Here is a 72,089-nt window from a genome sequence, read left to right on the forward strand (position 1 = left end):
GTTCACAGATTTTTTGTCTAGTAGCCTTGAACGGCAAATGTGATGGTTCAGCCAAGCAAAATTGGCTAATCAGTGTTCTTTAATATTGGTGGTAACCTCCCCCCCCACTTCCTCTTGAAGGAAGATGTAAATATCTTCAGGGTAGTTTGGAGCAGGGATAGCTGAGTCATTAGAAATTGTTGTATGAGGAAAAGAACAAGAGATCCTAACTTACTTTAGAACTATCTTTTCTGCCCTTACCATTATTATGGGCCAGCTGGTGCTCTGCTTGCAATGGAGTTGGGTAAGAGTATTGAATAGTTCACATTTTATAGGAACTTAACAAAATCTGAAATTTTCTTCATTAATTGAATGGAAAGAGCTTAAAAAAACTTTTTAAAAATGAATATAAGGTAAAACAATCATGACAGAATTGTTCATCCCTAGCTCTCAAATTCCAGTCCATTAAGATAAAAGTAAGCATGTTGGAAAAATAGAGCTATCTGACTGTGAGCATCCACCCCCCAGACTATTTCCATATTTGCATATCTAATCATATGTCAGAGTGTTCTCACCTATTGTTTTGGAACAAAGTCATCCACCTTCTCCTAGGTAGACATAATATCTTGTTTCCTCAAAAGAATTTTCCTATGAAGCATAAGAAACATTTATAACTTCAGTGATATAAATCAATACAGCTGGATTACCAAAATAAAATTTAAAAATCAGCACCAAATGTTTGTGAAAACTTCCTGTAGATATCTCTTCTGAAGTCAACAGTGAAACTTATTTGAATAAAAACAAAAATACCTTGTGCCAGTATGAATTTGATATATGCATCAGGCAGGTAAATGAGGAATTGTGCTCCTGGTAGAATTCTTTTTTTCAAATGTACAGATCCAGTCAAGTGTACTCTGATTCAGGTTTAACTAAGCCCATACTTCAGGTGGTCTGCTTCATTAATTGGATCAAACAGTCAACAATATTAGTAGATCTGAATAACAAATGTGAATATTACAATTAAAGCTGTGGTTTTGACATAATGGGAGTCAATCTTGTTTGTAAGTACTACAGACTTTTGAAGATGAACTTTTGCAACCTCTTCAGAAAATGATAGATTCCATTTTGGAAAGAAGAAGGATATCTGAAAATTGGACAGGTGCAAATATAGAATTAATTCAAAAAGAAGGTCAGGACATGGCTTTAGCAAAAAAACAATGATGATCAATGTCATCATTAAATAATAATTATAAAAATATTTACTATGATTTTAGCTGAAAGGATGAAAAGTGTCCTGCAAGACTTTATACATGAATCCCAATGTGGCTTTTTGCCTAAAAAACATTAAGAGATAATATTAGAAATATTCTTAATATCATAAACTATTTGGAACATCATACTGAAAAACAAGCCACATTCATCTTTCTGGATGCTGAGAAAGCTTTTGACAACTTGAATTGGACTTTCCTATTTAAAATTTTGGAAAATATGGAATTGGGAGAAAACTTTATTAAAGGAGTGAAACAGATATATACATTACAAACAGCACAAATAATAGTTAATGGGGAATTGACAAAACCCTGTGGAATACAAAAAGGGACACATCAAGGATTCCCACTTTTGCCACTGCTGTTCATTCTGGCTCTTGAAGTTTTGAATAGAAACATAAGACAAGATGGGAAAATAGCTGGGATGAAAGTTAAATTAGAATTATATAAATTAATGGCATCTGCGGATGATTCTTTTTTCTTTTAATTCTGGAAAATCCTATGGAAGGAATAGGTATATTAATGGAAAAGTTGAAGGAATTTGGTGCATTAGCTGGATTTAAAATTAATAAGGAGAAAATGAAGATGCTAAGCAATAATATAAGGATGGAAGATCAAGAGGAATTAACAGAAAAAATTGGTTTTCAGATTGAAAAACAAATATTTGGGCATTGTTATGACTAATATGAATTAAATATTATTTCAAAATAATTATGTTAAAGTAGGAAACGAAAGTAATAAGGACCTATTAAGATGGGAAAAACTACAATTATAATTGTTTGGAAGAATCTCTGTAGTAAAAATGAATGTATTACCTAGAATGATGTTTTTATTTCAAACAATACCTATTTTGAAAAACGGTGCACCTTTTAAGCAATGGCAAAAGGATATATCTAGATTTATATGGAAAAGAAGAAACCAAGGGTTAAATATAAAATTCTTCAAGATGCAAAAGAAAGAGGAGGATTATGATTGCCAGATTTTAAACTGTATTTTGCAGCCTGCTGTTTGATTTAGATAAAAGGATGGGTGTTGCTGAGAAATAAGAGAATGTCAGAATTAAAGCATAATCTGAGGTTTGGCTGGCATGGCTTTTTATGGTATGATAAAGTTAAAGTTAATGTAGATTTTTAAAAACCATTATGTTAGAAGTGCCATATTAAGAATATGGAATAAATACAAGCCCAGGCTATGCCCAAAAATACCTTTATTGGTCTGAGCATAAGAAGCATTTTACAGAAAAGAAACAGCAGGCAAAGAGAAATGGTTAACATATCAACATTTGTTAGTGCAGGAAAATGGAGAACTTATGATGAAGTCAAGAGAACAATTGACTGCAAAGGGATATAGTTTTCAATGGTTTTCATATGTACAATTGGGAGAAAGATTTAATATAGATAAAAAGGTTACTGGAATTGAACAATACAGAATTTGAAACTGAATTATGTTCAAATGTTGAACATGTGATTGCAAAAATGTATAAACTTCTATTGAAATTTGAAATGGAAGAAGAACAAAGTTAAAGATTGAATAATAAAATGGGCTAAGAATTATGGTTATAATATACAGATGGATCAGTGGGAAGGAATATGGGTAAAAGGATTGAAATTTACATTGTGTTATAATTTAAGAGATAATTTTTATAAAATTATGTACTGTTGGTATATGCCACCAGATAAATTATGTAAGATGTATAAAGGTACATCTGGTCAATGCTGGAAATGTGAAAAACATGAAGGGAGATTTTATCATGCATGATAGACTTGCAAAAAAGCAAAAGAGAATTGGATACAAGTACATATGATGCTAAAGAATTTTAAAGATCAATATTAAGATGAAACCAGATGTTTTTTTACTAGGACATATGGACAATCAATTGGAAAAGACTTATGGAAGGTAACTGCAGCAAGATTATTATATGCACATGATGGAGAAACACTGAAATATCCACAATGGAGGAATGGATTATGAAGGTGGCAGAATTAGCAGAAATGGCAAAACTGACCTGCCTGGTCAAGGATAAAACAATATGTACTTTTATAAAAGACTGGAAACCTTTAATGGACTTTTTGCTTAAAATGGAAAAAAATGGAATGGTGATTTCTGGGTTTGCTGATTGAAAAAAAAAAAGGGTTGAATATGGGATTGAGGGGATTTCTGTAATGTAATCTTAAAGAGGGAGGACAAACAATAAGCTTTTTACAGTTGCTGCAAAGAAGATTGGAAGTTGGTTCTCTAATTATTCTTTTTCTTTTTTCTTTTTCTAACTGTATTACTTTTTTCACTTTATCTTTTACATTTCTTCTTCTTTCTAACTTTTCTTTATATACTTTCATGTTTATCTTTTTTCTATGTAAATCTCTCTCTCTCTCTCTCTCACAGACACACACACACACACTTAAATATATAAGGACATTGTACTTTAGTAAAATTTTGGAGCCATGGTCTTATTGTTTCTGTTCATGTCATTATCCAGAAAGCAATGATTAAAATAAAGAATATGGAATCGTAACTCCAGTAGGAATACCTTTCTTCTTGTCTATATAACTGTCATGTGTATACAGTTCTTGTGCTAAGCTGCCAGCCAAAACAATCTCCGTGGGCTCTGAAGCAATCCAAAATCACACACACAGACTGAGAGAGACAAAAATACAGATATACAATCCACAGGAGAGCTGAAATGAAAGTGGTGAAACAACCATTATGAAAAGAAAATGAAGAACCCTGCCAGATATGCCAGTGACAAGGGTTTGTTTAACAAATTTTGGAGTGTGTGTGTGTGTGTTCTGTTGTAATGATTAAGCAGTATCAACAACTTAATCACAAGCCCAATAGTATTCTCTCCCCTCCATTTTTTGTTTGTTTGTTAGCCTGGAGATATATGGCAGACTTTTTTTCCCCACCTGACATTCATCCTACTCTCCTGGGATTTAACTAGCACAATAACTTTTTGCTCTTTATTGTGCAAAAAGTATTTTTCAAAACAAATAAACAAACTTTTAAAATCTACCTTTTGAATGGAAATACAATATTCAGCTAAGGCATCTTAAAATATTTTTCCCTCCAAATATCAAAATTCACTAGAACACAATAATGAGAGTGGATCAAAAGATGTACCTCTGGGTATGTTTCCCCATTCTTTTGTTTAACTCTCTGTTAGATTCATTTTGTTTTTATTTCTGTGTACACACAAGTCTTGTCCAGGATATTATTCCCCAGAAACTGAGTTTGCATCATATCTTGTCATAAGATTAATTCAGGAGGATGAATCAAACCTCATAACAGGCTTCAGAAAGAGTTAATTATCCCAAGGCCAGCTCCAAAACTTCAAATGAGATCAGTTCCTCTATAAAATAGGAATGGGATGGTTGTGATTAGAGTAGAGTCAAGAGACAGAGGAAAGGAAAGTGGGGGAGAAAAAGCTATAGAAAATGCAGGGTTGAGTTGGTGGAAACGTCAAGAAAATCAAGAAACAAATCTAGATCCATTCTCACAGGTGTTTTGGAAAATGGTCACAACTGGGTTGGAGGACACTGATGGGATGAATGGGGGCTCCTCTTTAATTTAATTTTTAAGTTAATAAAGGTATGGTTAATGATGCAAGAATGCCATTTGACTGGATAGGGCTTATATCTTTAGCCTTTTGGGGAACTGGGATTATACTTTATTTTAGTCAATAAATAGGAACAATGGCACTTTCAAAAATTGCATTCAGACACTGAACTATATATCGCTAACCCCTTAGCCATCTGAAATTCTCAGATGTTTATAAATGCTGATGTCATGTTTTTCAATTGCAGGTGTTTTGCTTTAATGACCATCTTATTAAACACTGCTTGAGTCAACATGATTGGGTGGTTTGGAATCAATATAAGTAAATAAACAAATCATTTCAGCAGCCATGACAACAAAGACAATAATGAGGAAGCTGGGACCTATGATTCAGCAATATCTGAAAGGTTACTAGTTCCCTATTTCTGATCTGGACCCTGCAGGAGATGTGTAAGCTTCCTTTGAGAGATTCTGCACCCCTTCCCCCAGCATCATAAATTATATAGCTTAAATTCTGAACAGGACTTTTATTACATTTTGTTACATTTGCATGAATGAAAATTACATTAGTATTTCACTGTTAGCTGATCTGAAGAGTAAGAAAAATTTAGAGGAAGTTGGATGATAGGTGGGGACTGAGAGAAAATGATTGATTAATTGATTGATTGATTTTAGACTCTGATTGTCCCTTCCCAAATGTTCCAGGCAGTTTAATTTCACAAAACACATAAAGCCCTAAAGGTGCTGCAGTCAGATACAAGCCAGTTTAAACAGATAATGCAACAACAGGCATAAACAAAAATTTTGGGAAATAAGTAGAATAAATCAATAATTTCCAAATTTTTTTGGAAAGAACTAAAAGTCGGAGGCTTCAGTAGAGCTGTTAAAACCACTCCAGATTATCTCATATGTTCCTTCAAACACAATATTTACCTTGATATCAGTGAAGCAGTAAGAAACAACAGATTAGCTCAGTCACCAGGTGAGCTCAATGAATGAGTGGGACATGAACCTGTTCCCAGTTCAGCTCTACGCACTATGCCACATGGGCTGTCATTGTGCTTACTTTTCTTCTGCACAAACCAAAGCTAACAAACTATTGTTAAGGAGAGTCTCATGGAAAACATTAGATATATGCTAATGATTATGAAAGCAGCCTGTAAAGATATCTGTTAATATTACTGCAGTAATTTGTTATACCAAATGTAATTTACTGGAAAAATGGGGGGGGGGGGTGCACGCTTGTGTGTATGCATATAAAATATATATGTTCTATATTAATTTGGAATCAGTGAGATTTAATTTCAGAGTAAACATAATAGACATGCTTAGGATTCAGATAATTAGATCAGAATATAAAGATCTGGAATATTGCCAAATGATGTTTGACTATATGTCTCTGTGCCTCTGTGTTTTTGTGCCTGTATGGAAAGAGAATGAGGCAGAGAGAGAGGAAGGGAGTATAGTGCAGCAAATTAAATATAAATTCACAGAAAAAGAAATTATTTACTGCAACAATATTAACTCTAATAAACAAATTACACTGATTTTTCATATCAGATCTTCAATTATTTATTCCTTTGAGTCGGGGTCTTCTTTGTTAATGTTGTTAATATTGGTTAACATTTCAACATCTCTTGGCTGTAAGGAATCCCTTTTGTTAAAAAAATCCTGCTGACATAAAATTAATTAAAATATGATTTAAAACTAAAATACTAATGATAATAATAAAAATAAAAATGATTCTTGCCCATATCAGACCTCATAGTAAGAAGGATAGGGAGGCAAGAACCTAATTGGACCTAAGAACAATATAACAAAACAAAGATAATTAGCTGATTTAAAAAAATACCTTGCCATGCACTCTTGGAAGCAGAATAATTTGAAAACTCTTTTGGTTGATAAGAAAGGCCAACAGAAATAAGTATTCAATTATGACTTCATTGTGATGAGACAAAGCCAATCATATAGAGATGTACCACAAAAATCAGCATCCAGAAGGAGAAGATATATCTGATCAACTTTGTCATGCATCTTCATTATTTACAGGCTGCTCCCAGATGTGAAAAATAATTTCTTTAACAACAGAAATAGGAAAAGTACCACAGTAGTTTTCTTTGCTTGCTGATTCTGGAAGCAGTCCCCAAATGCTGTTCCTCCTCTTCATGGTAAGGAAGGCTATCTTCTCATTCCTCTTAATTCCTGCTTATTGTCACATTTAACTCCTGAAAAAAATTGAGTATACTTTGCACTGTAAGATTTTGCAGACATATGTGATTAGTTAGCCAACACTGATTCCTGGATTTGGACAATTGTTTATTTTTCAAAGGAAGGACACCACACTTCCACGTTATCTTCTGTTTCTAATCGGTCCGGTTGCCTATTTCAACTGGATTGTTGAATCATTGTCAACAATTCCATCTCTTCAGAAGGGCAATAAAGTGGAGGGGATCCAGACTGATAACACACAGAAGGAATTATTGTCAGTAGGACCTTGACACCTTCTCTGGCAACAATTAGATGTTGTGCTGCCAGACGTGTTAGTAGACACCTAAAGATATCTGTAGTAGGGTGGCAACAGAAAGTAATTGGGCTGCAGCGTAGGTGCTCACACACAGAGGGAGGATTCCTGATGGCTGCCTTGTAACCCCTTGAGGCTTGTTGCCTGCTCTGGAAAGACTCACACATATACTGAGACACCTGCACCAGGAAGCCATGAATTCAGTCCTTTTGGTTTGCACCAGGACTGAACTAAACTATTATGGCTAAACTATTGAATGACCTTCCTCTTACTTCTCACATTAGGATTTTATCATTTTAGATAATATCATCATGTACAATGAACAACAGATTGTATCTGCATCCTTTCACACCAGTCCATTCACACTCTGAAGGAAAGACAGATATTTCATTTCTGCTTTCTGTCTTCACTCTATGGCCACAACATTGAGCTACATGCCTTTTTATACTTAGACTAACAGGATATATGATCTATTTTTATTTCTAATGAACATATGAAATAGATCTCCACATGGGCAATGACAGTTATAGGTGTTCCATTTGTACCCAACAAACCTCAGGCTAAATATAAGCAACATATACCCTGGTAATTCTGTTGCTGAGTACACAAGGTAATCTCAAAGGCAACAGATTCAGGACCCTGGACAGCTCTGAACGTTAGTCAGATACTCAGCTTTTGTTCTAGCATTGACTAATAATAGTGGCATATACCCTTAATTAATCCTGAAATAACTGTAATGGTGTATCCTTTAAGAAGCTCCACCCCCCCTCCCCCAAGTATGACATCTGATATTTTTAAAAGGGCTAGCGTCTTATTCTCGGGACTGTAATAATACTTCAGTATTTCTATAAAAAGAGAGTCAGTTTGGTGTAGTGGTTAAGGGATCAGACTAGAAACTGGGAGACCATGAGTTTTAGTCCTATCTTAGGCACAAAGCCAGCTGGGTGACCCTGAGCCAGTCCCTCACTCTCAGCCCTAGGAAGGAGGCAATGGCAAACCACTTCTGAAATCTTGCCAAGAAAACTGCAGAGACTTATCCAGGCAGTCACCAGGAGTCAAGACTGACTCGAAGGCACCAGTATACTGTATATATCTGCATCCAATCACTATCTGCATTGTGATGTGTGTGTATGTATGTATATGTGTGTGTGTGTATATATACACACACACATATACATACATATACATATATACATATATACACATACATACATACATACATACATACATACAGTGGTACCTCGGTTCATGAACTTAATTTGTTCCGCGACTCTGGTCATGACCCGAATTGGTCGTGACCCGAATCAAATTTTCCCATAAGGTTCAATGTAATTACGGTTAATCCGTTCTGACCCCTCCGAATTTGGTCGCCAACCGATTTTGGTTGCGACCCGAATCAAATTTTCCCATAAGGTTCAATGTAATTATGGTTAATCTGTTCTGAACCATATGTATTTTTTTTAAAACCACAAAAATATGACACAAAGTACAGAACGAAGAGAGAGAACGCTAACCTTGCTTGACGCGACTTCTGGCATGGAGGACAGGAAGGCAGGAGGTGGTTATTGCTTGGAGGGAGAGTCCCCCTCCCTACAGGAAGCCACGACCACATGTCACGGCAGGGAAAATGGCCACGGATCCTGTTCGTCACCCGATCCAGCGTTCGCGAACGGAAGCAAAATTTTGCGAACGGTGCTGTTCGTGACCCGAATTGGTCGTGAACAGAAGTGTTCGTGACCCGAGGTACCACTGTATGTATGTATGTATGTGTGTATATATATACATATATTAATTATAGTATCTGCATTGTGATATATATATATATATATATATCACAATGCAGATACTATAATTAATATTCTTTTTTCCACATGAAATTGCAGTTTTTATTCACTTTTCTATATTGGATGATGATCATTGGAGGTCATACGAGTATGTATCAGTGGACATTCCAAACAGGATATTTTCAATAGCAGTTGTTAAGGAACTCTCTCCTAAGGTATACAATATTGGCTATATAAACATACCAACTGTCGAAAATAAAGTTTCATAACAAGTTCTGGTTCTTTAATCATACTGAACTGATAAAATTCAAAGTGATGAAACTTATCTTTTGGACTTCAGTATATTTTCAGCAGATCTTGTTTTGTCCATATGAAAGGATTTCTTCTGTTATTTAAATGTTAAAGTAGAATGTAGAAGCAAGAACTTGACACTAACCATCTTGATTGTATGCTGTTAAATAGGTACATAATATATGTATAAACATGGAGTCATGTTTAGAGAACAATGAATTTTTAAGATCCATTGAAATACTGTCTGGGACACAACAAAGGCTTAAGAACTATTCATTCAATGGATCATGAAGCTGGTTGACTAACAATTCAAGTCTGAAGGCAAGTTTCTGAATGGCCAAATGAAGTACAGCATTTTTCTATTGAAGCAATTAGGATTAATATAATTCTGGCTAGTGAGAAGGTGATGGCCATGATTGTAAATTAATATTTTCCAGTGGTTACCCATGTACTCAAGTGTCAGTATTGATCAAACTTACCTCTGCACAATTAATGTTGATAGATTCAGCAGCACTACGCTTTTGCTCATCTGTTAGCCAATTAAGATAAGCTCTGGACTTCTCCTAATAGCTGTATTTATTGTCATCAGGAATATTGATATGTCTAAGTGGTAAGCTATAACCAATACAAGCTCAAACCATGATAGTTCTCCAAGTTTCAACTCAGGCCTAATAAGCCTTAATGAGGTGAACAACTGTCATTTCCCTCGCACTGATGAGGACAGTCTTGTTCAGTAAAGTACTTTTCATGAATCTTCCTCCTCCTCTAGACCTACTGAGGCTGAAAAAACAATAATTAAAGATTGATGCCCATTGTTGTCAGTGACAGGGTTTTGTAGACAATGTGACAGAGAAGGCACTACATTTTAGCAACTGAACTTATTGTCAGTGTTGTTAAGGCATTCATAGCCCTTAGATGGAGACTACCCAAAAGAGTTTCTTAACAATGATACTCTACCTGGTGGTGTGATGTTTTAAAGACCCTTATCACATATATAGGCCAAATACAGTATATGTGTGTGTGTGTGTGTACACACTCGCACACAGACATATATAATCAGTACTATCAATGCAATGGTGCACAGTTACTAATTATGGGCAGGTTTTAAAAAAAAAAATCAGAAGGCTTCAAAACTGTAATGTTTTTGAGATTCCCATCCCCCTTTCAGTACACATTCTACCACAATGACATTATTTTTATTTTTTTATAAATCTCCTAAATGTGTGAAGATTTTATTGCTTGAAAATTAACTTTTTAAAAAGTGTACAATAGCTCCTTTTTTTCATTTTTTTTAATCAACTAATATAAATATCAAATACTGGCTGAGCCAGCTATTGAAATCCTCTATTATCATGCCCTCTAACTGAGCTATTATGCAAGATATTAGTTTGCCTGAAGGTTTGGGGAGTGGAGGAGGAGGAGGAAAAAGCAAAGAGCTAATAGTTATATGTTGATTAAATTTTTAGGTCAAACAATAAGATAATAAAAGTAGGCTATTCCACCAAAGTCAATGGTCCAATAAATAGAGTGTAGAGCTAATGCAAAGTACTGAAATTACTCTGGGACCTAGGGTTATATTTTTACTGATCAGTGTTACTAGTCTGTCTTGGAAGATAAAGGATGTAATCATTTCAAATAATAAAACACTATATGTGTTACATATCCCATGTCAGGGGAAAGTTTCTCCACTCCTCCAATGTATGATCACAAGTATGGACTAGGATGAAGCAAAAAAACCTCCCCATTTGATGGCAAAAAAAGTAAGGGAGCTTATTTTTGGTAAAATTCAGAAAGCAGAAGTGAATTATTGGGACTGGATCATGGGGATAAGAGAATATGGCACTTGTCTTCTTCTATTCCTAGCTCCCACATATCTGTGTATGTAAAATTATACATATGTGAAATTGAGTCACAGTATAGTGGATATACTTTCTCCAACTGTACCAGTATATAAACAGAATTTTTAAGAAGGGCCACAAGTGATACAGATGAGGTAATACCAGTAAAGCATGCTTTGTGTGTGTGTGTAGTATGTCCCTAAAACAAATAATAAAAGATTCCCAATTTAAGATTTTAAAAAATGACTGAATTGAGGCATACGGAGCTCACAACATGTTTGGTTAACTGACCTCTTCCCCCACAACCATAACGCCTGTGTTTCAACAGGCCCAGATCTTTTACTGTTGTCTCTTTAATTTGATTTAACTCAAAAAACATGTAAAGCCATTTATTGGCCTCCAGCCTGCAAAGTGGGCATGAGTTATAGGCTAATATTTTACACCCTGTTGTGTCTTATTACTTAACTAATAACAATATTTGCTCAGGGTTTTCAAAAGCATTTCAGACATGTTTAAAGAAATCTTGATTAAAGAATGACAGCCGAAGTATTAGATATTAAATATAAATAAGAATAATATGAAGAGAGCTTAAGAATTGGGCTGTTGTGGTTTGCAATAAATCAGAGTAATGTGCAACTCACTTTTCCACTGAGGTTTCCCAATTGCTTGGGCTGACAGATGCTGCTGCTACCTGCATTCTCTCACCTAGAAAGACATTCTGGCAGAGCTTGTTTTTTATCCAAATATTCTCTTCGGTGCTAAATTAGATTGCAGAATTATCTTACTGGAACCAGAGTTAGACCTCCAGCTCAGCCTTCAACCAGGACACCCCCAGAAGGGTAGACTTTTACTCCCAGTATTCCCCAGGCAATATGGCCATGGCTTAGAATTCTAGAAGCTGAAAGTTCATACATCTGAAGAGTAGCCAGGTTGGACATCTAGTCATGTTTCATAGCAACCCAATACAGAATTTTGCAGAGAATAGATGTATGATGATTGCATGTGTGCAGAGGAAGGACAATCTGTTCAAAGAAGAGTTGGTGGTACATAAAGCCAGCAGGAATTCAAAAAATAAAAAATAAAATAAATTAAAAAAAGGGGGGGGGAGAGACTTCCTAGTCCATAGCCCTAGGCAGAGATTATTGGCAGAGACAGAACAGCAGAAACTACATGGAGTCAAAGTCCAGAACCCCCAGGGGTGAGACTAACCATTTTTTTCTGCCTACCTCTTTTTATTTCTGAAAAATCCAGCGGTGTGAAAGTAGTAATAGAAGTAAAGGAGGACAGTATTGAAATTGATTGTGGTAGCAATTAATTTTTATTTAGATTCCATGGTAGAACGGTAACTAAAGGGAAATGCACTTGCTATTCCCCCTCCTTTTTTTTTTCTCTGTTGCTGGCATTGTTTGAATTGCTGTATATCAACATGTAATGTAATTCCAGAGGTCTTGTAGAGAAAATTTATGATGTCACACTTCTCACCTAAGTGATGACTATAGATTTTCTGGCAGTTTTAAATGAACACTTAATTTTCCTTTTCTCTTCCTCTGAAGTCCCACAGCTGAGAATGACAGTTGCAACTGATATGTTGCAATGCTATAATCAGTTTCCATCTATAATGAATCTATAGGCACCTCTGCCTGCACCCCTTGAATACAGAGGCAACAGTTTGCTTTATAAATTAAGCCTTTCTGGCCAAGACACCCTACAAATGTATAGAAATTCTCAGCAATGGCAATGCTAGCTTAGGAATTTTGGAAGTTGAAGTCCTTATACCTGGAAAATTCTCCTTGTAGGGGAAGACGTATGCAAACGGTGGTGGTCTGTGCTTCATTTTAATTCTTAAGAAAGTGCTTTCTAAAGTTAAATGGTTTGCAAAGATGCAATGTGAGCCAATAATGATATTAATAATTCAAAGTAAAACTATCTTGTCATTATTGTGATGATGGTGATGACAATGATGATAATTAGCCAAACTTACAACAGCATCTCAAGGAAAAGGAGCCCTGGGCTATGTATTTACCATAGGGAATGATGTCTAAATACCCATTTCCCAGGACACCTGATGTTGTCAGCTGTTTCAACCTTGAAGGTAGCAAAGAGGAACAGATGCCTCCTAGAGATTCTCTTCAACTCTTGACTATTCATTCTCTTCAACTATGACTATTAATAGGGCCTTTCCCACTTGCACCTAGCCATAAGACAAAAAGGTCATGGCAAGATGTTTTTTTCTGCCTTGACACAGGTTATTGCCTTAATTTTGTCCCATGCTAATTGGTAAGACAGTTGCTGTCCTTAATTGTCCCACTATTAAAGTATTTCCCCCCTTAATCTGATGATGTTACAGAGCAGCTGCAGGGGGAATAAAAATTCTGAGGTTTTTGCAGGGATTTGAAACACAGGCAATAGGGGCTGGAAAGGTAACACAGTGGAGACAGCAACCTTCATGGTGGTATTGTTTTCTGCTGACTTCAACTCAGCAATGGGAAAAGCCTTTAGACATCTGAATTTGGGGAGAAGAAAAGATGGCAGCAGGAAATTGTGACAGCTAAGTACGTATTTATAAACTACTTAATTCTGAATTTCATTGCCATCATCAACTCACATGGATTAAGGTGTTTCCAATATATCATTCAAACATGTAGAATTAAACTAAACCAGAACTTTTAGATGAATCAGACAAGAATTCTGATGGTTAATGCACAACTTTTCATGCTCTACTTTAGCTTTCTATCATTCTGTGACTTTGTATATAGTCTCCTTTTTTATCACTTCCCAAAATGTAAATGATATCATCACATTTTGTTTTTAATTGCATATGTTACCTTAACATGGAATGTATATCTTAGTGATTAATTACAGAGTTAGAGCAAGAGAGAAAATCTATAGCAGGCAATTTCTTTTTTAAAATCAGCCTAGTAGTGCAGTGAATATACTGACAATGAATAACATTATTTCTTAGATTACATTATCTCCATCATGTTTAATAATATTTATCAAGATTCTAAAAATAAAAGTCTCAGTGCAGAAAAGCCAATCTAATGTAAGAGTCTGAGAGAATTTTTTTAAATACTGTGGAATGTAGAATGGATATTTATTTATTTATTTTTTAATTTATGTCCTATCTAGTCACTTGAGTATTTAAAGCTTCTGGAATGAAGTTAAAAACAATTTAACACCCAGGTTAAAAAGAAGATAGCTGGATGTGATTGAATTCTTTACCATTTATTATTTTTGGTCATTAGTGGTAAAGAACAAATGCTTCTCATGTATTAATAATCAGGATAATGTGTGTTTGAGGTGAGCAGCTTGGAGTGAGGGGCAGTGTGGTGCACTGATACTGTATTTAATAAGACATACTGTTGTGAAAAATGTGAGAAATCAACTAAGAATTTCTTCATATATTCTTCAAGTTCTACTGGGCTTTAATTCATGTTATAATTATATATATGAATTAAAGCCCAGTAGAAGTGGGCACATATAAAGATCAGAAATGGGCATATATAAAGATCAGAAGAGGGCACCAGTGGCCTTCTGAAAATTTCCATCAAATTTCTTTGCAGATTAGGTAGATATTTTTTTCCAAATTTCTGCATTTAAGGAGAAATATTGTAAAGTTCTTCAAGGGCAGCACTCAGCTTATTGACATCAGTCGATGGACAGTTGAAAAAGCTCAATGAGAGGTTTCATGATAATTTGGATTTAATTGCAATGTAGGAGGCTTACATCTGAAATAAGAAATGGACAATGAAGGACAGGAATTTACACATACCTCTTGCTCCTCTTCTAATGTGCATGAATAACTCAATACGCCACTGCTATTCTTTCCAATATTCTCTTCTGTTTTAAAACTGGTGTAAAATCATTTTCATACAAATCAATAAAAATTATCGAAGGGGGGAAAAAAGCACCAGAAGTTTTCTGCACAGTGTTTTCCTCACTCAACAATTGATGCTCTGAATTCCTTTCCTTCTGACCTATTAGCTGGACTGACAGTAGCAAATCATGCTGTGTGGTAAGGACGGGATCTTCCTTTTCCCAGTCTGCTTCCATCCGGGATACCAGGTTATAAGCGCAATGTACTTAGGTATCCTAGGGTGCAAAATATACGTCTTAAGGAATACCATTAGGCAATCTAATATTTTTAATATGAGATTTATTGAAACTTTTAAAAGAGAAGATAAAAGTGAATACGAACTAATATAAAGTAATGAAAAAAGAGAAAAAGGAAGAAATCAAAGACAAAGCAAAAAGTCCAAGAGAAGAAAAAAAGTTTAAAAAATTAGAAAAGAAAGAAAAAAAGATACAAAGTGGCTTCTGATATTCTTCACAGCAGTTATAAGTGTGATTATATTTTAACCTCTCTCTCTAAAGTTACTTCATAATACTCTTCTTTCTATAATCTATCCTATCTAATCATCAAAACCATAAACTACAAGTTCATTTTTTTTCATTTTTACACAAAAAGTCCATAAGAGGTTTCTAGTCACCGATTAATGTAGATAGTGACTTTTCTCTAATTAAAGAAGTTTATCCATTACAGCAACATCTGTCAATTTCACCAACCATTCCTCCATAGTGGGTAGTGTTGAATCTTTCCATATAATATACAATAATATTATGCATATAATAATCTTGCTGCAGTAATCATATATTTAAATAATCTCCCATGGCTTTTTTCTGTTTATCCTTTAGTGTTAAAAGGAAAAGTTCTGGCTTCAATTGAATATTAATCTTTAAAGTCCTCTGTATCAAAGTATGTATTTGAATCCAAAATTTATTAGCTTTTTTACATGTCAGCCAAGCATGATAAAATGTCCTTTCATGTTGTTCAAACTTCCAACATACATTTGAAGTGCCATAATACATTCTAGATAACTTCTCTGGTATCATGTACCAACAATACATCATTTTATAAAAATTCTCTTTAAGATCATAACACGATGTAAATTTCAACCCTTTTGACCACATATTTTCTCATTGGTCCATCTGTACATTATAACCAAAATTCTTACCCCATTTTATCATATATTCTTTAACCTGTTCTTCCTCTGTTTCAGATTTCAACAAAATTTTATACATTTTAGCAATTACATATTATCATCAGTACACAATTGTACTCCAAATTCTGTATTTGCTCCGTACCATAAATCTCTTTGTCCATTATGAATCTTTCTGATAACTGTAAATGAGAAAATGATTGACAACTGTATCCTTCTGCTATTAATTGTTCTCGTGATTTAATTTTAAATTCCCCTTGATGGTTTTCCAATAATTCCCTGTAAATCAACCATTTGTCTTTGTCTGCTATTTCTCTTCTATGATATGCTTCTTGAGCTGAGATACACTAAGGTGTTAGCAGCCACAACCTGGGTTTATATATATTCCCTATTCTGAATATGTCACATCTAATAAAATGATTTTTGAAATCCACCCTAATTTTAACTTTATTATACCATGAATATCCATGCCATCCAAACCTCAGGTCATGATCTTCTAACTCTAAAAGTCTCTTGTGTCTCAGCAACATCCATTCTTGAATCCAGACAAAACAACAAGCAGCAAAATACAGGGCAATCTAATTTTGAATTCAGCCTTAATACCTAATTTAGTTCAAGATGATGGAAATATTAAAGAAACACTTTTACTCTGGGAAATTCTAGATCACTTTATCTTAGCAGTAGAGCAGGAGTGTCTTGTCATTGCTTTGGCTCACATAGCTACAATTGTTAAGCCTCTTTGTTTCCCTTTGATTTCCCTCTAGCAAATTGTTTTTCATAAAGCTGACAAAGCAGGAACAAAAATGCAGGGAAAAAGTACCTACAGTAGATTTTATTGCAAAATTCTCAATTGTTAAAGCATTCCAAACTATTGTTGATCATACGCAAATAAATGCAAATTCTTCATCTGGATGGGAAGGGAGATATGAGGATCCATATAAATTCAAGTTTGTTTTTTTTTTACTGTGCATGTTTAATATTAGGATCCATTTTATTTAATTGATTATGTGCCATCTAGTTGGTATTAACTGTTACTGATAATAACTGATAAACCTTTTTCATGATGCTCTATCCCCTACCTGGACATTCAGGTTTTCCAATGGTGCATCCATCACCACTATAATAAAGTTCATCCACCTTTCTGCTGGTTGCCCATTCCCCCCCCCCCCACCTTTTCTACCACCTTTCCCACCATTATAGACTTCTCAAGAGGGTGAGATCTTTGCATAATGTGTCCAAAATAGGATAATTTGAGCCTGGTCATTTGTGCCTCCAGTAAGAACTCTGGCTTGATTTGCTCTATGATTTGCTCGTTTTCTTGGCTGTCCACAGTATTTTCAGGAGTTTTCTCCAACAACAAAGTTCAAAAGCATCAGTATTTTTTTTATCCTGCTTCTTTGAAGTTTTGCTTCCATACAGTGCATGATTCTGATTTTTGTAGGTCTAGACAGATTCAGATAACAATATCTAAATCTTTTTCGAGATCTCCATTGCAACCCTACTAATCGCTAGTCTTCAACATCTTTGATCCTTTACTGCTGATAGTTGATTTTGAAAGACGGAAGCTATATACTACTTAATGTCCTCATTGTCAATTCTATGGCTGATTGTTATACCTGTTGTCATTAGTTTGTCTTCTCTGTATTTAATTGTAGTGAAATATATTTTCACCATGCTTATTGACTTTCACTACAGAGTTTACAGACCATGTTAAATTTTCAGTTAACAGAGTAGTGCCATCAGCATGTTGTTGTTGTTATTCAGTCGTTAAGTCATGTCCGACTCTTCGTGACCCCATGAACCATATTGCGCCAGGCCTTCCTGTCCTTCACTGCCTCCCTGAGTTTGCTCAGTTTCATGCTCATTGCTTCAGTGATGCTATCTAACCATCTCATCCTCTGCCGTCCTCTTCTCCTTTTGCCTTCAATCTTTCCCAGCATCAGGGTCTTCTCCAAAGAGATCTCTCTTCGCATTAGGTGACCAAAATATCTGAGCTTGAGCTTCATTATCGATCCTTCCAATGAGCAATCAGGGTTGATTTCCTTTAAGATTGACTGGTTTGACCTCCTAGCAGTCCAGGGGACTTTCAAGAGTCTTCTCCAGCACCACAGTTCAAAGGCATCAATTCTTCGGCGCTCAGCCTTCTTTATGGTCCAGCTCTCACAGCCATACATTACTACTGGAAAAACCATAGCTTTGACTATGCGGATCTTTGTCGGCAAGGTGACGTCTCTGCTTTTTAATATGCTATCTAGGTTTGCCATAGCTTTCCTCTCAAGGAGCAAGCGTCTTTTAATTTCATGGCTGTAGTCTCCGTCTGTGGTGATCTTGGAGCCCAAATAAATGAAGTCTGTTACTGCTTCCATTTCTACCCCTTCTATTTGCCAGGAATTGATGGGTCCAGATGCCATGATCTTAGTTTTTTTAATGTTGAGTTTCAAGCCAGCTTTCGCACTCTCCTCTTTCACCCTCATCAAGAGGCTCTTTAGTTCTTCTTCACTTTCTGCCATTAGGGTGGTATCATCTGCATATCTGAGGTTACTGATGATTCTCCCTGCAATCTTAATTCCGGCTTGTGATTCTTCCAGCCTGGCATTTCTCATGATGTACTCTGCATATAGGTTAAATAAGCAGGGTGACAGTATACAGCCTTGTCGTACTCCTTTCCCTATTTTGAACCAATTGGTTGTTCCGTGACTGGTTCTAACTGTTGCTTCTTGGCCCGCATACAGATTTCTCAGGAGACAGGTAAGATGGTCTGGTACCCCCATCTCTTTAAGAATTTGCCACAGTTTGTTGTGATCCACACAATCGAAGGCTTTTGCATAGTCAATGAAGCAGAAGTAGATGTTTTTCTGGAACTCTCGTGCTTTCTCCATGATCCAGCGAATGTTGGCAATTTGATCTCTAATTCCTCTGCCTCTTCGAAACCCAGCTTGTACATCCGGTAGTTCTCGGTTCACGTACTGCTGAAGCCTAGCTTGTAGGATTTTGAGCATAACCTTGCTAGCATGTGAAATGAGTGCAATTGTGCGATAGTTTGAGCATTCTTTGGCATTGTCCTTCTTTGGAATTGGAACGTAAACTGACCTTTTCCAATCCCGTGGCCACTGTTGCGTTTTCCAAACTTGCTGGCATATTGAGTGCAGCACTTTAACAGCATCATCTTTTAGTATTTTAAATAACTCAGCTGGAATACTGTCATCTCCACTAGCTTTGTTGCTAGCAATGCTTCCTAAGGCCCACTTGACTTCACTCTCTAGGATGTCTGGCTCAAGGTCAGTGACCACACCAGCATGGACATCAGGGACATTAAGATCTTTCTTGTATACTTCTTCTGTGTATTCTTGCCACCTCTTCTTAATCTCTTCTGCTTCTGTTAGGTCCCTGCCTTTTTTGTCCTTTATCATGCCCATCTTTGCACTAAACGTTCCTTTCATATCTCCAATTTTCTTGTAGAGATCTCTAGTCTTCCCCATTCTATTGTTTTCCTCGATTTCTTTGCATTGTTCATTTAAGAAGGCCCTCTTATCTCTCCTTGATATTCTCTGGAAATCTGCATTCAGTTGCTTATATCTTTCCCTTTCACCCTTGCTTTTCACATTCCTTCTTTCCACAGCTATTTGTAATGCCTCATCAGACAGCCATTTTGCTTTCTTGCATTTCTTTTTCCTTGGGATGGTTTTAGTTGCTGCCTCCTGTACAATGTTACAGACCTCCGTCCATAGTTCTTCAGCCACTCTGTCTACCAAATCTAATCCTCTAAATCTATTCATCACCTTCACTGTGTACTCACAAGGAATATGATCTAAGTCATACCTGAGTGGTCTAGTGGTTTTCCCTACATTCTTCAATTTAAGCCTAAATTTTGCAGTAAGAAGCTCATGATCTGAGCCACAGTCAGCTCCTGGTCTTGTTTTTGCTGTCTGGATAGAGCTTCTCCATCTTTGACTGCAAAGTATGTAATCAATCTGGTTTCAGTATTGACCATCTGGTGATGTCCATGTGTAGAGTCGTCTCTTGTGTTGTTGGAAAAGAGTGTTTGCTATGACTAGCTTGTTCTCTTGACAGAACTCTATTAGCCTTTGCCCTGCTTCATTTTGTGCTCCAAGGCCAAACTTGCCTGTTATTCAGATTACTCCTTGACTTCCTACTTTGGCATTCCAATCCCCTATGATGAAAAGGACTTCTTTTTTTGGTGCTAGTTCTAGAAGGTGTTGTAGGTCTTCATAGAACCGGTCAACTTCAGCTTCTTCGGCATCAGTGGTTGGGGCATAGACTTGGATTACTGTGATGTTGAATGGTTTGCCTTGGATACGCACTGAGATCATTCTGTCGTTTTTGAGGTTGTACCCCATTACTGCCTTTCCCACTCTCTTATTGACTATGAGTGCAACTCCATTTCTTCTAAGGGTTTCTTGGCCACAGTAGTAGATATAATGGTCACCTGAATTAAATTCACCCATTCCCGTCCATTTCAATTTGCTGATTCCCAAGATGTCGACGTTCAATCTTGTCATCTCATGTTTGAGCACATCCAGCTTGCCTTGGTTCATAGATCTTACATTCCAGGTACCTATACAGTATTGTTCTTTATAGCATCGGACTTTCTTTTCGCTTCCAGATACATCCACAGCTGAACGTCCTTTCGGCTTTGGCCCAGCCGCTTCACTCTTTCTGGAGCTACTTGGAAATGCCCTCCGCTCTTCCCCAGTAGCATATTGGACACCTTCCGACCTGAGGGGCTCATCTTCCGGCGTCATATCTTTTAGCCTTTTAACATTGTCCATGGGGTTTTCTTGGCAAGGATACTGGAGTGGGTTGCCATTTCCTTCTCCAGTGGACCACATTTTGTCAGAACTCTCTGTCATGACCTGTCCATCTTGGGTGGCCCTGCACGGTATAGCTCATGGCTTCACTGAGTTACACAAGCCCCTTCGCCACGACAAGGCAGTGATCCATGAAGGGGGCCATCAGCATAGTGCAGGTTATTCATATTTCTTCCTCCAGTTTTGAAACCACACTCATCTTATTCCAGTCCAGTGTTCCTCAATATGTATTCACCATATAGTTTTAATAGATAAGGAGAGAGTATATAGCCTTGCTTATATTCCCATGTTCTGTGGTTCTTGTGGTTTCCTATCCTGTGTACAGGTTGACATAGTCAACAGAATCTAAGGCCTTTCTATAATCAATAAAGCACATATTGACTTCTTTTTGTTCTTTGACTTTCTCAGTTATATCATCAATGATGTCTGTTGTTCCTCAGAATTTTCTAAAACCAGCTTGAACATCTAGCATCACCCTGTCCATGTAGGGCTATAATCAATGTTGGAGGATCCTAAGCACTATTTTGTTGTAGGTAAAATTAAGGATATTTTACAATAGTTTGTATACTCCGTTAGTCACATTTCTTTGGTGCTGGCATGTAGACTGACCTTTCCAATCTGTTGGCCATTGTGTTGTTTTCTAGATTCGCCAGCATAGTTGGTTAGAACCTGTTCTGTTCCATTAGAAAAGAAACAATCTCTTCTGTGCTAACTATATTTTTGTCTTGGTAATAACTGGAGTGCTGATCTAACTTCATCTTTTAGTACTAGAGGTCCTTGTAAATAGGGAATTTCTTCTAAGGTATCTTGAAGGGAATTTCTTTTCTGTATCTTGAATGTGGTCAACTCTACTGTACAGAATTTCAGTATACTCCTCCCATCTTTATTTGATCTTCTTTGAATCAGTTACTATCTGGCATCATTTAGCATACCAATTCAAGATTAGATTCTCCTTCTGAGTTTGAAGATTTTTTGGAAGATTCCCCTTGTTTTTCTGTGTCTGTTTCTATATTTGACAACTTTACAGATGTCATTGTAATATTGCTTTTTGCTTCTTTTAACAGCTCTCTGAATTTCTTTGTCATGTTTCTTCCAGAAAGAGAGAGAGAGAGAGAGAGATTAATTGCTTGTTTGCTTGGCTTGGCTTCTCTTCTCTTGTTGGCAATTTCCACATTTATACTGACATCCAGCTTGTTTTATTCTATTCCTTGGTGTTTGGCAGTCTTTTTTCACATTCATCCTTAAAAATGTCTTTGATTTAATTCCACAGTTTCTCACATAAATAAGGTTTAGGACTTCAAAGTGATTCCTCATATTCTACCTGAAAAGATCATATCATATAAATTGGTTGGTCTTCTTTTTCTTTAGCTTGAATTGTAACTTGCATATGAGTAGCTCATGATCTGTTCCACTGTCAGTTCTTGGTCATGTCTTTGCTGTTATAACTGAGCTCTTCCACCTCCAATCATACAGTTAATTTGATTTCTGAGTATCCATGTGGTGATGGTGTGTACATATTTTGGTTGTCTGAATAATCTGTTAACAATGACAAAATCACTGGATTGACAGAAATTGATGTTAGTTTCCTGCTACATTCAGTTTCTAGCTACAAACAGCACATCTTGCTTGCAAGTTCTATAATTTTACACTGAGCTTGATGGCAAAATTCATCAACTCCTTTTCTTCTGTATCAGTAGTTGGAACATAAACTTGGGTACTCATCACATTAAAGGGTTTTCCACAAATCTAATTGATGTTATTGGTTTATTGACTACATTGTATCCTTTCTTCGCTATATCTTGCCTGACTATGAAAGCAACAGCATTTCTCCTTTTGTTTTTCACGTTCTGAGTAGTAAATAGTATGATGTTCTGATTGAAAGTATCTAATTCCAGTCCATTTCAATTCTCTGTTGCCCAAGATGCCATTTCATTTCACCTTTCACTATGCTGAGCTTTCATCTTTCATATGTTTTTTGTGCTTCTTGGATTCCATGTTCCCACTGTAATTCTGCCTTTGCAGCTTTGGATTTTCTTTTCTTGCATAGCGGCATCAGTAACTAAACATCTTGAAGGCTTTAACCTGGCCACATCATAGACACTATACTATTCCAAAAGATCCTCAACTCTTCCTCTGTAGCATGTTGTATGCCACCCAACCTGAATGGTCCATATCTGTTGTCAGTCACTTTGTAGTATCTATTCATGTGGTTTTCTTGGCAAAATATAGTAGTGGTTTACTACTGCCTTTTCCTGCACAGTATGAATGGATGCCTTTGCTGTTGCAACTAAAGTGATCACCCACCTTCTGCATTTTCCTATATTGCAGCTGCTGATATGTGTGCCTGCTTGTGTTAGCTGGACAGTTGGGATAACCTTCATGCCTTTGATGATCCTGCTGAATGTACAGACTCTTGGCATACACTACCAATGTTTTTTGCTCATTCCTTCAGGAAAAGTCCCCCTCCCCCCACAATTATGCAGTATAGTTGGGCTTGAGGGGGATATTGTTTAACAGAGTTTCTCAAGAACAAACAAAAAAAGAGAAAAATCTAGATCCAGTTTTACTTTCCCAAACCGCTGGCACATGGCTTCCCCAATTTTTTCCCCTAGTGCAAATCTCCCAAAACTTTAAAAATCAAATTAATTCTTTTGTTCTTCTTTTTTTACATGAATTTCTCAGAATCAGACATTTAAATGCAATTTTTCTTGAAGCATTTGTTTTTAATGCAATGTGGAAAAATTGATGGTAGTGAACAATATTATTGCTGTAGTGGATTCTATTTTGGTGAATCTTTCAGATTTGTTCCCACATAATTCCATGTTCTTCTAGATTCCTCTGGTCTTGCTCCCACAGAGTATGAGGATGACTTAGGATTGAAGACTGACAGAGGCTGGGAGCCAGCAGATCAAGTAAGGAAAAATTGGTGCTTGCTACTTGGAAACCTGAAGCTCTAAACTGTGACACAGAATTCTCCAGATCTATGAGAATAATGGCAATAACACATTGAGACCCAGAAAACAGAGATATTGAAGTTTGAAACTACAGAATATAGTTGCTTGGGAGTAACAGTCTATTAGGAAATTACTGTTGCTCCTGAATAGACCTGCATTATTTAATGAATCCAGCTAGGTTATAATGGAGGTTTGAAACTGGTACATTTAGCTTACTGTTTGGAAGTGACCTACACTGGAAATAATGTCTTAATTTTTTAAGCCATGAACTGTTGCCAGGTACCTTACCTTGGACTCAGACTGACTACATGGACCCAGATCCAGCTTGTTCTCTGACTTTTCTCTTCTATTTTATCCTATGATGTTCAGAACTCTCTTATACCTTGACTGATGTCAGAATCATTATTAATCCTTATCTCAATTTACCAAGATTGTTTGCTATTTGGCTAGAAAGAAGATTCAAGCTTAGTGAGCCCTATTTGTCTGCCAAGACACATATGGTGGAATACTCCCTGCTGAGCAGGGCCACAAACCCACCACTAAATTACATTTTAAATCCTAGATCCAGTCATTCAACTTTCCCAGAATTATTACTCAAGCATTTGTAGGTTTTATTGAGAAAAGGGAAAGCATAGCCCATGTTAGATCTGCTTATGGAATGGTATCTCTGTTCAATAAAGTCTAGGTTTTATGTCTTAGAATACATTTGTAAAGAAGCCTCTGTGAGCTTGACATCAGAATGCCAGACAGCAGACCTCTGAACTAGAACTTCTACCACTGCAACCCATGGAATTTGACAATTCAAATTATACAAATTGACTCTTTGCTGCAATTGTAGAATCACTAAGTGGAATCCATTCCAAGGAAAAATGTCTCCTTAGAGTGACTGAGTACAGCAACCAGAAGCTGCAGGTTTCAAACAGCCAGCCACATTGCATGAAGGGGGAAGAAGACAGGATTGCTCAGCCTTTTTTTTTTTTTTTTTTGGGAGAATGAAATGATACTATTTAAGAAGGCAAATCTTCTTCTGAAGCTTTATTAATAAGCCTGAAACACCCATCTGCACTTTTAGTAACACTGCATCAGGAGACCCACTTAACATATTGCTCCATCTGGTCCTGTATATGGGATTCCAGCCATGTTTCTGGACCATGCCAAAGCCTTGGACATATTCAGATTTACTGCATATCTTAGGGATATAGCTAATGCCTCTTGGTCCTATCTATGCTATGAGCCAAAGCTGCCCTAACTAGATTTTCTGGTACATCTGCACAGCAATGCACTGATGTTATGAAGGAAGACACAAAGGTAGTTTCTCCAAGAGGGGCGGGGGAGGAAAGCAACTGAGCCTTCTAGCAGCTGGCATTGAGACAGTATCTTCCAAATCTTGCCAATCTCTTTTAAATGCCAAAGAGTCTCAGGTCATTATTGGAATAAAATTTCTTGCACCTAGGCCAGGAGTGTAATAGCACTTTCAACTGCCTCCTACATATATTCTCCTACAACCTCATCACCACTTCTTCCCAGCATTTGGAAAGGCACACACTTTTTGACTGGTTGTTAAAAAGCTTCTCTTTTTTCTTGTTTAGAAAGATATATAAAGTGCTCTTGGGGCCAGATGTTGTTTGAGAAACTGTTAGATTCCTCAAGGAGGGCCCTATCCCTTTATGGAAACAGACCACCTGATCAGGCTAGGGAGGAAGATAATTACCCAGCTGAGAAGAATGATTGGATGGGGGAAGCAACCCTATGTTAATTGCTGAACTAGCAAGGAAGTTAGAAAGTAGAAGTTACAGTTAGCAAGAGGAAGCTTAGAAGTGGCTCTCTGAATATGCTAATTAACCTGGATGGCTTTTGGGAGGAGAAGATGCTGACTGGCATATATGCATATTAAACTATTAGAATCATTGAAAGAAAAGGGTCTCTCAGGCAAGCAGCATGAGAAATTACGCCCTTGGCTTAAGTGGCTTGGAATAATGAGTCCTGTGCAGGCATTTAGCCTGCATATGTGGTGGCTAGTGGGGAGGGAGGGGCAATAATGTACCTTCAATCCCTGCCCCATTAGCCACCTCCCTATCCTCCTTGTTCATTATACCATATTTAGAAGCAAATTCCAGATGGGAGTTATTTTTCCAATTATTGAAATGTGAGCACAATACAATGTCATTATGAATTCTATGGAGGGGTCGACTTGGCTCAACAGTGAATAGGGCAAGGTCAGCATATGTACAAGTATTTTGGCTAGGACTTCAGTACATATGTGCCCTCATCCCAACTGGCCACCTGGTCAGCTCTTGTTGTACCAGCAAAATGCCTGCATATGGGTATTATCTCCAGAGAAAGGCTTTTCAACTTCTTACCAGGGTATCTAATCAGAAGTTCCTTGATGATGATATTGGAGTAAACAGATATTCTTGTTAACTGCTTGAAAATGCACAGCACAGTTAGGTATGGTTTGTATCTGGATGGAGGATCACCACAGAATTCCAGGACTCTAGGCTAGACTAAGAATTTGAAAAAAAATCATAGAAGTTAATGGCAAGCTACCTCTTTAAAACTACATGGATGGGTCTTAAAATTTGTCTATGAAATAAAATTATGTTGAAAAATTCATAATTTTTAAAAAACATATTTTGGGCAATTCTATCTAAATTTAAAAACAAACAAACAAATAAATAAATAACAACCATAATAATTTCACATGATAAGGACCCATAATCACTATATTAACAATAAATACTTTTTAAGTTAGTCCAGGGAACTCTTACTTGTGAGACCACCTCTCTCTGAGGGTATCTGCCTGCCCTACTAGGTTAGATAGGGTGGGCGCACTCAAGGTCCCCTCCCTTACTGTTGCTATCTGATGGGACCTCAGACGTGCACTTTCTTGGTGGCCTCCCAGGCTGTTTGGAACAGCCTTCCACCTGAGATCAGAGGGATCCCTACCCTTTCAGCCTTCTTGCGGGCTGTGATTTCCTGGCTCTTCCCCCAAACATTGGTCTAGGAGGAGGGTTGAGCTGTGAGAATGTTTGGTCTGGTGCCTAGGGGGAAGGGTACTTTTGTTTTTAATTATGTTTTATGGCTTGTTGTGAGCCGCCTAGAATCTTTGTATGAGATAAGTGGCCATATAAGTCCAATCAATCAATCAATCAATCAATCAATCAATCAATCAATCAATGTATGTATGTCACTGTTCAGCTATTCAAATGTATACTGGCTGTATGTACACAGTGGGATTCCTGGAAGATTTATTCCAGGATATAGTATATATAGGTATATAAATTTATTTATTTGAAAAAAATACATGGCTGCTTATAGTATGTAAAATAATTCTAGATGTCTAACAAACAAATACCCAAATAATAAAAACACAAGATTAAAACTCTACCGCATCTCAAATGATGTAGTTTTACATGTCAAGCTCTACTGCTAAGAACAATGAGGTTGACTTGCCAGATGTTGGATTGGGAACATGATGGGTTAACGACACACCACTTACATATTCAACCCTTCTCTTCTCACTTCCCCACCTTGGACCATCTTCCAGAGCTAGCATATTCTTGTTACTAATTACTAGGTCCCAATGCAGTGTAAGTAGCACCATTCAGATAAGCAGTATTCCAAGCCTACTCAAACAATGCATTCAGAACGACAATACTGAATGCGTGTGTTATATAAAAGGTACTGCATTTTTTTCCCCCTGGGGGTAGCAATCAGTGAATGAGCAGCAGAAAAGTTTGGAAACAGCATTGTGCATGTCTTGCAGACTGTTCTACACTTCTTAGGCAAGCTCAGATATGGTGGAGAATGCTATTACCTTGCAAGTGTTGGATTCTGATACCAATATGGTTGTATTTTGTATAGGTAATGTTTATATTGAGAGGCAGTTTGGTGTAGTGGCTGCCAGCCACTCTCTCAGCCATAAGAAGGCAATGGCAAACCACTTCTGAAAAATATTGCCAAGAAAACTGCATATCCATGAAGTTCCCAGGAGTCAAGGCTGATTTGAAGGTGCACACATACACAAACATACAAACAAGTTTCCATTATTCAGACAACAGTCTTGCAGTGGCTTTGACCTCAAATATTTGTAAGTTCTAAGACTAGTAGAGGTATTGGTAATCATCATCTTAATCACAGAAGTGCTATTCAGTTTTAAATTATTACAAAGTTGGTTTAATTAGGCATACATATTTATTTCTGAACAAGACACTGAAAGCTGATACCAAAAAAACCCACAACTTTTTTATTTGGAATTTCTGTTTGATTCTGAAGTTCCTTAATCTAGATATTGCTATGACCTGAGATGGTCAAACTTTTCTGTAAAATTACACTGAATAATATTCAGATCAAACTGGTTCACCTGTCACCATATATTAAGGAATACAATTCTCTCTTGCTCAGAGATGAAAGAGCTTATTTTATGTAATTGATTTAAAAGAAAAGATTTATAATGTTTGCCCTTCCCTAGAGTCCAAGGCATATTTACATAGTGCATAGCCCTTTCTGCTTTCAGATCTAGGAAGAAAAAACGGTGCAATCTATCAGATGCTCAGATAAACATCAACATAGCTTTCCTATAGGGTTCTACATCTAGAAAGCTCTTTGAAATGATTCTTAAAGTTTTAAATTTTTGACAACTCTGTAAAGGAATGACCTTGGGGAGAAAAAATGTCTATTTTATAAATCAGTCTAGATATATGACTGAAAGATTATGTCAGAGATCTAAGTGAATCTCTTCTGTAGAAGTCAATACTAGTGTGATGCATTGTATATCCACCAGTTTCTGTCATTAAACATTTCTCTATTAGAAAGAATGAGGTTTTAGGGTTCTAAAATATGGAGGACTTCATCCTGAAAAAGTGAATCAATCCTTAGAACAAGAGCAGTCGTCCTAAAGTCTACTACTCCAGTGTTTCCATTTATACAGTTCCCTTGGTGTGCATAAGAGTCTCTGCCTTATGTGATTTAAAAGATGGTAGTGGCTTTTAAAAATTAAGGAGAAATAGTAAAGTGGCATGGCACCAAATTGTTTTTCCACAGTCTTTAATATCATCCTTATTTATAGGATTGCTTTTTGACCTTGTGTAGAACCCCTAAACTTTCCTAAAAAAAAAAAAATGAAAACTGTGGGTGGCAGTTTTGTTTGGAAGTGAACACTCCTAGTAGGGCTATGAGTAGGGAAGAAAATCAAAGGTAAATTTGAATGTTACAACATCTCATGGAGTTAGCAGGGATAGAATTAATCAATTCTATCAGTTTGCTTTACAGCTAATAGATATTTAACATTAGGCATGCCCACAAAGACTGCCATTTTGCAAATAGCCTTCCTGCATGAGGGACAGCTCAGGACATGTGAAAATTCTATAATTGCCCATCTGTCCCATATGTTTTTTTGGTCCTGCATTAGAAGGAACACATATAGGCTACACTCAAACCAGTTTGGAATTATGTAACAGGCATAATTACCTAAGACCTAACCTAAAAGGGAAAGGTATTGGTAGATCATCTTTTAAATTGAATTATAGAGGTTTACTGAAATTGCTTACTGTTTTCCCCAATGAGGAAAAATTACAATGATCTATTCTTTCTCTGTCTTCTGGGTTTTTAGAATGGCAATAGTTTAGTCTGATATATCAAAACAAACTAAAAACAAAATTTAAAAGAAAAAGATTTGATAGACAAAATCAAAGCCATGGGAAAGAAAAAAAGGAAAAAGAATATCTACAGATACATACAACTGTCTCTCTCTCTCTGATTTGTATGCGAATTCTTACGCTATAAGGAAAAATGCAGATATTTTAAAGATTCAATTTTTCTATTCCAAATGATATTTGAATAAAAACAAAAGCTAATTGATTAGAAAAAAACTCTTAATGCAGTTAATAATGATGACCAGTTTTGAATAAAGTTCTTCTTTGTCAATTTTTTCAGAATTCTTTGTTATATTAATTTTTCAGCCAGCACAATTTCCTATGCTTTTCAAAACCACCAATCCAATGAAATACATATTTTAGGTTCCCAGTGTTTTGTGATAATAAATGCCTGAGTCTCTTATACTTACCAAAACAAGAGATACGAGAGGAAGTAAATTTATGCATTTCCAAAGAAAGCCATTCAGGAGAAATGTTTACCCCTCTCCTGCAAAACTAGTATGCCTGGCCCTACAGCACAGACAAATGATTCAAAGTTTGAAAAGCACCATTTTAGGCAGCACAGTGTGGGATTTCCTATCATTGAAAGCAGTACTGGGTATTGTTAAAGCAGAGTATACAGATTCAGGTAGATAAGGCCATCAGTGGCTCCTTGTAACTCCTACAGTGTTACAGTATGTTACCTCTAGTAACAGAAGGGGCAGGATGTCTTTCAATAGCAGCTGTTGGAAAGTGCTATTGCACTCATGACACGCTTGCAGTGTGCCCATGGACATTCGATTAGCCTTGGTGGGTGCAGAATGTCACTAAGTGGTCCAGTGGTCTGATTTCCCAAGGCTGGAATATATGTTGTTTTAGTCTTAATAGGTGCCAGGTTGCTCAAGCCTGTGACTGTTTGCTTTATACTGAAAAATCCCCTTGTATATCTCCATTAAGCCATTAGTTTGACAGTTTACCCAACACACTTAAGAGTTTTTGAAGTATATCATCAAAATTTCCTTGAGAACAGTCTCTTAAATACACAGTATATATCTTCAAATTATTTTATGAGGCAAAAAGCGTGCTTCTCTCTTTTTTACTAAAACATAATTTTATCACAAATTTTTTAAAAGGCTATGTACAAAATAAGTACAAAAGTAATTTAGTATGCAGGATTTATAGAATGAAAGTATTAACAGATTTCTGTATCAGGGCTTTTAAAGTATTTGCTGAGGAGGTCTAGCTGAACTTTATATGATAAAGAATTGTCCTATTCTTTGAAGCTATTCAAATAGAGGAAGTAGTTTCAACATGAATTTCCCTTTTTTACATTTCCTTATATAATATTTACTTATTTTTGTATTTCATATATATGCAGCTAACTTGAGATGTCAACATCTTCTCTCCCAAATCATTAAATATTCTTTTATCAATGATATTTTCATGAGATGGGTTTACATAGGTGAAATGATATTCCCAAAATTGAAATATCTTGCAGTGCCTTCCTTAACAATTTGTACTGTCAACTTCCACAGCTCTTTTTCTCCAAGGATCAAACAAGGTATTCATCACTGTAACCCCCATTTTGGGGTCATTCCTAGATGACTATTACTTACATGTTGTCACTATTGTTACCAGTTACAGTGTCTGACAGATAAGATTTAAAAATGTAGATTGCTTTCTGTCAAATTAGCTCTCTGCTGCTTCTGCCCAGAATTTTTTTTTTCATTTCATTGGCCAATAACCAAATTGGCCTTTTCTTGAAGATTTTCCCAATTTGACTAATTAAGTTCCTCATTCAAATGCATTGTGCAGGCAGTGCTTCTTCTGTCATAGGTCTACTCATGATAGTTTTTTATCAGCATAGAAACGGTTCCACTTTTCCCCAAGTGTGTGTACTTTGGGTTTATTAGAACAGACATCCCACCATACCCAGCTAGCCATGGCCATTGGAAAAAGCTGCTATAGGTTATTCTGTGTTAAACGATGGTTTTAAATTATACTCTTTTCATGTAATTGAGATTTTGGTTTTATGATCGTAGCTGCAGTAATGACAGATACCACTTGCTGTGAACATGCGCACATGAATATACATGGGTGTGTGCATAATTTATATTGTAATTGTTCTTGGGAAGCTCAAGACACAACAACCCAGTGAAACAGCTTGGGCTAAGAGCCAGTCATTCAGTGAGTTTCATGTGGAGTGGTGCTTCCTGAGTCCACATATAAGAAAATTCTGGGGTACAGAGAAGAACAAGCACAAGCACAGGAACTGACTAGTTCCTTGGATAATTTTCAAACATAATGAAAGGAAAATGTAATAGTAAGTCAGAGGAAATGCACTGTGGAAAAGATGCAGAAGATAGTATTAAATGGAACACTTGGACCTGGCCAAGGATCAAGTGGATTTCATCCAGTTCAGCAGAGAAGGCATGTTGCAGATCCCTTCAGTGAGAGAATGTTGACTGGTGGGTCATAGGAGGAGAGCCTTCTCTGCCGCCCCTCCCCTATGGAATAATCTCCCCCCAGAGGTGATTTGGGCCCTACCCTCCCAGGCGTGGAGCAAGGAAAGATACAATTGACCCTGGGGATGGCTGGTGCCTTGACGATGCTCCCTGAGTTTATTAACACCTAATTAACATCAGCCTCTTGGAAGTATCTGTCAGGTTCAGCCCAAGAACAACAATGAAACAGTCCAGTCCAGTGTAATTCCTTTATTACTTACACACTATAGACAGAATCTCGCCAGACTAAACCTATCCAGAGCTGCTAGCAGATATACCCCATGAGAGTCTAGGGAGGGTCTAGCCTCAGCCTCTTCTTCTTCTCACGGTCCTGCTGCAGGCTGAGAAAGTGCTTGCCTTGCCCCTTCCTCTGGAATGCACCCCCTCCCTCCTGATAGCCTTGATCTCTCATTCCAGTCTCCTCCTTGCCTACGCCTTCCATTACAGCATCATAAAGGAAGTTTTGTTTTTTAGTATATTTTAATTAATTAATTAATATTTATCTATTTTAATTAATGCTTATTCTGTTTTCACTGTAAACCGCCCAGAGTCACTCCACTGTGAGATGGGCGGTGACAAATTTGAAATATAAATAAATAAATAAACAAACCATCAAAATAGCTATGCATGTACCATACAGCATTCATTCATCAGCATCAGGGTAGGTTCAAACTATGCCTGCCAAGCTTGTCAAGAGACTTGTACAGTGACAGCATTTTCCTAAGAAAGACAGTAGTTAAGCAAGATGACAAGTTGATTGTAGAGCTTTGGACAAGATTTTCACAGCTCACATTTTTATGCCTTCTTAAAAAACAAAAACAAAAAAACTTCTTTCTGTACATCTTTAATATTCTCCCCATTGTCTTTAATTTTTAATATTTAGCTTTATTTTAAAAATGTTTTAGCAACGTTTCCTAGTAATTGGAGTCAGAATAAAACTAGTTTTAAGGAAAATGTCTATTTATGTAATACTAATATAAGCAGCAAAGAATGGCAGTCTCCTGTCTGTGCTCATAAGATAGGATGTATATAAGGCAAAGGAATACATGTATCATAACACTGGTAAAGGTAGAAACTTGCATACAAAATATCCATGCCAAAATAGGTTTACCCTCTGAATGGCTTCAGATAGGGCATCAAGTAGTATCATAAGACTGCAGTAGTATGTTCATCATGTTTAGAAAGCAAGAAACATTGATTTAACTATTCTTGTCCAGTAATGTCTGCTAAAGAACCTGTAATTCTGGACAAGTTGGATGCTATTAATATTACAAATTTATGTTAAAAGAAGCTTGCCCTATGCCATAGAATTAGGATCTTTTCATGCAGCAGTAGAGCAAAGTCAGTAAGCACCATCAACAATACCAGGAATCTAGTAGATTTGAAAAGTTTCATTTCAGCAATGTAAGATATTACATTCATGCTCTTAACCATACAAACCATACATATCAAGAGACCCTTCTTGTGGTTAGGTGAACCCTCTGAGACAGTCTTCAGTGGAATTGAAAATGGGACTTCAAACTTCTCCTTTCTTCAGCTCTCTTTTTATAGGCAACGTTACCTCTGCATGACAGCTTGGGCTGTAATTAACTGATGATTTACTGGTGATTTACTGGGCTGTTGATTTACTGGTGTAGGTTTTCATTCTTCATCATTCTGCAGAGGTCATCCATTTTTGTGGGCATCATCAGGAGGTGGATGTTTCTTTTTTTCTTATTGAACACTCAAGGAGGAAAGAAAGTCACCCTTAGAGCAGCCCCCAGTGGTGGAATGTTTGACAGCAAGCACGATGGGAATAAATTCCAAAGGTGTTGCAAGAAGTCTGCATAAGAAATCTCTGTGGGGAACCTATTATAGCTGCGGCCACACATAAAATGAAGTCTTTGAAGGTCAGTTTTGGGATGATATGTAATGGGTTTAAATGATCCTACTGAAATATATTGCATAGTAAGCTGTGATGTCTTAGTGAATTATTATACTTTTATACTGGCACTGGGGCGGCTGCATACTGGAGTGCTCAATCAACACAACATTCCTACCTCCACACACAACTGAAAGTCTACAGAGCTGTGGTTATCCCTTCTCTCCTATATGGATGTGAGTCCTGGACTCTGAACCAAAGGCACATCAAATAACTGGAGAAAATTAACATGCACACTCTCCGCTCCATCTTCGGCATTTGTTGGCAAGACTGTGTCTCCAACCTGGAGGTCTTGGATCATGTGGAGTCCATCAGCATTGAGTCCCTGATTATCAGAGCCCAGATGTGGTGGGTGGGATACAACATCAGAATGGATGACTACCATATGCCTCGCCAGTTGCTCTATAGTGTACCGGCATCTGGGAAGAGACCTTGAGGTTGACCATGCAAGTGCTACAAAGATGCTGTGAAAGAAACCCTACCCCACTGTGACATCCAGCCAAGGGAACTAGAAGCTGCAGCTGCTGACAGAACCCACTGACAAGCCCTGTGCTATGAAGCCTCCACTGGCTTTGAAGACAAAAACTGATAGAAAACCGTGAGTGGCATCACAGAATAACACCCACAGTTACTACAACTATGGACTTCCAGTGCCCCCATTGTGCTAGACTCTGTGCTTCCAGACTGGGACTGCAAAGCCATTTTCCTGTTCACAGATGAACTGCACAACAGCATGTCTTCTTCGAACCTGATGGACTACCATATATACTGCCTAATAATAGAAGTTCTTTGAGTAGTATGAAAAGAAATATAGATATAAAACAATATAAACATGCTTTTTTGAGAAAAAAATGGAGGACATCACAGACATGAGATACAAATCAGAAGAGCTGTAATAAAAGCAATAAATATAGCATAAAAACATATTATGATTATATGTGGCAACAGACTTCCCCTGTTATTGTACAGTCCCCTGTACTGTTATTTCTTCAGTGGTCATATGTATTCATCCAGAAGAATAAATTGTGTGAAATCTAACTAAACTTGACACATAGGATCCAGATTACTATTTCTGGGCATCAGTTGTCACTTTTATTAAAGGATGTCTTCATCTTAAAAGGGTTGTTCTTCTTAACATCACTGTTTCTTAACTCTACATTTCTACAGCATGCAATGATTGTCAGTCACTGCAGCTCAGTTCAGGAGCATTCCCCCCCCTCCCCCCCAGTTTGTATATAACCAGATAATAATGTGATACACTGATAGTGGATTTTCCGTTTTACGAAATAGAGTTGCAGAGATTTTTTTAAAAAAAAAAATGCCCAAGGAGTCCACAGGGAGTGGGGGGAGAGGAGGGAGGCAAAAAAGTCAAGATGGTTTCCATGACCATGCAATGGAAGCTACATCAAATTTTACATGCATTACGTGTAAAAAGTTTTTTTTTATACACCGCCCCCCCCCCTCCAAGGATGCCCTTATATATGCCTCTGAATTGTTCCAGTGCAGTCTAGGAGGTTTTTAAGGTAAGAGCTGTTCAAAGTAGTTTTGCCATTCTGAGGCTTGTCTGGGCTCCTGACATAATCTTCCCATATAGAATTAGCACCAAGACTAATTCTATATGGGACTTTACTGTCTGTTTAAAAAAAAAAAAAACACAGAGTTGTTGTGAAGGAAGGAAGCAACACTGGGTGAGTGAAGCAAATAAAAAGGATCAAAAAAGATGCAGGAATTTATTCTGTATTCCCTTCCTCATCTCAACCGTATACTGAATCATGCAAGCATGAAGAAGATGTATTGAATCTCAAAGGGAAGAAAAGAAGTGGAAAATTAACTACAAATGAAAATACCCCTAACGTACCCCTGGATTCCTGCATATTAATAATCTGTCCCTTTCCCTACATGGAGTGATATAGAAAAAGGGTCAGGCATGATTACTTCAGAATGTGGTAAGAACAGAAATAAATTGTTAAAGGGAGAAAGGAAAAAAAAGCAAATAGAGAAGAGGCAGTTTCTAGGCAGGACTTCACTTCTGCATCAATAATAAGCATAATGCACTCAATATATCATTCCTTCCTCTCTGAGCAGCAGGTAGAATTCCAGCAAATCTGATAAGCAATGAGATGCTCTCCAAAATGTCAGTATGAATGTTGGATGAATCTTGTTAAGATCATTCTGAGACAAAAATCCTCAAATTATGACCCTCTCACCCAGTTCTGCTTCAGATTCCCCATCTCTGCTCCATAGCACAAGGTGAGGAGTTGCCTAAGGAGCACTGGCTCCAGATCAGAGGCTGCTCTGTAAGGCTCTCTATCATTCTGGCCTCCTAAGGTTCATCAGAAACCTCAGTTCAGTTCCAGAGTGAGTGAGCCGCCATGCCACTGACCAACTATGTCATCATCAGTCATACCCTTGGGTGGACAATTGCATGGAAGGGATCCCCAACTTTATACATTTCTAAAATACATAGTAAAAAGAAATATTCCCCATGTGCCATCTGTGTGCCATATTCACCTCTAAATCTCTACAAAAGAAACACGTTTGCTGGAATTCTTTATGCTTCGGTGAATACCTGCTCTAGAGCTGTTTTCAGTTTCAAAAGTATGAATGACTAAACTTGATTTGCTGAAGTAAATTTTCCAGTATTGCTATCACTACTATTTATTACCACTAGTAATAAAACGATTGGTTTGAAATATATTTCCATTATTGATATTGCAGGGCAGACTCTGCTATCATCACACTCCTACCTCATTTTCTATTTATTTCTTCATATAAAAAATGACTCATCACTTTTGCTGAAGAAACATATATTTTAGCATTGTGCAAGGCACTGTAAAATGTTCAGCAATGCACAAACTGTGAATGAAGCATCTTTCACTGAATCATTAAAGCAGCTACAAGGCTCATGCAGCTGCTTACTGGCTATCTGCATGCCCAGTCACATTACTGAACTCAGAAAATAGCAAAGTGAGGGAACCAGTAAGCACTGCTGGAACACTTCAGGGTGGCCAGATGTTAGCTGCAGGTGAAAGGTAACTGGATTGATCCAAGCCAGAAAGGAGAAAAGGCCATAGACTTGGCATCCAGCTTCTCAGATGGTGTAGAGGAGAAACTCTTGGTGGAAGGCCAGAACCTTTCTGATGATAGTCATCAGCAGAATGTCTATAAGAGATTCTGGCATGGTTTAGCAGTTCCTGAAGGAGGCACCATGTCACCTGAAGCTCCTGAAGGAAGTGTGAGGCTTCATGGATAGGCAAAGGTCAAAAGGTGGCCAGAAAAAATGGTGTTGTTATCCATATATGGTTCTAGGTCATCCATCTTAGTCCATGATCTTAGTGGTTCTAACAGCTTTCTGAGCAGAGGGAGATGACTGGAAGGAGTCCCAAAGTTTTAGGCCACAGAATAGAAATATGCTGGCATCAACCTTTTTATTCTTAGAACAAAACAAATCTGATAGTAAAAATGGGAAAAAAAGATGTTAACCTAATTGGCACAGAGTGAAAATATGAAAAGTTGGTAGGTGTTCAAGATTCTTGTATTTCTGTGAACTGCAACATACTGTGTTCTCTTCAGCAGATGAAAGGTATCCTTGATTTTTTAAAAAAACAAAAGCAAAGCTGCCCTGGTTAAAAAGTAATTGATCCATTCTGCTGGAAAGAATGCTGAAAGGCAAAGGGTAGGGTGTCTATCTGGAAATTCTACAGTTTCTACAGAAATTCTACAGAAGGAAAAACTTCCTGCTAGTTAGATCTGTTCAACAGTAAAACAGTCTACCCAGAGAGGTTATGGGTTCTCACTCCATGGAGGTTTTTAAGAAGCAGGATAGCCAACTCTTATGGATGGTTGAATTGGTTCCCCTGAACATCAAATCCCCATTTGATGAAGACTTATGCTTCCTATAGTTGTTCTAAAATCACTTAGAGGTAGAGAGTAGTGATTCCTACTTATTAGGGGGCTAAGAAGCATTAAATTACGTACTACATTCAATGAACCATCCATCTTCTTGACAAAAGTGGGTGGTGTGCTGACAGGAGAGGATAATGGGTAGATAAATCACATTGATAGATGTAATCAATAAAATATTTCAGGCTAACCAATGCTGCATCACACGTAGGTATGGATCATGATTAAAGGACTGAAATCTGGGGACCAGTTGATTAACTAGCTAAAGTCTAGTTGCCAGTATGGTGGCAACGTCTTGGATTCTCCTTCTTTTAATGTGTCAGATAATTGATACTTTAGCCAAGGCTAGCAAACCCTATTCCTGCAGGAGGGTGATGGTAGAAGTATGGCTCCCTGTACATATCCTTGTACCCTATGAATTCTGTATCCTAGGCAGTCAAAACTGACATCTTCAAGGTTCCAGGTAATATGAGCAATTATACAAGGGGAAGGGAAGGAAGAGCAAGAGGGATTTGTGGTTGCCAATGGTGAGTTGCAGTGACCTGAATGTAGGAGATGGTCATCAATGGTCTCTACCAAGATGGGAAAGTGAATGGGCTGGGTGCATAGGGTATATTTGTGCACAATAGTACAGTATACTTGATTAAATTGCCAGTTGTGCCACACTATTAGGTTTGAAAATAGATTCAAAGTGCCAGCCTGAGTTTTTAAACTTACCAGAACAATTAATTGTTAATAAGTATTTCTACAAATCTGGATCCCACTTAGTTTCTTGTTGTATCAGGCTTAGAGACATTGGTGGCTAAGAACGTGCTGTTTTCCACATGGATTTGGGCTGGTGACTGGAAACATGCAAATGGTTCTGTGGTGTTCACTTTGGTTGGGCAATCTTACACAAAGTAGTCCACCTCTTCATAATAAAAGCACAGTGCCTGTAAGTGCATCCTCGCAACTTATTGCTCCTGATTCAAAACAGCACATTTCCTTCTATATAACAAACTACCTAACTTCCATTTGTCATACTCATTTACTAATGGCAATTGCCTGTTTCCATTCTTCTCATTCCTTCACTGAGACTCATGTTTTGCTCATATCTATTTAAAAGGCTGATCCGTACAAGTTTTTGATGCTCTGGTTTGGTCCTTCTAAGCAAATGCATACATTTATTCTGACCATGTTCATTCCTCAGTTCTGATCATGCTTAATTATTGACAGTCATTCTGAGCCCAAGGTACAAAAGAAAGTTTCTGCTCTCATTTTTAAAGTAAAACCCAAGTAAGCCTGAATTTAATTCTCAGATTTCTAGTTCTTGCAGAGTCAGAAGCAACTACACCTGGACAATGTACTCACTTACTGCAAGGCACATTAATAAGGAGAATTGAGACTAACGTTTTACCAGTCAGGACTCCAAACTCCAGCAACATGTACTAATATGCTAGAGTTATACTTTAGTTAGCATTTAAGAGGATAATTTTTTTCTGAACCACCTGGAGAGGAATTACTGATAGAGAAATATACAATACGTAGGTTAAACAAGTCCAACAAACTATTAAGTCTCCCAATTTATATTATTTTATTCCACAGCAGAGAAGATACATTTTATGAAATACAAAAGGCAAAGTATAGCACCCTGCTTAGCAATACATTAGCAATAGGTTTACTTGGAAAGCCTGTAATTACTGCCTGTTAATAAAGCACCAAACAGATTAAAGGTTACAAATGATTTATATTAAGCATAGAGAAAGCTCAAAGAATGGTTGTACAAATTGACTGTGAGATGATTTAAGGAAGGAACAACACAAAGCATGTTGAAATACAGACATAAATATCTCTTCCTTCATTTTCTGGGGAGTGGGATATCAACTTCTTTCTGTGGGCTGAGGAACTTCTCATTCTTATTACTACTAGAAGATATCATGTGGGGTGTAGCCTATAGAATTCTGCAAAGTTTTGAAGGGATACATTAGTATTATATGAAGTATAATATGAATGAAACAACCCTTCAAAGCTGCCTCATGAAATAGCAATGTGATCCCCTCACTTCCAAAAGCAAAGCAAAGCAAAACAATTGTGTTGCTTCTCCTTGCTCTGCTTCAGATGCCTTCTCAGCATTCTCTTTTAGAGTTTGCACAATGAGAGAATGCTCAGGGAAGACTTGTTTAGTGACAGTAGTTGGAGAAGGTTGATGGGGAAGTTCTTCCACAGTGCTGGCCAAAGATCATGCAGGCTAGCCAACTTTGGCACATGCTTCAGACAATCCCACAGTCTGTGCTGAAGTCATCCAGCCTGAATCCATACCACTGGCTTAGTTGAACCCTCTGGAACAGGCTAGTAGTAGTGCATCATTAAAAGTTTAGGCCTGAAGCTTAGCATTGTGGGTGAATTGTGGCCTGAATTGTTTTGTTGAAATGAATTAGTATCTCTTAACACAGAACTGATAATCTATGTCTAATAAATACGTGTTTATGCTACAAAGATGTACAGCTGCTGAATCATTGACAATGTCCAGTAGGAGTTCCAGTGAACTAACACAGCTCCTGTTATATTACTGAAATGCAATTCTCAACAGTGTTTCATTATATTACTAATTATTCTAGGTCAGAATCTATACTTGGTACTTTTCTATTTGTGAGACATTGGCCATAGTGGTTTTCAAAAGCTCAGCTGCTGCTTAGGAGGCACACGATGAACAGAATAAGACAATAGCTCCTGTGTTTAGAACATGGGCATAAGATACACATCTCAGAGCTCTGGAAGTTGTATGCAGTCTGTATTTTATTTGTTTTTTATTTAAGTCAATTTGCGTCTGCAAGTTTGTGCAAGTTCAAAGCATTGTTTCTTCATTAGCATTTGAAGTAGAGTTTTTTTTCATTCATTCTCCTCCTACCAAACCCTTGGGGAAACACAGATGCCCTTCTCTTTCATTGTTCCCTGGGCACTTTGCCCATTATCTAATCAATTTCACAATTGGATTTCATTGGAGAAACCAATATAGTTAATTTCATAGCTTCTTAGATTCACAATGTCAATAGAAAACTCCACTGCTCAAATAGGTATGTGCATTTTCCCCTAGCTGTATTCCACAGGTAAAATGGAAAGCACTGCAGCTCTCAAACACATTGAACTAGTGCAGTGGTGTGTCTAAGATACTGGAATAAGACAGGGGAAATCTGTATTCAAATCCACCCCCGGCTGCAATATTCCATAAAGAGTTGTTATTGGGAAAAGCTGGAGGAAGGACTACTATGTACAGTACTTAAACTCCTGGAGTGAAGATAGGATTTAAGTCTAAAAAATAAATTATCTGCACAGAGCAATGATGGCTTGAAAGTCCTAAGAGCAGTCAGGATTAAAAATGGGTTTTTTTGGGGGGGGGGGGGGATTATCAGGAAGAGTTGGAAGAAGTGTGTAGTTAACATACTGATGTGATATAATGCCTATGTAGGTGCACCCAACATTTTTCTATGCTTTATATTCAAATATCTCAGAAGGCTGCAGCTCTGAGTATGGGAATGGGGCCTAGAATATTGAGAGAAAGGAAATAGAGCAGACACAGGGATCGTCATGAAATCACTCAAAACTGCAGCAAATTTTAGGGGGAAAAATCCTAGAAAAATAGAAATAAAAATAATTTCTATGCTATCCATATAACATAATGCATTGCCTTTCAATCATTTTCCACAATGCCGCATTTCAAAATAAACTTTATCTCCAAAAACAGTATGTTGTCAAAGCCACAGCTTTAATGTCATATAGAAGAACAAGTTAAAATGTGCTGGCCTAATTTTATGATGCTATACACATGCATTCAGATCCTTTAAAATATAGGGGTTCTATTTATTATCCTTTTAGGAGAAAAACATTTGATGTATCTTATAATCCATTGGGAACTGGAGTTCAATCTATGGATGTAATATCTTCACAGTATGCCCTAAAAATAAGCACACAAAAAATGAGGAGAAAATAATGAAGAGAAAAAAGCAAATGAGGTTAAGTCATGAAAACCAACTTGGCCCCACCATAGAGGATATAAGCATAGTTTATGGAGGCAAGAGCATTATTCATTTACCCTTCTAAGCCACTCTCTCCAGCCACAGGTTGTACAAGAGGTCAGCTGTCAGGTAAGATAAATATCCTTTTGGAATCTTCCCATCACAGTAGAGATGTAAACATCCCCGCAGATGGCATGCCCAGGTCTGTCAAGTGGGTGAGAGAGAAAGAAAGAGACAATCTGTCTCCCTCCTTCCAGGCTCCTTTCATTGGTTCAGTCTGAGTCTTGGTGTGGGGGCTACATTGTCTTGTACTCATCTGCTGGATGTTGGGAGGGAAACATACTCACCCAGTATTTTATGGTCCCTTACTGATTTACAGCCAGTTCAGCATTCTTGTAAACGGCCATAAATTGGACTGAAGTGATAAATCATAGCCAAAGAGAGGCTCTGAGCCCCAGTTCCAGCTCAGCTTGCATTTCTGAAAATATCCATAAGTATGCTTCCTTTCCAGCCCATTAGAGACCTAAAGTAACTACAGATATTATTCTGATGGTAGCCTACATTCCAATGGGCACGCTGTGTCAGACATGTTTGCTTTCAACAGCCAAGACAATATCTTCCAGGCAATATTTAAATCTGATTGCCTCCCTGAACTTACAAATCCTTGCTTTGCACAATAAATCCACAGCAAAACTGGAATCACAAAACAAATATTGACCCTCAGGACTATTAATGAAATTATAGAATACAGCATATGCATCTGTTACATGCAATTTGGCTCCAAAAACTGGATTTAGGCAAAATCCTGTTCTAAAATATCTTAATCTATACCTTTCACATGAACTAGAACTAAACCATGTATTTATGTATTTCGAGGTGCTTTTTTTTTTTAAAAAAAGCAGAACTTTTATCAAGGGTGTATGAAAATGTTTCAAGCAGGTTCATCTACCCCAGTTATGCACTGAATCCTACTCTCATAAATCAAGAAATGAAATTGCACAAATTTTCAATAACAGTTCTCAAGTGTTTGCTGAATATTCATTAAATAGGCACATTCTATAGCATAGCAAGAGGACAGAACTTTTTCCAGATTTAAAGGATATTTTTTCCCAAGAGTATTTGGAAGCAACTTTTAAAAATCATTTTATACTTGTAATCTGTCTAAAACTGAATTTTTCTCTTACTTTTCATTATTTCCCTCTCTCCCTCTCAAAAAGAAGCCCCTCTAATCTTCAGATTAAAAGTTAAAGAAAAAGAACTCTGAAAATGAAGACAAATAAAAGCAGTGCAACCAATCTGTTGTTACAGTAAGAGTGTCAAGCAAATAATAAAAAAGACACCATAACCAGTGCATGGACTAGGGAGTGGCCTAACTGCAAAACTGCATATTTTGATTAGCATTTCTAGAAGTCTGTATGAGCTGTGCATGCATAGGCTCCACATAGAAGAACTAATCAATGAATTGAGGTCAGAATTTGGGTCAGAATTAGGGTCGGGGCCAGAATTAGGGCCATCCTGCCTCAAACACATATTGATTAGCTTTATATTTAACTTCATATTTTATATGAATTCATGGAAGAGGGAACCAGTATCCTTTACATCTTTATTAGGAGAGTGAAAAAAAATCTGCAACAGATTTTAATGGGAGATGATGCAGACTTCAAACTGGAGTCCACCACATCAGACTGGCAGTTAATATACAGAATTGTGTCAAAAATTCACACAAAAAACATGTACGTGGGGAGGGGGGGGGGCTTAAAATAAATCTATCTATCTGTCTATCTGTCTATCATCTAGCATCTAGCATCTAGCATCTAGCATCTAGCATCTAGCATCTAGCATCTATCTACCTATCTACCTACCAACCTACCTACCTACCTACTCACTCACTCATAAGGTAATTAAAGCTATCTTTGAATTGAGCTTGACTCCTTGAGACTTTGTGAGTAGATCTGTGTACTTTTCTTGGCAACAAGATGGAATTTGTTTGCCATTTCCTTCATCTACTTGTTTTTTTAATCTAATCTATAGCCCTATATAGCCTGGAGGCCTCCCATACAGCAATTAGTTAGGCCCGAAACCTGCTTAGATTCCTAGCCCAGGAAAGGTTGGCCAAGTGCTGTAGTTGCATTTTAAAAAGTGTTCATTATGAAAAGTTGAATATAAAACTTCTGATATTAGTGGAAGTTATACAATATATATAGTTCATTAATGGCGGTTGTAAATTATGAAGTAGACAGTTTTTGTTTTCCCCTGTAGCCCTCTGTTCTTGACAGAATAGAATAAAACAAAAGAACATGTAAAACTAACACAGAATAGATTGAAACTGATCTGCACGTTCCTAGCATCACCTCGGTGTGTTTTGTGGTAGGGTCTAGATGTCTATGTGTGGACCTCAGCTATTTGCCTTAGGCTAGGTTAGATTTTTTTTTTCATTGTTGACATTTTCAATCAACTTTCAGTTCTTATAAAAATACAGGAATACAATTTTTTAAATGAACACATTTACCTTGACAATTCTTTATAAGTTTATCATTCTTGTATCTGAATTCATAATATTAGCAGCTCAGTCACAATTAAAGTCTTGTTCAATGTACATGAGCCAATTTGAAATTATGTTACAACATTCATTATATGAAAATGGCACTTTCTGGTCCTTCTAAAGTTCAAAGTCATAAGTCATTTCAAAAGAGCAGATAAAACTTGGTTCAGCTTGCTAATTTTATTTATGATTTATATTGATTTGGTTAGACTTACACTCACATCCATTTAAAAGAAGTACCTTTGCCTAGCGATAGGGCCTTGCTGTGACAATTCTTAAATATGAATAAATGGTCAATTCTCAAGTTAAAAGACATTTTGATACAAGAGCATGGGGTGCAAAGAATCTGAACCTGGGGTCTGTTTATTTTGTTGTGACAGAAAAGAAGAGAATAAACTGGGGTTAGGGTGGGATTTTAATAACCCAATGATTGTTTGTTTGTTTGTTTTGCTACTATTTCAGCCACGTTCTTACCTTTCCTGGTTTCAGGTTCAGCAATAAGAAAAACAGGTTTGCATTTGTCTTGTTCTTTTCCTACATTTTAGGGTTTGGGGGATTTTTTTTTTTTCCATTGGGTTGGAATAAACTATTATAGAATTTATGCTACACTGCATTTGGTTCCTCAGAAATGGCAGGAAACCATGCTAAGTTTAGCTATTGCAGATGGAGCAGGGTCCTAAAAAGCATGCATGCATGCACATGCACACACACACACACACACAGAGTTTTGTTGTGAGATTCTGAGTTGCTTATCTCTGCACTAGAATATTATAGGCCCTATAAGGACACTTGCCAGCCAGGCAATTTCTTATAAGATAAATATTTGGCATAGGAATCCATCAAACATATTAATTCTTCATACGTAAGAATGAAATGCTATTGTGTACATTTTTCTGTCCCAACAGTATCAAGATATATGAACCACCCTTGGAATATTTGTAGTAAATTGGTAAAGCTTCTGATTCCCATTTTGCTTAAGGAAAATAACTTCTTAGCATAAATTACGCCATTAGACTTCCACATCTATATTCATCAATTTATGTAGATATGTGAATTTAGATTATTCCTACGTCTGTCTTACAAAGTGAAACAGATAATGGGTTCTACTTTGTAATCCACCATGTTATTTCTTGGTTGAATTTGCAGATCTCTCAACTCAGTAATTTGGTTCTTCTGAAGAGATCTTGCTATACCACAAATTATTAACATTCATTTAGTAATGGTGAAAATGAGAGCATTCTCCATTGTACCTACCTGTTCTTGCTAGGAACTGAGAGGGTTAGGGTTACATGCAAAATATGAAGCCTGATTTCAAAACAGGAAACCTGTAGTCTTCTCTTCTCAAAACTAAACATTGCCAGTTTCTTCAAACTCTCTTTTTAAGATTCATTTCTAGTCCCTGACCATCCTTGTTGCTTTTCTCTGTTCCAGTTTGACTGAGCTGTTCTAAAGTGTGTTGCCCAGAAGATAATATAATACTTGATGTGGGGTCTGAGGATAGCTGAATGGAGTGGATGGAGTTACATTTGTACATTCTTTTAATTCATAATAACTGATCTTGTGTCTTTATTAAACATTTTTCTACAATTTTCACTTCATACCTTCAGTCTATCAGGATGATCTGAATTTTATTTCTATCTTCAAAATATTAACCCCCCCCCCCAATTTTGTGTCAGCTGCAACTTTGATAAATATTTCGTCCATCTCTTCATTAAAGTAATCAATAAAATATGGAAAGTAAAGGACTGACATTTGAACCATTTAATACTCCATTTATTTTGTTCAGACCAATTTTATTCACAAAGTTGTGGTCATTGCAGCATCCCTGTGGTCATGTGATCATGATTTCTGATGCTTTCTGCCAGCTTCCCACAAGCAAAGTCAATGGGGAAGCCAGCAGGAAGTCGTAAATCGTTCCCACTCCCACTGCTTTTTTGCCCACCCATGGTCATTCTGTTTATCTGTTTATGTAAGTAAATATTGACTTATTATTGAAGTTTGTTTGCCAGTACAATTATTTTTCTACTTACAATATACACTCTTCTTAGATGATCATGGGACCATCCAGCATTGGGGTAAAGAAAATATGGTCAGCCTAAAATTTAATATTCATTCTGGTCACATCAGACTGTACTACCTTTCTCTCAAAGGATGGCCCAATGGGTCACAGGGTTGTCTAGTTGTTAAAAACTTGAAAATTATAAAAGACACAAAAATAAAAAATATTAGGTGAAGAAGAAATGTTAATTACATTGGAGCCATCTCAATATTTCACCAGTCACCTTGGGTCCCCAGGCCTGATGACACAAGCAGGTCTTGAGGGACTTCTGGAAAGTTAAAAGGGATGAAGCCAGTCTCACTTTGGGGGGAAGAATGTTCCATAAAGTGGGGGCCACAGCAGAAAAGGCCCATCACCTAGGACCCACCAAGTGAAGCTCCCTAGCTGACGGGACCTGCAGCATGCCCTCTCTGCTGGATCTGGTGGGACAGGGAGATGTAATCAAGAAGAGGCAGTCCCTCACTGACCAGAAGCTCCATCCTACCATCTGCCAATTTTGAGTGTGTTCTGTGTTGTCAAATACACCCAAGCATGGCCAGCTTCTGGTACAAACACAAGGTATTTATTGCAGTTGTAAACCCTTAACTGTAGTAACATAAACACTTGACAAATTGCAAGCTTTGACCTAGAAAACGAAAACATGAAAATTTATTTTAAGTTTAATTGCTTTATGATCAGCTCTAGAATTTTCTTACATATTTGATATCATACTGATTGATCTGATCTTGGATTCTTGTTTTCCCATTTTTTGAAATTTGAATGAGATTTGCAGTCCTTCACTCTTCAGCCTTTGTCTATGGATTCTGAAAGGCAATACATAAAGACAATTACATACAGATTATCAGCAAGTACTTGGGATGCAATTTATATGGCTCTGGAAATTCACACTTTTTTAAAGCAAATTGATATTCTCTGGCCAGGTTTTTTTCAGTGTCAGGTTTCAGTCTTTTCTGTTCCAGATGCCCCTTTATTCACTTTTTCACACCTGCCTGGTGAAGCACTTGTTGAAAATGGCTGAATCAAGCATAGTTAGGCAGTTCTGCCTTTTCTTTGACGCCTCTTAACATTTTGCTATTTTCATGAAGCAGCTTGTTATACCAATTCTCTTCTCCTGCTTTAATTTAACATACCTTGAATGTAGTCTATAGGAATTCCACTTCACTGACCAGAAGCTCCATCTTACAGTCTGCCAATTTTGAGTGTTTGTGTTCTGTGTTGCCAATTACACCCACGCATAGCCAGCTTCTGGTACAAATGCAAGGTATTTATTGCAGTCGTAAATCTTTAACTGTAGTAACATAAACACTTTGCAAATTGCAAGCTTTGACTTAGAGAATGAAAACACTTACTTTTCAGAGAGTCCAGAGACCAAAAAACAAACACCCACACACAAGCTATGATTCCAAAGTGGTCAGGGACCAGTCCAAGGTTTAGCTGAGTATTCCAAAGAAGCATACAGATAGGACTACATGTGTGCAGTAGGAGTGGAATATTCATTGCTACAAACAGTCCATCAAGTGCAGTTCCCTTTATAAAGCCCTTATTACCAGCCTGACTAATTTCCTGAGTCACACTTTTTTCTTTCACGTAGGTGGCTTGACTTCATTTGATCTTCTCTTCTTAATCTTTGATGTGTTTCTTGGCTTGGGGCTTTGTCTAGCTCAGGTTGTGGATCAACCTGCATCTGCGTCTCCTCAGGTGTGCTATCTCCAGCTAATTCTTGTGGTGCCAACTGTTGCTCAGTCTGGTCAAGCTTTTCAGCTTCTGAAACTGAAGACTCCCTAACACTTCACTGCTGTAATTGGCTGGCTGGCACAATCTTTTTGAGGCTAGCCAGGATGATCTCTGATGTGGCAGTGGAATACCTACACTTGTCCTTGCAGAAGTTGACAAGTCTGTAACTGAGGATTTCATGTCCATCATAATCACTCTGGATCTGTCCCAAAAGGTATCGCACATTGCTGGATTTAGTATTCTGTTCAGCTGGATCAGGTGATCAGAAAGTGGAGGAGCTTTGTTTAAAATGAGCAGGAGATAAATGTGGTTAAATAAACAAACTAGCAAGCAATAAAATGGAAGTGACCTGAGTGGGTACTTTCTGCACAGAACAGCCTATCCATGCTTTTCCTTTTTATAAGGCTTCCCCCCACCCCAATCAAAATGTTGGAGAATGTTAGATGGAACAGTCAGAGGCTTGACATGAACAATTCACTATTCTTTGCAGACAAAGTCAATCAGATTCACCTTAATCTGAACTCCAGAAAATTAAGAAAGTAAACTTGGCTTCTTGGATTTCTTTTACTTTGTATATCTCAAGGATATAGTCAAGGTTTGTAAAGAGATGAGAGCCATACCTGTTTGTTCAACCTTTGCCTTTTCCACATTAATTAGTCAGGCTGGAATTGGCCCAATGGTTAAGGGAAGCAATCAGTGTTTCCTTGACTGTAGCAAATATCTCTATCCTTTCTTCCACCATTTAAAGAAGGTAGTTATAAGATCCTTATTGAAAAAGCCCTTCCTTAATCTGGAAGATCTCTGTAATGATAGGGCAATTTCAGATATTCCAGTTTTGAGTAAGGTAATAGAGAAAATAACAGCATCACAGATCCAGATGCATTTGGATGAAACTGATTATTTGGAGCCATTCAAATTATAATTTTGTTTGACATATGGTACTTGCTTTGACCACATTGATGAATAACCATTCTCATAGATAGCCAGTAACTAGATGGGAAGCATAACTCCTAATTCTTCTGGACCTCTTAGAAGTTTCAGTACCATGAAGCATGGTATGCCTATGAGAGTACTGGGTTTTGACGTAACTGTTTGGCAGTGGCTCAAGCCAGTCCTTTCAGAACATGGCCAGAATATGGTACTGGGGAACAAATGTTTGACAGACTGCTGACCAGCAAGGTTCCACAGAATTCTATCTTGACTCTATGCCAATCTTTCTCAACCTTGGCAACTTTAAGATGTGTGGACTTCAACTCCCAAGATTCCCCAGCCAGCCATGTTGCCAAGGTTGGGAAACACTTCTCCATGCTGTTTAACATCCACTAAAACAGAAAAGAACATTCATCACTTTGGAGTGGGCTGCCATTAATATGCTGATGGTATCCATTTGTAATGCTCTGTACCATCTGATTTCCAAGTAGCAAAGAATAAGCACCTTTGGTTGCTGTTTAAACTTGATAATGGGCTAGATGAGGGAAAACACACTGAAAATAAATCTTCACAGGAGTGAAGTGCTGCTTCTAAGAAGAAAACTGAGTAAGGATTTAGGTAAACCCTGTCTGGGATGGGATTGTATTTTACAGAAAGAGTAAGTCTGCAATTTAGAAGTGGTCATTGACCGCTCGCCTGTCTCAGGATTTGCTCTGATGGCTGTGGCATTTGTACAACTATAGCTGGTGTGCCAGACACATCGGATTGGGCAATGCTATTCACATCTTGATTATAACTCTCTTATCGATTTCAATTAGTTATACATGGGCCTACTCTTGAAAATTGTTTGCAAATTACAATGACTGCAAAATTTGGTTGCCAAGCTACTAACCAATGCTGTGGTATAGGAATCACGTGATGTCTTTTTAAAAGATTTTACCTGGTTGTAGTTGCTGATCACATACTATGTAAGGTGTTTGTGTTCATCTTTAAAGCTCTAAATGGCTTAGCACCTGCTTATCTGAGCAACTGCTTCTTTTGCTATGAATCTGCTCAGTTACTTTGATCAACAAATATTCCTTCTTTCTGAAGATGCCCCCATGCAGAAATCAGCTATCTTTATGAGGGAGGAGTTCTTCTCCTGTGGGATTTCAAAACTACACAATGCTCTTCCCCAAAAAATGTGTTTGGCCCCATTTTCTCAGTATGCAGGAAAATGGTACAATTGAATTGTTTTTTTATAATATTTTAACTATTAATTGGCTTTAGTGATATGGATTTTAATTTTAATGGTACTGAATTTGCTATCCTGTTTAATTTTTTGTATTTATGGTTGTAACACATTTTGAATGCTTACACATTTAATAATTTTTAAAAAACTGTCTACAACATCCATTTTTTAAACTTCTTTCATTAAATTTATCTCAGTCTGAGCTTTCTTGGAATCTTCCCTAATTTGTTAGAAGGGTAGGTATTCTACAGACTCCAGAAGCTTCTTGTATTTGTTCTTAAAACTCCTCCCTGTATTGGTTTATATCGTTTATCTCAGGCCTTTCAGAGCTGTGTTATTTGTCTCTGCAATTAAACTTTTACTTTGTATTGTTGTACACACTCTTCTGAGTGCTGCTTCTGAAGCTTAACCTTGCTTTCTCTCCTTACCTGTGACCCCTCATTTCCTGTCAGAACATTTCTGAATTTCTTCTTAATATACTCTGTCCTATCTTTTAGTGGGAACAGCAATGGTATATGTGGGAGGACTGCAGTAGAGGCATGACTGTTCAGAGAAGATGATGTTCCATGTGGATGCCATCTTCTCAGCATCATGGTAGCCTCCCAAACCAGTGCCAGAAGCTATACCTGTTCCTAATACAAGAGAAATTATCTCTTACTTCAAAATAAAATTAGGTATTTTTGTAGGCACTCTATTGGAGAAGAAAAGAGATGACATTTATGAAGCAGTCATACTGAAAATAAATCAAGAAGAAAACTACTGGCAAAAACAATTAGAAAAGAGAAGCAGTACAGGATTGATATGATTTTTTAAAGACAAGTTATGAGACACACACCTCAGCACCCAGTAAAGAAGCAAAGGTTCCAACTTATGCTTCCAACTAATGGAACCTCAATATAATTGCACAAAAATTTGAATTTTTTTTTTCAGAAAAACATCCCATAGAAATAAAAAATGTATTATCAAAGTTTTAAAAATATCAAAAAGCTCTGAAAGGGCAAAGCTGTAAATCATGATGATCACTCCAAAAACATCCACAGAGAAATGAATGGTGCTATGTGCAAATTAATTCTCAATATTCTCTGCCCTAATTTGGGGGTGGGGATGGGGAATCACTGAATATATCCACACTAAAGATCAATTTTCCAAAAGTGGAGTAAACTTTTATCAGCAGCTAGGGCACAGTTTTTTCTTTTCCTTTCCTTCTCCTTTTTTAGTTTAAGTCTTCTGCTTTTAGAAATAACTGCTGCAACTTTGTTGGAAAGTTGATCACCATTTTGCATCTCTACAATACTTCTGATGGATTTGGATATTGGAGATAGAAATGATATTATCAGAGAAGGAGACAGAGAAGATTCTACAGGAAAAATATGAAAGTGGTATTGTTTTCAAATGGATAAGAAACAAAAGTATGAAAAATGTGCACAGAAAACATTTCTTAGAACTAGCATTACCACATTTCAGAGATAACTACAAGTAGGACAGACTATTCAACAACAGTTATGGGTAGATATATCATAAGCTGTACTCCTTTCCTTACCAAATTATAATTTTTATTTCCTAAATCGGCAACTACATGGCTAAAGTCATCCAACACTTATGTGACATAGAGCTTCACTTTCTATCTTGCAGTCCTTAGTCATTTTCCCTTCTTTTCCTTCCAGGCCCCTATATCATTTTTCACCCTTCCTTGAAACATCGTTTGTAGGACTTTCTTCTGTTTCTTTTAATGAGCTTACAGATTTAGCCCTTTTAATCTTCCCTCATATATCAATCCTTTCAACTTCCTGATAATTTTGGTTGCACTTCTCTGAGCAGCTTTGGTTTTGTCAATAATTTCTTAATAAATGATCCCTATGAAAGGAAAAAAAAGTTTGGTAATTCTGCAAATACTATTGTGTGTCATATATAAGGACTTTCACAATTCATATGCGACTTAACAGGAAAAAATAGGACAAAATATTAGGCAAAAAAATAGGACAAAATATTAGGCAAATATGACATTATGTCAGATACTCAAATACTCCTTTCTTGATTGGTACGTGATGAGCAGGTATGCAACAGTGTTAATAAAAGATGAAACTTCATTAAAATCTAAAAATCTCCTCAAATAATACTAATTGTAAGCAGAATTTGTTTTTGTTTTTTAAAGAGAGTTTAACAAAGGAAGGTAAGAAACAAATCACGAAGTGCAAATGCACATAGATTTAAACTCAAGAACATTCCTTCTACGCTTTTTCATTTCCAGTCATATTCACTCCTGTGCTCAAGTAGTTCAGCAATTTATTAATATCCTCTTAAGCTCTAAAGAGTGGCTGAAGTGGCCTCAATAGATTGGTGAAAAAGGTAGATGTGATGGATGATTGTGTGGGTAAGTGGATTAGTGGAGTCAGTCTTGACTCCAGGCAACCGCCTGGACAGGTACCTGCAGTTTTCTTGGCAATATTTTGCAAATACTTTGCGGTTGCCTTGTTCCTAGGGCTGAGAGAAAATGACTGGCCCAAAGTCATGCAGCTGGTCTTCCACATAAGGCAGAACTAGAACTCACAGTCTCCCAGTTTCTAACCCAGTGCCTTTAACCACCACACTAAAGTGGCTTTCTATATGTATATGCTGCTTGCTAGGTAAGCACACTACCCAGGCCATGAAAGAGAAGCCTGATAGCTGCAGTGGTGATAGCACTAATATAAATTGTCTCCCTGAGGTTTCAAGTTCTCATAACTGCCATCTGCTTCCCTGATGAAGTATATGCTCCTCATGCTGGGATGTTTAGCTCCCATATTGCTCTTCAAAAGATCAAGCTAAGTTCCACTTGAACCGGTAAATTGAAATTACTTAGGGAGTTCTTTTTGCAAGCGTGGAGGATATATGAAGCTCAGGGTTGAGTTGCTGATTCTTGGTGTTCTGTGAGTTTGTTCTTGCAGACGTTTCATTAGCCATGTCCGTGTTCTGACATGAGAACATCCTGCCCAACTCACACAACAGTGGTAGGGCAAGTTGCTCTGTATTAACAGTAATGTATCCTAAAAAAATGGAAAATATGAGAGAGTTGTAATAGAGCAAGATATGAAATTAAATGAAAACTATTCAGTATCATGGATGATACTGAATAAAGTAGCTGAGCAACCAACAGAGCGGTATCATTAAAACCTTCTATTCTGAGTGTTAAAGGATAGTGAATACTATCTCTGTCTCTGTCTCGCTAAAGAGTGATCTAGGAAATTATAAAGTAAGGAGACTTATCTCAGCAAGGAAGAAATGGTTGGGGAGTGGGGAAAATAATTAAGAAGAAACAGCTAAAAAGCTCCTTGATTAGTGTAATACGATAAGGATAAAGAAAGGCTTTTTTTATTCCTTTGAACCTTGTCTTGGAGTAACCCAGTAGAAATCTGTTAAAGAAAGAGAATGAGTGTAGGTTTGGAAGAAAGTGTACAATATAATTTCTTGAGCCTTTCAAAAGGCTTTTTAATATAATACTTCACTAAATACTATTAAGGATATGTGTTACCCAAGAGGTGGGAGGTAAAGTCCAGTTATGGATTTAAAAATAGATAAGACAAAACAAAGAATTGGAATAAATGGCTAATTTTCCATATGAAAAGAAGTTAATAGTAGAGGGCTTTGGAGATCACTGAAGGAGTAGGAGTGTTCAATACATTTATTAATGGTTATAATAGAATTATAGTACAGGTAGTCCCCAGGTTAAGAATGCCTGGTTTAAGGATGACCCATAGTTAAGAATGGAGCCTACTATAGCAAAAATAGAGTTAAATACACAATGATTCAAGTTAAATACAATACAATACAATTTTTATGTTTCAATGAATCCCTGAGTGAACAGGTGCTGACACAGCTGCTGCATGGTACAAAGTTAAACATGACATCTTCCTGCAAACTGAATGAAAACTCAATGGTTACATTTTTTACAGTTTCAGAATAAGACAACAGTGAATATGGCAGGAGCATACATTTGGACAACCTTTCAATCAACACTTTGTATACCCCCTTTGCCCACCTCCTTTGCTAAAACTTAAACTTTAAAAATTAAAACTTTTAAAAGAGAAGATAAAAACTAATACAAACTAATATAAAGTAAAGAAGAAAAAAAGGAATCAGAGAAAAAATAAAAAAGTGCAAGAAAAGAAAAAAAGTTAAAAATAGAAAAGAAAGAAAAAAGATACAAAGAAATGGCTTTCAATACTCTCCACCTCAGTAATAAGTACAATTATATTGTAACCTCTCTCTCTTTAGTTACATCATGATATTCTTCTTTCTATAATCTATCCTAATTATCAAAGCCATAAATCACAAGTTCATTTTTTTTCATTTTATGCAAAAAGTCCATAAGAGGTTTCCAGTCACCAGTTAATGTAGGTAGTGTCTTTTCCATAATCAAAGAAGTTAGGTTATCCATCTCAGCAAGATCTGTCAATTTCAACAATCATTCCTCCATAGTGGGTAGTGCTGAATCTTTCCATATAATATATTATAATATTATGCTGCAGTAATCATATATTTAAATAATCTTCCATGGCTTTTTTCTAACTGTTTATCCATTAGTGCTAAGAGGAAAAGTTCTGACTTCAACTGAATATTAATCTTTAAAATCCTCTGTATCAAAGTATATATTTAAATCCCCCCCAAAATAATTTTTTTAAATGTCCACCAAGCATGATAACATGTCCTTTCATCTTTTTTACATTTCCAACATACATCTGAAATGCCTTTATACATTCTAGATAATTTCTCTGATGTCACGTATCAACAATACATCACTTTATAGAAATCTCTTTGAGATCATAACACAAAGTGAATTTCAACCCTTTTAGCCACATATTTTCCCAATGATTTATCTGTATATTATAAACAAAATTCTTACCCCACTTTCTCATACATTCTTTAACCTGTTCTTCCTCTGTTTCAAATATCACCAAAAGTTTACACATTTTAGGAATTACATGTTCATCATAGGTACACAATTGTACTTCAAATTCTGTCTTACTTTGCTCCATACCAAAAGTTTTTTGTCCATTTTGAATCTTTCTGATAACTGTAAATGGGAAAACCAATGACAACTATAATGCTTCTTGAGCTGAGATCTGTTAAGGCGTTTGCATGCACAACCTGGATTTATAACTATTCCATATTCTCAATATGGTATGTCTAATAAAATTATTTTTGAAATCTGCATTAATTTTAATTTTATTGTACCATAAATATCCATGCCATCCAAACCCTCTAACTCTAAAATTCTCTTGATTCTCAGCAACATCCATTCTTTCATCAGACCAAACAACAAGCAGCAAAATACAATTCAAATCCAGTAAACCCAGTCCTTCTCTTTCCTTTGCATCTTGTAACCCTTCACATTTAACCTGTGGGTTTTTTCCCCTTGCCATATAAATTTAGATATATATTTTTTGCCATTGTTTAAATGGTATATCAGTTGTCAAAGCAAGTATTGTTTGAAACAAATATATCGTTCTTGGCAAAACATTCATTTTTATCACAGAGATTAGCCTCAACAGTGACAATTTTAATTTCTCTCATCTTAACATGCCCTTTTTAATTTAATTTCATTCCATGTCTTAACATAATTATTTTGAAATAGCATACAATTCATATTTGTCATAGTAATACCAAACTATTTTACTTTTTTCTCAATCTTAAAACCAGTTTTCTCCATGTTCTATTTAATCTTCTAATTTCATATATTTCTTAAGATCTTTGTCTTCTGATTATTAATCTTAAAACCTGCTAACATACCAAAGCTCTTTAATTTTTCCATTAATGTTTCTATTCCCTCTAGTGGATTTTCCAAAGCTAGCACCAAATTATTTGCAAATGCCCTTAACTTATAAGTTTCTTTTTCAATCTTAACTCCCATAATTCTCTCATCTTGTCTTATGTCTCTATTCAGTACCTCAAGAACTAAAATTGGAGACAGTGGACATCCTTGTCTTGTCCTGTTCTTCTGCCTATTCTTCTGTCTTTCTGTTCCAAGAAATTAATAAAAACTCCTCTAGCTCTGAAATGTCCTTATGATAGCTTGTATGCGTTGCATGGTGGAGGTCTTTCCACTGATTTTCAACAAGATTCAAATCAGAGGACAATGAAGCCATTCCAAAATCTTTATCTTTCTTTCATCTAAGGAAAGAATGGTTTATTTGTACATTTGCTTCAGATTTTTGTCTTGCTGAAATAATCAACCTCTTTTCAGTTCCGGTTGTTATTCTTAATGAATAACAAACAGAAAATAAAAAAGAACTAACCAAATAAAATGTTAAACAACAATACATTAAAAAAAAGAAATTAGGGCTGAACATTAACACAAACCAGAGAATGATTTATCTATCCTTCACAGAATCTGAAATAGTAATTGTTACAGAAAGATAACATTATTTAAACAGAAAATGGTAATTTAAAATTGAAGCTACATTTGCAAATGCTTGCTTGCTTCCTTCTTCCTTCTTCCTTCTTCCTTCTTCCTTCTTCCTTCTTCCTTCTTCCTTCTTCCTTCTTCCTTCTTCCTTCTTCCTTCTTCCTTCTTCCTTCTTCCTTCTTTCTTTTTATGCCCTTTTTATGCCTTTGGCCCTGCCTAATTTTTGCAACATGCCAGTCAATGACCAAACATTCGGATTAGGCTGAAAACAGATTTGCACTTCTATTCTATAGAAGATTTGGCAGTTGCTCCATTTTAATCTTTCTCCTCTTTATGACGTATTCAATAGTTCCTAAAGATCTAGGCCAGCAAGATATCGAGTGACAAATAGAACATCCTTGGCACGTAATGACTTCATTACAAAAAGCTATTTTATATAGTAGTTCTTCCTATCTGACTTCATGTTAATGAGCACAGGATACTCATGGGCCATTTGTTCCAAAATCTTCTATAAAATATTTTTCTGAGATGCTATGGAGAAAATGTGTGATCTGGTAATATTGTCCAGATTAAATGATCTCTGATCTGCCTAAATACAGAAAGTGATGGCTGTACGGAGAAGCAATGTTGGGGATACAGTTAATTCAAGCTTAGAGAACTGTAGGAAATGTTAGTAAATAGCTTATCAGCAAGTGTATTGAATCTGATGTGGCTGTATGTGCAAGTTTGCAGTCTGTACATAATTGTAAATAACTACTGAGCTTAACACCAAACAGGATCTTGAGACTCCAAAGGCTTTCAGATGCAACCTGATTTTGCCATATATTTAAGCATTATATACCATCTGGACTGATTCATACAACTACCTACAATATTTTAACTCTTATTCACAGAATTCATGTGGGGTCTAGGAAAATTCATGTTATTATAAATCTGGTCTTCTTTATTGTTTTCACCGCTAGAATAATATTCCCATACCTCATTAAAAAGGGTATTTTTTAATGAAAAACCAAACCCTGATTAAAACAAAATCAGTAAATAAGTCCACACCACTTTTTCTTTTCAGCTTTCTTTAAAACAAAGTGCTTTTGTATACTATTCTCCCTAATGTACGTAGTTTTTAATGTAAATTCTCACAGAGGCATTTTAACAGTAATTTCTCTGAAACAGGCTTTCTTTTAACGTAAATTTATCTTGTGCAAGGGGTTATCATTTTTAAAAAATGTTAACTACACCCTTTTATGAAGCTTTCATAAATGCATTAGCCTATTATATCTTATCATATCTTATTTTACACACACACACACACACACACACACACACATTCTAAGATGCTTCCTTTACCATCAAATGAGTTGATATAGGGGCTGGTGGATTTTTGATTGGAGAAAACAGGTTGCTAACATTTTCCATTTAATGCTGACTTCTCTCCTGCAGGAGAATCCATTCTGGTGCATGTTTAATATTTAAAATTTATTTTACACTATTTCTATGCTACCCATCATATGACTCTGGGTGGTGTACAATAATTAAAAATAAATGAAACCATAAAACAAACAATTACAATAAAAATAAAGTTAATAAACCAGCTTCTAAAATACAATAGCATATATTACATATCTAGTCCCAGAAATATCCATAGTAGTTTTTTTTAAAAAAATCTAAATTTGGCAGCTTGTACAGAGGCTGAGAATATTTAAATGTTCTCCCCGATGTATTTAATTCCCAAATTGTTCTTCTGTGTGTGTGGTTAAAACAGGTTGCCTCTTTTATTTAAGCCTGCATAGTAGGATATTGGTGGTTATGACAGCAGACTCCATATTATGGTCTTCTCAGTGCCTGGGAAGAAAGAGGGTGGTTTGGAAAGCATTGCCAAAAATCACCGCAAGATCAAAACATCTTGAAGATTTTTCCATTATCAGGAAAAAGTACAGCTCCTCTTCATCCCCGTGTGATTACCAGAGAGTGAAGAAAGCTTCACCCCTACACCCTAATGGACTCTGAAATATATCAGATCCAAAATATGAACGTATTCAGTTGCTGTAACCTAATACCTTTTTCCCTTTTAATAAATCTGGTTAGACAATCCTCCATGAGAATCTTGTTTTTGGTGTATTCTGCTGTCAAAAGTTTGATGCTCAGGAATCATATTGCCAGGGAGGGAGGAGATTAACTTCTAGTGTTTCTTAGTCCAGACTGGAACATAGAGGGCTTACTTAAAAGTAAAACAAACAAACAAACAAAAAACAAAGAAAGTATAATCATTGTGTATAGTAACTGCAGGGTAGACATTCAGTTAAACACATTATGATACTATGTGCACTTAAGAGTAGATGGAGGACACAGGAAGTGCAGCAATCCAATAATGGAAGAATAATGTTTATTTTCAAGTGATTAACAATAATCAGCATATTAGCACAATTAAACACTTATTTGTCGGGGTAGGACATAATTATCCTTTCTCCAGGTATGCTAAGGGAATCTACTGTGCAGAGTAAAATATATGGCTTGGATTTGATCTTGGCAAGGGCCCCAGTGTTGGTATTTCTATTGAGAAGATTGTGAAAATCATGTTAATAAAAAGCTGAGAGAATGGTATGTTACATTTCCAGGACACTTTTACCAATCTAAAACTGTGCATTGTTTAGTGACAGAATCTGAAAAGTTACTGGAATCCAAAAGGAGCAAATGGATATTGGGATAAAATAGGAGTTAATGGTGAATGCTGATTTCCATTCCATATCCATTTTTCCATGTATTCATCTGATAGTCTGTTCCAACCTTTCCTGATCTGGCGCCCTTCTGATATGTAGAATGTCAACTCATATATTCTCCCAGCATAGCTTTGAGAATCAAAGTCTGAGACATTTACAGATCTGAACTGTACCATACTACTTCAATGTTAAACTGAATTTTTAAGGCAGACAAAAAGCATGCATTCCCAAACATTTTATTGAAAATATTCATGTTTAAACTTTGCTTCTTTTCAAAATATTCATTGAATATTTGAATTTTGAAATGAGCGAAAATGAAAATGAAAATCATTTTGAAAATGATTCTCTGTCTTTTTCTCTCTTTATATACATGATTTGTTCTCTCTCTCTCTCTCTCTCTCTCTCTGTGTGTGTGTGTGTGTGTGTGTGTGTATACATGCACACAAACACATAGTCATGAAGATCAACTTGGCTGGAAAAAGAGTTGACCTTAACTAAAAATGATTATATATTATTTAGGTATTAAACTGATAGTGATGAGGGAAGAAGACCTTTAAGCCAATATGACCTTCCAATTATATCTGTTACTTGTAAATATGAACCACAACAAAATTTCTCATATTTCATGGAAAGCTTAATTCTAGATAACTTGAGAATTCATTTGAAGCAAGTGACCTGATCTGCATCTCCTAGCTAATATGAGAAAAACATCATAAGCAATGTTTGGATTTCATATTTTCATATACATACAAACATACAAAGACAGAGGGCGAGAAGGCAAGAGGGGAAGGAAGGAAGGAAGGAAGGAAGGAAGGAAGGAAGGAAGGAAGGAAGGAAGGAAGGAAGGAAGGAAGGAAGGAAGGAAGGAAGGAAGGAAGGAAGGAAGACACATGTCATAAAGGTTTTGTGGAAGCATGGCTAACATAGTTTGCCATTGGCTTTCTCCCAGTCTTTTTTTTTTTTTTTTACTTTCTAGACCAATTCCCCTGGTAGTTTCCTATCCAAAACCTTACTCAGCTTCCAAATGCAGACAAGAAATGAAATAAGCAGGTTTTTTTTCTTTCTATCAACATTTACTAACAAATAAACCCAGTTTGGAGGTTCTGTGGGTGGACCATAGGAAGCTGAAATGTCAATCATTAGGAATCATAAATTGTATGCTACCTTGAAAATAAGGAAGAAGAGATGGCTGGTTATTGGTTGATTTGGAATAAAGGTTAAAAAGCTTCTGTAAGGTAGAAACATTTGGAACCTGACTGGTAATTCATATGAATCCTAAACTGGAATAAATCCAAATTATTTAAACTGCAAAGTGTTTTGTAAGTTGGTCACAGCAAGCTACTCAGAATCTTCTAGTAGTCCATGGAAGAGTGAATCTATATATATCCTGCCCTTACCTGAATGAATGAATGAATGAATGAATGAATGAATGAATGAATGAATGAATGAATGAATCCATCCATCCATCCATCCATCCATCCATCCATCCATCCATCCATCCATCCTCAATCTCTGTCTGTCTCTCTCTGTTTCAGGAGTCATCATAACTAATCTCTCATCACCCCTCTCCAACACATACAATAAAAAAAAAACCTGGAATTGAAAATTCTAACCCACTGCAAACTGCACTGATTATGTTAATTAGTCTGGTAATAAAATGTCTGCAAGAAGAAAAGCAAGCTCAGATAACACCAAGTACTCAACAATTCAATCCTGAGTTGCAAATACATTGCAAGTGCTAATCCAGTTTCTTATTAGGATCTCGAAGAGAAGGATATTTATGGGTATAAAACCCTTTTACCTTTACTGATTGACAAGGCTATGATACAGTGGAACCCTTCTTCACTTTCATCTACCTAGGGAATGTCTTACATAATATGCAGAGCTCTTAAGCACTCTGGCATTTTAGCATTGGTGATAAATAGAAGGTATAGAAGCTATTAGGGTTGGGGTTTTTGGGGGGGATATTTATTTATTTATTTATTTATTTATTTATATTTTAAAGCTAGTCTTTGTGCCTGCATATATGTGTGTTTTAATGCTTTCATTTTTCATATACAGTATAAATCTAACCTTATTTTCTCTCTCTCTCTTTCTCTCTCTCGCTCTGTTTGTGTGTGTGTGTGTGTATTTGGGTGTGGGTAAGTTCAGAAATTCCATAAAATCTCCCACTTCTTGGAGTAGAAATGTATAGTTAGTTGTCACCAATATACTGATGCATTCACCCCAAACTGACAGATGATCTCTGAGCAGTTTCACACAGATGTTGAATAATGTAGAGGAGAGAACTGAGTCCTATGGACCTACACACTGGACTATCTATTAGTTCATGTGCTTCTCCTCTATGACCACCAGCTAGAATCACTGCTCAAGTAGAAGAGAACCCTTTGTTCCCAGCTTTTTCAGAAGGCCCAGAAGAATATCATGGTTTATAGTATTAGATGCCTTTAGTAGGAGCAAAACAAACAAACAAACAAAAATAGCATTCTCTCCATTTAGATCTCAATAAAAGTTCTTTTTTAAATCAGAGAAATCAATGGAATTTCAGTTCTACGTCTGGGCCTGGATTGAAAATATTTCAGATAATCCTTTTTATCTGGGGTCCTCTGTAGCTGGACCACCACCACCATGCTCTCAAGAACTTTCCTAAGAGAAGGTTTACCTGAAGACCAGGTGAAAGTAAGCAAATATGGTTAGATCCAGAGAAGGCTTCTTCAGGAGAAGAAACTTCTTCAAGGCAGGACATTGAAAAGTGTTAATTATGTCCTTTTTAATATAATTTTAATTATGTCCTTGATCCAACCAGTCAGCTCCTTCTTGGCTGCCCAAAGGAGCCAAGTGGTGGCATGAATCAAATCTGCAAGTGGCAGAGCTCAGATTAGAGGAGCCTACCTACTTCCTTGGGTTACGGAAACCCAAAAGAACTCCAGATTATCAAGAGAAACCCCATCTTGTTGGCAACAATGGACTCTACTCAACAGGACAGGTATAAGCAATTTCATCTGCCAGGAAACCTGTAAATTTATTGTTTGCCTATAGGAGTCTTGTTTCATCCATCTTTCTTTAACAGGGTCTGGATCGTTTTAAACAAGACCACAAGGTGAGAGTCTGCAGATGCAGTACATGCGAAAAGAATTTATGTTTTGCTGCTCTAAGACTACTGTGTGGCCTGAACATCAGCTCTTATCAGTGGCTGGCCACATTCACTTTTGATTTTCTGCTACCATCATTTTAGATGTCTTTTCAGTGATTTAATTTCCCTAATCGTTGAATGTGAAACAGCATTCTTGTGCTGAATATGAAATGCTTTTAATTTTAATTTTTTTTTAAAATGGCTAAGATTGTTAAAAAAAAAAGAATTGATATTACAAGTTTGGATAAGTATTTCTGTCTGTTAATTGTGTATATTTGAATAAACATAATAATACCAGGAGTTCAAACTCAAAGAATATTTAGGAAAAAAGTGGTTTATATGTTAGTTTCCCATTGTTCTCTATTATTAAATAAGCTGTCTTAAATAATAATAATTTAATGATATAATGTGGCATGAATAATGTAATGCTCATTTTGATTTTACATATAAAAATTCTTTTTGCTGATTGATTTTCAACTTTGCCATTTCAGTCCCTGACCACAACCAGCACATCTTGCTTGGATATTCTGTTAATTCCTTGAATGCAATGTGACCAGCAGAATTCTAAGGTTATGCAAAATGACCTGAAGATGAAGATTCAACTAATAAAAGTGTTTTACTTTTAAGGAAAAGTAATATGGGAGAAATTAAATGGAGTAGAACAGTAACTTATGAAATCAAATCCCTTCTAGAATACAAATCACTATAGATATGGTAAATAAATGCCCCCCTCCCTGCAGGCAGGCAAAGAGATGACACCCATACAGGAAAGAACAAGTCCATCTACCCATGGATAGGAAGGCAGTGAAAAAAGCTGTTATAGCACTATTTTCCTGGTCACTGCAGTAGCTCTGTATGTGCAGTCACCTCACACATATTTCAGGAACAGCCAAGCATAGCCACTCTGAGTTGGGTGTTTTAAATCATTTTAACCTTTCACATAAAGTTTGTTACTTGTGGAAAAATAATCTATTTCTAGCTTTGAATTTCTGTCTCTACACTCTGGTGCTTTCTTCATAGAAACAGGTAAATTGGCCTCTTTTCTCTCATACACACATGAGTAAGAAAAGAGAGAGATAGCCGGGGATAAAAAAGAATGGCTGTAATCTTACTTGATTAGAAATCTTGCTTGATTCAGGTATATAGGAATAAATTTACTTATCTCCCTATTCCCTTGTTACCAGTTTTCTCTTCCTATATGTGTCTGTCTGTCTGTCCATCCATCCATCCAAAATATTATCATACATAATCCTGTATTCTTCTCTGCCCTCTGCATTTTTGAGCTAGGCTGGAACTCATTCTGTTCAAATCAGGTCAACTGACTAGAAGAGGCTGTTCTGAATTTTGCACTGGGATTAATGATGAGTTCTGGAAAATCCCTAAGCCTACCTCCTTTGCTACTTATTTCCTTCCTTATTGCTTCCTTCCTTTCTTGAAATAATACGTGACCTTCCCTATTTAGGAAGGTGTATTTGTGAGAATAATTACAGATCCCACCATATAGATGGGGCCTGTCCAAAATATGTTTCATGTTTTAAAAATTGTGATACAATACTTTCATTCAAAACAGTAACACCATTTCTATATTTGCATTATTTCCCCACACATTGCTATTTTCTGGGTCATTGATTTCAGTGGACAGAAAACAATGGATAAAATAATAATATTGGCATAGTACTGAGTGAAAGTGTAGTTTTCATAATACAAAAACAAGCTTCTTTCTCTAGCGGCATATTAAAACAGTAGTTGTTACTCTGTCATTTCATTGGTTTGCAGTAAACATATCCCATAGCCTAAATTTACTTTTAGTTGCATTTTGGCTAATGAATGTAGCCATCAGAAGTGGAGCATGATTCATTCATCCTGTATGAAGCTTATCAAAGTTGCTTTATACAGGGTTTAAGACGGTGTCTCTCTGTCTTATAACAGTTTATTCTGATTGGCGATGGCCCTTTAGAGACTTTTCACATTGCCTGCTACATAATCCTTTTTTTTTTAAAAGAGAGAAGGCACTAGAGAATGACCTATGACATTCTGCATTGAAATCATGTGCCTTATAATATTTTAATAATAAAAGAACAGATATTGAAATCAATTATGTCCTCAAACAGGAAACAGACTGCACCTGCATTGGAAGGATATAGAAGAGAATATATGTAGCTCAAGGCTGAACTGTGTAACAACCACACTCAGAGTGCACAAAGGACCCCACAGAAGAAAGATAGCTTAAAGTTGTACTGGCTAAAAAATAATGCATAGCAGGTCAGTCCCATGACACTTAGTCCCTCATTTCATGCTCTGAGAGGGCTGTGAGCTGACAGAAGACCCCCCCCTCCAAAAAAAACCTAAGGTATGTGCCATATATATATATATGAGATTATTTCAGGAGTCAAGGGTTATTTTCCACAGAATATTAGTTATTTCTGTGCTTATTTATTTATACACATTCTTATGTACTATTTCTTAAGATTCAAGGTGGTTTACTATAAAGCAACAAAACCAAAGAATTTGTTAAATGCAGAACAAAAGAAAACACTTTAACCAGGCATAACCTCTATCATAAGTGTCCAAATTGTCTGCCGAAAAAAAAAAAAAGGAAGATCTTCAATATTTTCTCTTTTAAAATGAAACATTTCAAAAAAATATAAAGCAGGAAAGATATAAAAATAACAAAAGAGTAAAATATAACTAATAAGATTCAAGTAAGTAAACCTGGGATCTAAAATATGGAAATTACAATTTTTCAATATATTATTAGTTACTTATAAAGTTATGTGTTATATTATGCTTTTGAAAGGAAAAACTAAAAATTGCTATTAAACTTTAAGAATGCATAACAGAATACAGATCTCTAACTGTAGTTATAGGCTATAATAAATTAGATCAGCACTAGAAATCTAATTTATCATAAAATTGAAATGTAGGCTGTAGACATAGAAAGCACCAAATCTTTTGGGGAGGGGGCCACAGGTGCATTAATTTGTAATCTAAGAAAGTTTTTCAGTTACAATTGAATTCTACATCAGATTTTTAGACACAATGTTATTTTGGATATTAAAGTATGTTCCTATAGCTTGATTAACTGTTCTTTCAAAGAAGGAGTCAAACATCCTTTAACATAAGTGTACAATACTCTTGCTGCATTTAGCATATAGAAAGCTAGTTTGGTATATGTTGAAGGAATATGATTTAATAAAAATTAATTAAAATATCACATATTGCGAAGGGAATTCAATTTTCAAAATTTGTTTCATTCTAATGAGTCATTTTTTGAAAGGATTGAGCTTCATAGCATTTCCACCAAATGTGACAAAATGATTCTAACTGCTCATTGCATTTGCATCACTTTTTAGAAAACAAATTATTAATTTTTGTGATCAAAACTGGAGTAATATATCAGTCATGGTACGTCTTGCAATAATTTTCTCTAGGTATAATATTTGAAGTACGTTTACTCTGCTTCTTCCATTGAAATTCCCATTGTTGCATCTCTATTATTTTATTCAAATTCTGAATCCATTTAATCGTACAATCTTTGATCTGATTCTGTGTTGTATATCACTAAGAGTTTATAAATTAAATCTAGTCCTGGTATTATATGTGCATGAGAGCAGCATATGGGGGAACAGGATTGCCCCATTAAATTTAGCTTTGGTTCCATAATGAAAATATTAATCAGTAGCACTGTTATATGCTCCTTTAATGATCTACTGATGGAAGGGTCCCAGAGTTATTCTGTCACATGCAGATTGTGCCTGCCTTGTAGCAAAGACCTGTGCGCCATCCTTAGGGTCCCAAAGATTTCTTGCAATTAAGTTTAGGCAGAGGATAAAACCTTTGTGATTTGGCTAAAGCTGTAGTCTTACAGTTAAGGCTTATTTATGTAAATGAGTTCAAGTGGCACCTTTCCACCAAATGATTTGCTGTATATGCCTGTTCAGAATTAAAGTCTCTCCTCCTCCAATGTGCTGTAGGGGATTCAATTATGGATTCAGTCCATGGTTAGCTGAATCCCAAATGGCTTCCTGAAGAGTTTAACTACTTGGGATATCAGCCAAGTTTTCCTATGGATTTATACAGATTTTCACTCTTCAGGGGCTCCCAATTTTCTCTTCACATTATTGGTGCATGATAGGTCTATCTAGTTAACACATATCTGCTAGTCATTTTGGAATGTACACATATAGCTAAGTGTGCATTGACAAAATAAAATACAGTCCGTCACTTGAGCCATTTAAAAATGTGATTCCCTTAAACTTTTATACCTAAACAATTGTGTGAATGTTCTTGGGAAATTAATGAGTAAGTATGTAGAAGTAAAGGACATATGAATTTTGCTTAAAGCAAGTAAAAATAGAACAAGGCAATCCATGCATTCTTCCATGGTCTCTTTGATATGGCAAATACACATAAAGAAATGGGCACATTATCGGTTTAAATTCTTTTGTGATGAGACCATTTAATGAAATACCTTCAGGAAGAGGAGAAATTTCCTTAGCTAGACCCTCAGAGAAAGGGACTCTCCATTAGCAGTGGAACAATTTTTCCCTCTATTTTTCCTCCTGCTGCTGTTACTAGGGACAATTTTCTACCCTCCCGGAAATGAAGCATGTTCTACTCATCAACATATATACCTCAAACAAAATTCCATTAAGTGGCTTTTTTCCAGCAAATTTCTCAGAGTAAAAAGGGGGTTCCTGAAAAATGCCTTCCTAGTTCTATCCAGCAGTAATAGATGATGCTTATACCTTACTTGGAATATGAGTGCAGTATTGTGGATATGGAGAAGTTTCTTCTTTCTTTCTCTCTCAAAATACTAAAATCCAGGATTATGAAGCTGAATATTAAGGCATCCAGGACAGTGGCTACTGGTCAGGATATTGTAAGCTTCTTGGTACCAGTTCTTAGAAAGCCAGTGTTGAATCATGCTTAAGGTGTTAGGTTAGACAAGGACTGGGGAGATCCAGATTCAAGTCTACCATCAACCATGGAAACCCATTGAGTGACTTCAGGCCACTCACTGTCTAAGAGAAAACTACTTTATAGAGTTTTTATTGAAGGAAAAAGAATGCAAATCTCTATGTAAGCCCAAATCTAAATAGTAATATTAACTGTAATGGGTGGACATCTTGCATTCATCTCTTGCTTGTGAGTTTCCAGCATGAATCTGGTTGGCCACTGTGAGAACAGTATCCTGGACTATGTGTACCCTGATCCATCATGATCCTTTCTCTGCTCTAAAGTCCTTAATGTACTCATTAGCCCAACCTTGAGAGTGGCAGGGGGGCATTGATATCTATGGCCAGGTGGACCTTGTCAAAACTTTTGACAGAGATATATATTGCATGGAAGTAAGGCACCACTAGACAAAGCCAAAAACAAATCCCACCTCATCCAGCTTTCCACTCTGCTGCCCTCAAAAGTTGTCATTCTTCTTCAATATTGTGAACATATAATTCCAACTGTATTTCTACTTTGAAACCAACCTTCTTTTTTTTTTCTTGTCAGAAATCTTTTCTTCCTTCCACATATCCTGCTGTTCAAGGCGATTACATGTGAGAGTTTATGAGTAGTTCAGGAGGCAGAAAGTCACTGCCTGAGGCAGTCTATGAGAATCAGCCCTCTTATTCTCAATTGGAGCACCTTACAGCTTTTGTCATACATTCCACCCTCCCACCTTCCCCATCTTTCACAGAGCCTCAGGCACAGTGCTAGTAAAAACAGGCCTGGGAGGGAAAGAAAAATGATGGGGGAAATTGGAAGGAAAGGTTGGTAGAAGCAGAGAAGGGAGGATTGTTGTATCTGATCAAGAAACCTCTTGAGAGGTTACTGGGTAGGCTGAGAAATGAGAAAGCCAAAATGGAAGACAAAGCAGTTGGTTCCCCTGTGGAATACTTATTCCCAGGGAAGATTTTTTAAAGTATTTTTGTACCCATCAGACTGTCAGTTGCTGAAACTGTGTGGTATGTCTTTGTGTGTGTGTGTGTGTGCGCGCGCGCACGTATTTGCAAGTTACAGAGAGGGCTTAAGAATAGCGTAAACATCAGTTTGGGTTTATCACTGTATTGTTCTTTATGACCTTTCTCTTCCTATTTCTATTTTCTTGATATTCCTTCTTCCTTTTTTCAGACTCTGCAGCAGATAATTGAATGAATAAAATCCCACAATCCCTCTTAGTATAGGATTCAGTAAGAATTTTGAGAGCAAGTAGTTGCTTACAAATGTTGCCCAGTGTCATTGCTAAAACAATGACACTATTTCTTTATAAATCTGTTTGTAGAGTGGATGGAGATTCTATATTGTAATTTTCTTTCTTCATGTAAGTAATATTCTTGCCTTTGGTACATGTGTTCAATAAATGTAATGCTGTTACTATATATGTTGGTATAGGCTTATAAACAAGAACACGGTGTGCCACAAATTGTGTGTAGCATTATCCTGCTGTTACTGGTGGTGTTGTTGTTGTTATTATGTTTATATTAAGCATTTTTCATTTCTGGAAAAATGTTATTTTCCAAGTTTATTTAAATTTAAAAAAAAAGGAAAGCAAATGGTATCACTGAACTCCACCTTCTGCTTATTCATATTCATTTCAAAAACTGAGTATGTACAATATATGTGCAACATATTCTGTTTGATTAAAAAGACTGGGAAAAATAGGTTTTAGTACACAGATATGTTCATTAAGAAATTCAATCGAGCATAGGAAATGAAGGTATGCATTTTCTTTATTTATCAAATTTACACATCACCCATCTCACTGTATAAGTGACCCTAGGTGGCTCACAAGTAAAAAACGATAAAAAATGATAAAAATCTTTACAAACATATACAAAGTTAAAAGATGGAGAGGCATCCTCAAGCCACCAACTGCCCCCAGTGCTGTAAACACCCACTGGAACCCCAAGCTAGCTGGCAGAGCCAGAATCGTGGGGGCCAATCTCACCTCAGAGGGCAAGGTGTTCCAGAAGGCATTAAAAATTCAAGTTTACATTTTATTTACCTTTGAAAATCAACTTTAAAATAAAAACTACATTTATATCAAGAAGAAGAAAAGGGTTGTAATTTTAAAAAGAACTAGTAAATATGCATTTCTTAAAAAAATACCAGATGGATTTAGAGTTTTTCAACAATTCTTTTCACATATAAATAGTGATTAAGTAAAATTTCACAACCTCCTTTGACACACTTGGAAACTGATCAAACAGTAATAAATTCATATATTCTGATCCTTAGACGTAGCTAGATTTGTAGCAATCAGCGGTTGTATTAAATCATTTCAAAACCCTGTATAGAATGGACAGCTAAGGGCAATGTCGCATACTGTTTCTATTTCCTTTAACCTATATGGGCATATTTACTCTGCTCTTAGAATTTAATTATACCTTTCCTCCCATAACATGAGGTCTGGCTAGAGAGAAGCCTATAGTACATGGTGTTTTTCAGACAGTTTGCAGGGATAGCTTGCAAAGATATTAATGTCCCACATCTGGGAAGCTGGGGAAAACTTAGGTCCTTTTGATCTTTAACATCCAGCACCTGATGCCTGACGTCAGCCTTCGTTCAATCTAGTTATTGATGAAATATGCTGCTCTAAGGAATTTTGGCGATCAGTTTCAGGGTTTTTTTTGTTGTTGTTGTTCCCACAAATACAGATCCATGAACCATCATGGATGAACATCAGTGTAATGGTTTTACCCTTGAAAATCTTAAAGTAGCTGGTAAATAGTTGCCACTCTTTATGCAGATAACCTTCAGATAGCTCTGGAGCTTTTATGAGATTATCCATAATGACCCTTCTCAGTTCTCCCAAGTACCTAATGCTTGGAAGATAATATGTAAGAATCAAAATCTTCAAACTTCCTCTAAGTATGTCCCATCTACCATCAAAGTATGCCAGTGTAATTTAGAGCTTTTGAGGGGGGGAAAACCCCCCAATATTTTTGTCTGATTATAATTTCATAAAATTTGTTCTTGCTATATAATACAAGGGTTTATTATACCAATCTGGGTGCCAAGTGAAATAGAGGCATCATCAACACACAATAGCACAGCTAAAGGCCCATGTAGGTCATATTCTTGCTTTTTTAGTGCTTATGTCACTCCATTCTCACACACACACACACACACACACACACACACACACACACATATATATATATATATATATATATATATATATATATATATATATAAGAATTAGTGCTAGGATGCATTCTTATTTTACATCCTTCTGGGCTGGAATTTGGAAAGATAGTTGTTCATGGCCATCATGATTTATTTCTATAAGTATGGTCTTATTATGATGTGCCCTGATAGATATAGCAGTCTCTTATTGATGGTGGAATATTATAATTTATTCCAGAGATTATGATGAAAAAATGAATTAAAACTACCTTTAGATCTACAAAGGTCACAAATAAAGTACCTCAGGAAAAACCTGGAATATATCAGCCAGATGGTGAAGAATGACACACTGGTCCCTTATTGACTTGTCTTTTTGTATTGCTTTATGTACATCAGCAAAAGCAAAGGAAAACAGGTAGAACAAAAGGGAAATAAATCCATAAACTTATATTACATATTAAAAAAAATCAGCAATTTTTAAAAATATACCATAAACCTTGATTACACAAATAATACTGACCAATCTTTCTATCATACCGAGAATATTCCAGTTCATATACTGTATGTAAATGTCCCCTGATGCATTCTATATTGTCAGCATAATGGGGTTCATAGTCAACCTTTGTAAATATTCTCTGAGATGTCAAATACAGATAAAAGAAAATGTTTTGTTAAGAATGCCTACTCTGTTGCAGTTCCTGTCATCTGGAATGATCTTCTCCTAGAGATCCATGTGGTTCCCACTATTATATTCAGTAAATTATTGAAGACCTAGTTGTCCTCCCAGGCCTTGGGGACAGGGTAACTGTGGAGCCCCCTTTTGTTTTATTTTGGTTCATTTTGCTTTATTGTGTGTGTGTGTATTGGTGTGTGTGTGTGTATTTAGTGTGCATGTGTGTTGCATGTGTGTGCACGTGTGTGTATACTATACACACACACACACAGACACATATTTGTAAACCCCCCAGAATCTTTTAGGAGTTGGATAACCTATATATTAAATAGATAGATAAAATTAATCTCAAGTTCATAAGAAACTTATTTTAAAACATTAACTATTGATATGTTAATAAATATTCAAACTTTTTTTATTTTAGAGTCTTTGCAAAGAACTAATATCTATTCTTTGTTTTAAGAAAAATACTATTGGCTCACTATATAATATAATACATTTCTGTATGTAACATAATGTATTTCTAATTCTAATATAAAGTAAGAAGAGGCAGCATGATCAAGTAGAGAAAGAAGCTTGAAGAAGCCAACATTTT

This window comes from Python bivittatus, unplaced genomic scaffold (genome assembly GCF_059951505.1).
Source record: "Python bivittatus isolate LINGU-HERP-01145 unplaced genomic scaffold, Pbiv_v1 ctg000340_np1212, whole genome shotgun sequence".
Taxonomy (NCBI): Eukaryota; Metazoa; Chordata; class Lepidosauria; order Squamata; family Pythonidae; genus Python; species Python bivittatus.